The sequence below is a fragment of the Podarcis muralis genome, chromosome 14 (assembly GCF_964188315.1).
Source record: "Podarcis muralis chromosome 14, rPodMur119.hap1.1, whole genome shotgun sequence".
Taxonomy (NCBI): Eukaryota; Metazoa; Chordata; class Lepidosauria; order Squamata; family Lacertidae; genus Podarcis; species Podarcis muralis.
In genome coordinates this window covers 20,232,670-20,304,506 of record NC_135668.1, presented here as the reverse complement: position 1 = coordinate 20,304,506, position 71,837 = coordinate 20,232,670, and the positions used below count along the sequence as shown (strand labels likewise).

General features: G+C 46.6%; 1 protein-coding gene across 2 annotated transcripts; it reads right to left on the bottom strand.

Annotated features, from left to right (window-relative positions):
- Positions 1-19,255: 19,255 nt before the first annotated feature.
- On the bottom strand, positions 19,256-53,573 carry MFGE8 (milk fat globule EGF and factor V/VIII domain containing). 2 transcript variants are annotated; one of them, XM_028705996.2, is made up of 10 exons: positions 53,353-53,573; positions 41,665-41,790; positions 40,667-40,792; positions 33,745-33,858; positions 31,056-31,237; positions 30,391-30,546; positions 27,338-27,482; positions 23,369-23,571; positions 21,411-21,566; positions 19,256-20,959 (listed from the first exon to the last, which is right to left on the bottom strand). In XM_028705996.2, the coding sequence occupies exons 1-10, from the start codon at positions 53,423-53,425 to the stop codon at positions 20,816-20,818; spliced, it is 1,425 nt and encodes a 474-aa protein (XP_028561829.1). In that variant the 5' UTR covers positions 53,426-53,573; the 3' UTR covers positions 19,256-20,815. The 2 variants fall into 2 exon arrangements, with proteins under 2 accessions (XP_028561829.1, XP_028561828.1); XM_028705995.2 differs by having other exon boundaries at positions 23,369-23,553; positions 53,353-53,572.
- Between the last annotated feature and the right edge of the window lie 18,264 nt (positions 53,574-71,837).

Here is a 71,837-nt window from a genome sequence, read left to right as displayed (position 1 = left end):
TGGGAGGGCGTTCCACAGGACGGGCGCCACTACCGAGAAGGCCCTCTGCCTGGTTCCCTGTAAAGAAGTGCTGTGGCTCATATTTCTGTATGAAATATCATATTTCTGTATGAAGGATCCCAGGTTCTTTGTTTGTTTTTGAATATTTTTTATTGAGTTTTACAGATTTTCTCATCATCACAATCAACATTATCTCAAAAACAGAATAACATAAATTCCCAACCCCCTTCCCCCCCCCCCAACTTCCTTTTCTGGTTCTTTGAATGTTTACTTCCCCTGCTTGTTTTATTTTACCTTAATATGCAGTCTTTAACTTAAATGTGTGATATATATATATGTCACATTTTTATACCCTGCCTATTTTCACATTTTGTCTCGCACTTTATTATTTCCCCATTTTTACATCTTCATTTCTGTGTTGCTAATTGTAAATGTTTACTCAAACCCTGCGAGTGAGTCTACTTCTTTACAGTTTTGAAAAGGGTTCCAGGTTCTAATCTTGGCATCTTCAGGTACCTCTATTAAAGAGCCTTTTCCAAACCCTGGAGAACCACTGCCAGTCAGTGTAGGCAATACTCATCTAGATAGACCAATGACCAGACTCTGCATAAGGCAGCTTGCTACATTTCCCCCTTTTGACTTTAGGCTTCATTTTCCACTTTACTACCACTCTGAACTATTGACCCTCCCGTGAACTGTTAACCTTTCTGGTTAGAACAGACCCTTTCAAAAAGAAAACATGCGTTTTGGAACAGAGCACCATCATTCACGTTCCTTCCTTCATAGTTTCACATCCCACCTTTAAATTCCTTCCCCTCCCCACGCACAATTCAAACAATAGTATAGAATAATATAGAATTTAAATGTTGCAGTGAGTTCAATAATAACAGCGGTGATATCTCCAGAGGCATCCCTAGCCTAGAGAGAACGAACGGGCAAAACGCATTCCAAAATATATAGCAGATTCGTTCTGATTTGGTTATGGCGAGGTTATACAACAATAAGCATTCACACTGGGTTCATTCTGTTTTGTTTAACATGAGAAGTGTCTGCTTGATCAGGCCAAGGACCCATTTGGTCCAGCATCCTGTTCCTACAGTGACCAGATGCCTGTGAGAAGCACAACCTGAGTCCAAGACACTCTTCTCTCTTGTAGGTCTCAAGAACTGGTTTTCAGAAACATTACTGCCTTCCACCAAAGAGGCGCAGCATAGCCATCACGGCGAGTAGCTATGGATCGCCTTGTCCTCCATGAATATGCTTCATCCTCTTTTGAAGCCATCCCAGTTGGTGGAAATCGCTGCCTCCTCTGGGAGCGAGTTCCATAACTTAACTGTGCACTGCATGGAGATGTACTTTCTGTTACCTGTTCTGGATTTTCCAACACTTCGCTTCAATGTATGTCCATGAGTTATTGCTTGCGGGGTGTTTCTACATCGGCCCATTAATCAGTCACTTATCCCACATTTTTCAATCCGTTTCTCCATCACTTTCCCAACTGCAGGAGCGTGTGTGTGTGTGTGTGTGTGTGTGTGTGTGTGTGTGTGTGTTTAAGAAGACTTGTTAAACTATGGTGGCAGAGCACTTGAATCCACATTAATTAATTAATAATAATAAATTTTGATTTATACCACACCCTTTCCGGTTCAAAAACCGGGCTCAGGGCAGCTAACAATAAAGTTAAAACACTTAATTGTAAAAGCAACATAAAATACAGTATAAAAAGATGAATAACAATAAAATTCAAAAATCAATTTAGGGGAAATAAGCAATTAGATAATCCCCAGGGCTAGCTGGCTGAATTGGTCCTACTTGGGCCAGCGAGGAGGCCAGGGGAGAATTAGCTGTGGGGTCTCAGAGCGGGTAATCTTCATAAAAGGGGAGGGGGAGGGAAGAGAAGGGAAATAAAAGATCAGGCTGAATTCAAATTAAAGGCCAGGTGGAATAGCTCTGTTTTACAGGCTCGACGGAAGGAGGTTAAATCCTGAAGGGCCCTAGTCCCATGGGACAGAGCATTTCACCAGGTCGGAGCCATCACTGAAAAGGCCCTGGCCCTGGTGGAGGATAGTCTGAATTCCTTAGGGCCCAGGACCTCTAAGCTATGGTTATTCATGGACCTTAAGGTCCTCTGCGGGGCATACCAGGAGAGGCGGTCCCGTAAATACGAGGGCCCTAAGCCACAAAGGGCTTTAAAGGTCAAAACCAGCACCTTGAACCTGACCCTATACTCCACCGGGAGCCATGAACACAAATTTTCCAGTATGCACTGGAATCTCTCCCACAAAACAGTGACTGTCTGGAGGCACCCTTTAGAAGAAAACAATTTTTTTTCCCTATTCAGTGCTGACTGAGAAGCCAACTTAAAGGAATCCATCCAAGTCAACAGCTTATAGTTCAAGAAGTCTTTCCTTAACTGGGAGACTTGTAAACAATGTAAGGCAACAGACCCTATTGAATTGTACTGTCCTTCACGGAAAGGTTCTGTTTCTTTAGTCGTTGGTTCCTGCTCCCGCTGCAGTTTCCGAGACAATCAGGACCTGTGTCCACTTGCCAGCTGGAACTGGGTCAGACTGACCAAGCCTTTAAAGCCAGCCCAAGGTTTCTACATGAAGAGATCTGAGGGTTCACATCTGAGAAAGCATTGGTCTTGCGTGCTGCAAGGTGTAGTAGTAGGTAGGGCTGCTGATAAAGACTCCAGCTGAAACTCTGGAGAGTTGCTGTAGATGCTGCTGGATCAAATGGGCCAAGGGTCTCATATAGGCAGCTTCCTATGTTTGGAAAGACCGGCACCCTTAGATGTGGAAGCCCTTAATTCCTCACATTCAGGGATTCTCTCTAGTTACTCAGTGAGGAGGGCAAGAGATGCACTTTTCAAAATGCTTGCAGGTGCTTAAAATCATCCACTGCCAGCATAGCACCCACAAACTTTATCTGAGGAGAGAGAAAAGTGAGATGGGTGAACTGCAAAAAATGTTGAAAATAACTTTCGTTTTAAAAAAACCAGAAGCTTTTCTATTGGGAATTTTAGGTACCGGCATTCCAAAGGAGCAGAAAAGACTTTTTATGTATGCGACAGTAGTCGCACGGATGCTACTAGCCCAGAGATGGAAAGAAGAAAGAGTCTCTACCAGAGAGGAATGGCAAACTAAGCTGATGGACTACGCTGAAATATCAAAGCTGACTGGAAAGCTCAAGAACCAAGAGGACAAAAACTTTTTTAAAAGAATGGGGGGATTATAATTTACTTAGGAGACCACTGTAAGCAGATGGAAACATTGGCAGGATTTTAATATCACTTGTAACAGGTATTATGGATAATATGGATGAAAACAAAATATAGATTAGGAAATAATATGTAGCTGAAAATGTTCACATTAGGACACATGGAAAGGATGGTCGTGAGATTCAGAGAAATCTCTTTATACATATATGCATTTGGTACTGTTATAAACTCATATTTGTAAAACCAAATAAAAATAAATTCAAAAGAAATAAAGAAATAAAAAAAGGGAGGTGGGTGGATGCTTTCCCCATGTAGGAATAAGCTACACATCCCAGCATTCCTGACAGAAAAATGATGCTGTTTGCTGGGATGTGTCATCCTAGTTCCTTGTGGGAATAAACTATCTGGGTATCTGCTGCGGCCAGCTCCCTCAGGTAAGGTTTGTTAGTCCTGGGGTGGGCAGGCAGTCTAGGATTGGGGCCAGCAAGGTTAAACCAGGGCTCTGCTCACCTTGACTCCACTCATGTGAGGAGTCAAAACAGGGGTGGTCACTTTTGTGAGCACCCCTATTTGATACCTCAACCCCCCATCTCTAGCTGGTGTCCGCATTTACACACCACATTCTTCCAAGGAGATTGCGGAGGATAAATGAATTTGTTTTGTTTATTTAGTTATTTAATCATTGTGACTGTTAGGTAGTGACTGGCCCAAGGTCAGCCAGTGAGTTTCATGGCTGAGTGTGAATTTGAACCCTGGTCTATCAGGTCCTAGTCTAATAACTCTAACAACTACCCCACAGTAGTGCTCAATATTTATTCATTGCATCTGTTAGTGCTACTTTAAAGGTAAAGGTAAAGGGATCCCTGACCATTAGGTCCAGTCGTGGCCGACTCTGGGATTGTGGTGCTCATCTCACTTTATTGGCCAAGGGAGCCGGCGTACAGCTTCTGGGTCATGTGGCCAGCATGATTAAGTCGCTTCTGGCGAACCAGAGCAGTGCACGGAAACGCCATTTACCTTCCTGCCAGAGCGGTACCTATTTTTCTACTTGCCCTTTGACGTGCTTTCGAACTACCAGGTTGGCAGGAGCAGGGACCGAGCAATGGGAGCTCACCCCATCACGGGGATTCAAACTGCCGACCTTCTGATCGGCAAGTCCTAGGCTCTGTGGTTTAACCCACAGCGCCACCCGCGTCCCTCACATACACACAAAGGACCCAAAGTGATTTAAGAACAAAGTCAAAGACAAACAGGTGAGATCGACTGAAAGACAACATACAAATTAAAATCCCTGAAGTGCTTATCCTGAGGTAAAACTGGACAGAGTCTCTCAGCCTATCCTATCAGGGATCCAGCGTTGACTGGTTTCCACCAAGCTGTCCATGCAATTAGTGAAATGGCCGGGAAACCACAGAGTAGCTTTTTCAGAAACACAAGAGCCGATGTAGGTTCAAATCTGTAGTTAGCCACAAAACTTAGTGGCTGTCCTTGGGCCACTTAATATCTCCCACATTTCACACCACACGTGGCTGTTATGAGGACTGAAAGGAGAACATATCTGCTGCCTTGATCTCTACAGATGACTGGTGGAATAAATATTTTCATGACCTTGATTGCTTTGGGGAGATGGTCTTGTAGCGATGCTCTAAAGCAGGCATAGGCAAACTCCGGGCCTCCAGATGTTTGGGACTACAATTCCCATGATCCCTAGCTAACAGGACCAGTGGTCAGGGATGATGGGAATTGTAGTCCCAAACATCTGGAGGCCTGGAGTTTGCCTATGCCTGCTCTAAAGAAAACTGAAGCACTGATCAGCTTCTCCCCCACCCCCCAAAAAACCCACCCTTTGGTGCTATGCTTGCAGCCAGGAATTTCCTGGTCGCAGGAGACGAGGATGCCCATCTTCTGATGTTTCCTGACCAGCTGTCTTCCAGGCACCCAGCAGAACAAGCATGCTGATAGCCAGGAGTTAAAGACAATGTTTGTCTCTGCAGCGTGACCTACAGCGTGAGGGGGGCTCCCATCGATTTCCTGCCTCTACATCCTGGAGCTGTTATCAGCAACTGCTCCCCAGAAAAAAATGTCGGAAGGATGCTTGTGGCAAAAGGCAGAGGTGCCAGGAAAATCTTGCTATAATCCATTCCTTTATAACCATGGGGCCTGGAGAACATCAAAGTGTCAAGGTATTGTGATCGAGTTATGTGCATCTCTGGAGACTTGCAGGATGAAGCCAATGTGTTTGAAATCGCTGGAATGGGGAACATCATTGTACCATTAACTTCTACTGTTGTTTAAACAAACCTCCAGTTAAATGCACAAAGAGAAAAAGGAGATTTACACAGTGCTTTGCCGAATTGCTAAAAATGCTTCACAAGGGCAAAATATCTGTACTCCTGATGACATCCCTGTAAAGTAGGCTATAATCTACCGTAGAGAACACCAGTTTGGCAAAGATTGATCTATTCCATGCTGCAGACGGAGCTTAAGATTACGTGGTAAATCGATGGCTAAGGTTTGAATTTGTAACTTCACTGCTCAGATTCTAAAACACTACTCTATCATGTGGCGTCGTCTGGTTCACATAACTGATTAAGGCTGTGGTTCTGTGCATGCTTACCTGGCAGTAAACTCTACTGGAAGCAAAGGGACTTACTCCTGAGCAGACAGGCATAGGTGGTTGAAGAATGTGTTTTGGTCCAGAATTTCATGTGAAGCAATATGCAAATTGAAACACATAGCCATTATTTTAAATGGGCATGTCTCCAAATTTTGTTATGCAGTTCTCCAACCAAATAATGTGGTATGAAAGTATGCATATTAGGGGAAATTGTGCATGCATTCATGAAAATAGCATATAAAAATGCATAATGAAGGCAAATTTGCTTGCAAAAAATGCCAGCAATTGCAAAAAGAAATTGCTTGCAAAAATGTGCATATCAGGGGAAATCGTTTGTAGACGTGTGAGAAAAAGTTTGCACTAAAATCACTTTTCATTATGACCTTTAAAAAATTGCAACATTTATGGATACTGGATATATTTTGTATAAATATATTTTGTAATGTTAATATTAATATTTAAAATGTGGAAATGTGGCAAACGGAACTCAACACTGGAAAAATGTGAGCCTGAGAGAAAATGGACTGGTTCATCCAGTCCTAACAGTAATAATAATAATAATAATAATAATAAATTTTATTTATATCCCGCCCTCCCCAGCCGAAGCCGGGCTCAGGGCGGCTAACAACACTAAAACAGTACAACATTATAAATACATTCTAAAAATTAATTAAAATACAAATTGATGGCAACCATAGACTAAAGCTTTGTAGAGATTGCCAAAGGAGGGAGTCAGGCTGCGCCCTGACCAAAGGCCTGGTGGAACAGCTCTGTCTTGCAGGCCCTCCGGAAAGATGTCAAGTCCTGCAGGGCCCTTGTCTCTTGCGACAGAGCGTTCCACCAGGTTGGAGCCGCAACCGAAAAAGCTCTGGCTCTAGTTGAGGCCAGCCTAACCTCTCTGTGGCCTGGGACCTTCAAGATGTTTTTATTTGAAGACCGTAAGTTCCTCTGTGGGGCATACCAGGAGAGGCGGTCCCGTAGGTACGAGGGTCCTAGGCCGTATAGGGCTTTAAAGGTTAAAACCAGCACCTTAAACCTGATCCTGTACTCCACCGGGAGCCAGTGCAGCTGGTATAGCACCGGATGAATGTGATCTCACAGCGAAGACCCCGTAAGGAGTCTCGCTGCGGCATTCTGCACCCGCTGGAGTTTCTGGGTCAGTCTCAAGGGCAGCCCCACGTAGAGCGAGTTACAATAATCCAGTCTGGAGGTGACCGTCGCGTGGATCACAGTGGCTAGGTCAGGGCGAGAGAGGTAAGGAGCCAACTGCTTAGCTTGGCGGAGATGAAAAAATGCCGCCTTTGTTATAGCTGCAATCTGCGCCTCCATGGAGAGGGAGGTATCGAAGATTACACCCAAACTCTTAACGGACGGTGCTGGCACTAATTGCACCCCCGCAAGAGAAGGGAGTTGCCCCCTCAATCTCATATCGTCCCGTCCCAGCCAGAGGACCTCTGTCTTCGAAGGATTTAACTTCAACCGGCTCCCACGTAACCATCCAGCCACAGCTTCCAAGCATCTGATCAGTGTGTCTGGGGCCGAGTCAGGATGGCCATCCATCAACAGATAGAGTTGGGTGTCATCAGCATACTGATGGCAGCCCAGCCCAAAACTCCGGACAAGCTGGGCAAGGGGGCGCATAAAGATGTTAAAAAGCATCGGGGAGAGAATCGCACCCTGAGGCACTCCACACACCAAGGAGTGGCGGGATGACAATTCCCCCCCAAGCGCCACCCTCTGTCCCCGACCAGGGAGAAACGAGCGCAGCCATTGAAGGGCTGTGCCCTGGATCCCCACGTCGGCAAGGCGGTGGTCCAGGAGTTCGTGATCGACCATGTTGAAGGCTGCTGACAGGTCTAGAAGAATCAGCAGCCCCGACCCGCAAGTTTTATAACTTGCAATAATCTCACACTTCAATGGATCATTCAGGATCCTCAGGATCCAAGAGTTGCATTAAGTAAGTGTATGAAATTTTTAATCCACGCATTGATCAGTCAAAAGCCAGATAGCTATTCAGCTTTCTTTTTAAAATAAAAAATAAAATTAATGAGCTGACAGTCCTATTTATAATTGTGGAGTGGGATCACAGGGCAAGGTTTTAGCCGATTTGGCAAGGCTGTTGCCCTGTCTTGGCACAGACTTTTATTATATCCGTGCCTGTCTCGGATAGCGGCCAGGGGCTGAGGAATTTACTAGAAGCTGGGAGGCAATTAAGAGCTGATCCATCCTCCCTCTGGGACTGGCACCTAAAAGCCTTTGATTGTTAAACAGCTGCAGTTTGAGCCCTTCCTTTGGGGGCTCACACTTTCCCATGCATAGGGGAGAGAGAAGCAGCTCAGGCCCAGATGAGCTGGGAGCGGTTGCCAAATGAGAGCATCTGTGGGGAATGGCTAAGGCACAAAAGCTTATGAGCCGCTTGGTCACAAAAAGCAGAGAGAGAGAGAGAGAGAGAGGAACCAACTCCCAATATTCTTCAAACGAGCCCCTTTTCTCTCTTTGAAATGGCTCACAAACCCTGAGAACAGGGGGCATTTGTTCAACTGCTCTGGAAATAGGCTCAGATTCTCCCACCCTAGGTGATACAATCTGCCTATAGAGGCATCATCCTGTGGACAGTTTCCCTGCAAAGTGAACAGGCATCTAAATAGCTCTTTCGGCAGCCAAGAGGGATGTTCTTTCTCACAGAATTTCAATCTTGCCCTTCTTGTGGATCGGAACCACCATTTGAAGGGTAATAATTATTATTAATAATAATAATAATAATAATAATAATTTATTTATACCCCACCCATCTGGCTGGGCTTCCCCAGCCACTCTGGGCGGCTACCAACAAAATATTAAAATACAGTAATGCATCAAACATTAAAAGCTTCCCTAAACAGGGCTGCCTTCAGATGTCTTCTAAAAGTTTGGTAGTTGTTGTTCTCTTTGACATCTGGTGGGAGGGTGTTCCACAGGGCGGTGGGTGCCACTACCGAGAAGGCCCTCTGCCTGGTTCCCTGTAACTTGGCTTCTCGCAGCGAGGGAACTGCCAGAAGGCCCTCAGCGCCAGGGCTGGATGATGGGGGTGGAGATGCTCCTTCAGGTATACTGGACCAAGGCCGTTTAGGGCTTTAAAGGTCAGCACCAACACTTTGAATTGTGCTCAGAAACATACTGGGAGCCAATGTAGGGTAAGGGAGGACACCCTGGCAGAGCACTTGATGGAGATGCTCTCCCTCCATGGTTGGAAGAGGCAACAGTGCTTCTGAATGCCGTTGGCGGAAATCGCAGGAGGGGGTGTGTCCTCTAGCACTCAGGTCTGCTTGCGGGTTTCCCACAGGCATCTCGGTGGCAACTGTGAAAGCAGGATGCTGGAGTAGATGGGCTGCTGACCTCATCCAGAAGGCTCTTAAGTTCTGCACGTGTTCTGCACATAGAAGGTCCTAGTTTTGATCTCCAACATCTCCCATTAAAAGGGTCTCAGGCAACAGGAAGTGGGAAAGACTTCTATGTGGGACCCTGGGGAGCCACCACTAGTAAGAGTCGATTATGATGATGGGCTAGATGAACAAATGCAAAGGGGCAGAAGGTCCCAGGTTTAACCCTGGCATCTCCAGGTAGACCAGAGGGAGAGTTGGGAGAGATGCTGCCCATCAGCATAGACAATACTGAACTAGATGGACCAGTTGTCTGGCTCAGTATAATGTAACTTTCTATGTGAAGTGTGGGGAACCTTTGGTTTTCGGGTTGTTGCTGGCCATTAGCAGCAGCATCTGGAGGTCCAACAGTTCCCTACACCTGTTCTTAGCCTAACCAGGTGCTTCCTGCTCCCACATTGCTTGACGCTTGCTCTGGGCCCAGTCTGCACAGCTACCCAGGAGTGCCCAAGGCAAGTGATGGATTCTTCTGTAGCTCTTTGTTCTGGTCACTTGTCTGTATGGGCAAGAAGTGGGCAGGCAGTAAGCACAAGGAGAAGGTGGAGAAGCAGCAACAGCAGCATAGCCAGGAGTCTCCAAGGGCAGAGTTCGCTGCGACCACACTCTCCGTAGTCATGCTACCAAACACAAAGGTGAGATTTCATGGTTGTGTGCAAGAGGTGTGAATAAAACCATTCACACAGCATCTAAACTGAGTACAGTGGTACCTTGGTTCTCAAACTTAATTTGTCCTGTTTGACTCCTGAAATGTAAGCTTTCAGAATATTTAAAATTAGCCAAACTGACAGATATAATAAGACAAAAACCAAAAAGTGAAGTGAAAAAGGGAGTGCCTAAATGAATACCTTAAAAGCCAAGGTTCGAGGACAGAAATCTGGCTGAGTCTGGCATAACCTTGTGAAGTGAAAGGATAAGAAAGAGAGATTTATATCTAGATGCTAGGATAGAGATGATAAGGAAAACAGGATGATACAATGAGAGGTAAAGTATGCTGTGGGAATGGTGGAAGTCAATGTTTGTTTGTTTTTAGTGCTTATATTATTAACTTGTAAGATATGGATTTGGGTATTTTGTATGCTGGTTTTTGTCTTTTGCTATTTTTTGATATTTTCCGTGTTGTTGTTGTGTGGAAAATACTAATAAAATTTATTATTTAAAAAATTTTAAACAAAAAACAAAACCGTTCAAAAACCAAGGTATGGCTTCTGATTGGCTGCAGGAGCTTCCTGCACTGAAGCGGAAGCAGTGTCGGACATTCGGCTTCCAAAAAACCTTCGCAAACCGGAACACTCACTTCTGGGTTTGTGGCATTCGGGAGCCAATTTGCTCAGGAGCCAAGCCATTTGAGTACCAAGATACCACTGTATAATCCCCCAAGAAATAAGCATGATGTCACTTAACAAACAAACAAACAAACAAACAAACAAACCAGGAGGTACCTTATAACACCTTTGTTCTCGTCTGCAAGATCACATTGTGTCCTCTGCCCACTTCCACTATTCTGTTGCATACTGTTGAAAGCTCTTTGAGGCTTCCTCAATAGAGAACACTCTGTATTTAGGAACTTAGGAAGCTGTCCAAGATTTCAGCTAGGAATCTTTTCCCAGCCTTACCTGGAGGTGGTGGGGATTGAACCTGGGGCCCCCTGGAAAGTATGTGCTCTGCCACAAAGCTACAGACCTTCCCAAGCAGGGAAGCCATTCACTCTGCAATAACCTGGCACTCCACTGGCTGATATGCCAAGAGAGTTGTTTGTTCTTACGGTTGGGGAAAAAAACAGAAGATTCCTACAATAAGTTGTCAGCCGTTCCCACCATTCATCATCAGCTGCATTGTGCGAGAAATCACAGACTGAGCTTTGCATTGTACCTTGGAGCTCTTAGCTATTGTGGGGTTGGGAAGGACCCTGGGGGTCATTGTCCAATGCAGGAGTCTGGCAGCCACAGCATCCCTGCTGCCTCTGATTAAATGCCTCCACTAAGAACATAAGAACCTGTTGCATCAGACCAATGGCCCATCAAATCCAGCATCCACTTCTCACAGTGTCCAACTAGATGCTTGTGGGTAAATGCCCAAGTAGAACCCAGGCACAAAAGCATTCTTTTCTCCTGTGGCTTCCAGCAACTGGTATTCGGAAACTTCTTTCTTCTTCGGCAATCACTTGTGGCCAAGTAAGATTGTCTTCCAATTCGTAAGTGATTGCGGAGGCCAATTCTGGAACCGCACATCCTTCCACAGTGGGAACATAGGTTTCTTTATATATATATATATATATATATATATATATATATATATATATATGCTTTCGTAGATTTTCACGGGTACAGGAATGCAGGTTTTGGTGTCCTCGGGTGTCTTCCCGTGTAAAAGATGGGGTGTCTAGGCGACGTTTCGACGAGGTCTCACTCGTCATCTTCAGGCTGGTGCTTTCGGCTTCTTGTCGAAACCTCGTCGAAACGTCGCCTAGACACCCCATCTTTTACACGGGAAGACACCCGAGGACACCAAAACCTGCATTCCTGTACCCGTGAAAATCTACGAAAGCAAATATCTCACCTCTACGGGGAGGAAACCTTCCAGGCTCTGTTCCAGTAACAAGAAGCCGAAAGCACCAGCCTGAAGATGACGAGTGAGACCTCGTCGAAACGTCGCCTAGACACCCCATCTTTTACACGGGAAGACACCCGAGGACACCAAAACCTGCATATATATATATATATATATATATATATATATATATATGCAGGTTTTGGTGTCCTCGGGTGTCTTCCCGTGTAAAAGTTGGGGTGTCTAGGCGACGTTTCGACGAGGTCTCACTCGTCATCTTCAGGCTGGTGCTTTCGGCTTCTTGTTACTGGAACAGAGCAGGATCTCAGTGTTTGAGTTCCTATAAATACTGTTGAGGGGTGTGGTGTGTAGCCTCCAATGTTCTGGGCAGAGAGGAAGTTCCCAGGCTAGTGTGCCTTTTCTTCTTTTGTTCCTTAATTGCTTGAGGGATATCTTGAGTGATTTCTTGAGTGATATCCTGAGTACCACTTAGGTGGGTCATTAGGTGTGGATTAGTTGCTAAAGCCTTTGTGTCTTGACCTCTTGAACTTTGTGAAGAGTTTTTCTGAGAAGATGGCTGTACTACATTTAGTTGTGCTCTGGCTTGGCTTCGTGTATAGGGGCGAGCTGTGGTTTTGTGGCCTGTGCCAGCCAGATCTGTGTAGGGATTGCAGGGGGGTGCAGCATCCGGAGGTGCCACCATGGTTTGGCTACTGGATGGTGTCTGTAATTTATCTGTGGAGAGGGTCTGGGTTTGGGTCTGGTGTGGTTGATTGGTGATGGCGTTCTGTGTGCCTCTGGATCTGGTGTCAGTTTTTGTGGGGAGGGCTAATTTCCAGATGTCTGGCAAGCGGGATGTGTCGTCACGCTTGTTCATGTTGTGAGGGTGTTTCTCTATCTCGATGGCTTCCATGATTCACACATCTCAACAGCCTACACCCCAAAATACAATTCACTATGGAAATAGAAGCCAACAACCAACTTCCCTTCCTTGACGTCCTAATCTACAAAAAACCTGATGGCTCCCTAGGACACACTATCTACCGGAAAAAAACACACACCAACCGCTACTTACATGCACAATCTCACCACCACCCTGCACAAATAAACTCCGTAGCCAAGACCCTCATCTCCAGAACCAAACGCCTGGCTGACAAAGACCACTTGACAACTGAGTTACAGAATCTCTCAAATGTGTTAATTGCCAATGGATACCAGCAAAACAGGGTTACGAAGCTAATCCAAAAAGAAACACCCCCCAAAAACCAAGACACAGAAGAAAACAATGGCATGGCCCTCCTTCCTTATATCAAGGGCACTACAGATAAAATTAGCAAAATCCTCCATAAACACAATATCAAAACAGCCTTTTGCGCCAACCAAAAAATAGCCAATATCCTCAGAAACCCCAAGGATAAAATCCAGTTGGAAAACCAAGGGGTCTATGAAATACCCTGCAAAGTCTGCCCAGCCACGTACATTGGACAAACAAACAGACGAATAAATGCACGTATCGCAGAACACAAGAATGCCGTCAAAAAAGAAGAAAAAACTTCCTCTCTTTTCCAACACATGAAAGAAACAGGACACGAAATTAATTTTGCAGATTCCAAATTGCTCTCTAACATGGAACATCACCACAAGAGAATAATCATGGAAGCCATCGAGATAGAGAAACACCCTCACAACATGAACAAGCGTGACGACACATCCCGCTTGCCAGACATCTGGAAATTAGCCCTCCCCACAAAAACTGACACCAGATCCAGAGGCACACAGAACGCCATCACCAATCAACCACACCAGACCCAAACCCAGACCCTCTCCACAGATAAATTACAGACACCATCCAGTAGCCAAACCATGGTGGCACCTCCGGATGCTGCACCCCCCTGCAATCCCTACACAGATCTGGCTGGCACAGGCCACAAAACCACAGCTCGCCCCTATACACGAAGCCAAGCCAGAGCACAACTAAATGTAGTACAGCCATCTTCTCAGAAAAACTCTTCACAAAGTTCAAGAGGTCAAGACACAAAGGCTTTAGCAACTAATCCACACCTAATGACCCACCTAAGTGGTACTCAGGATATCACTCAAGAAATCACTCAAGATATCCCTCAAGCAATTAAGGAACAAAAGAAGAAAAGGCACACTAGCCTGGGAACTTCCTCTCTGCCCAGAACATTGGAGGCTACACACCACACCCCTCAACAGTATTTATAGGAACTCAAACACTGAGATCCTGCTCTGTTCCAGTAACAAGAAGCCGAAAGCACCAGCCTGAAGATGACGAGTGAGACCTCGTCGAAACGTCGCCTAGACACCCCAACTTTTACACGGGAAGACACCCGAGGACACCAAAACCTGCATTCCTGTACCCGTGAAAATCTACGAAAGCAAATATATATATATATATATATATATAAAATATTTTTATTGGTTTTCAAATACAAAAAACAAATTTATACACTCCATACATCTTAATTAAATCTTACTTCTCTTTTTGACTTCCCTCAATTTGTCTGCAATTCCTTCCCTTTATTACTTTTAACACATTTCTGCCATTTTAACCATTTCCCCTCACAGAGCTTCCTTAAAACTTACAAACGTAATTTGATTATCACTCAGTTTTTGCATATATTGGATAAACTTTTCCCAATCTTCTGTAAATCTTTGGTCTCGTCGATTCCGGATCCTTCCTGTCATTCTATTCAGTTCTGCATAATCCATAATTTTGGTTCTCCATTCTTCTATCGTAGGTAATTCCTCCTGTTTCCATTTCTGGGCCATCAATATTCTTGCTGCTGTCACTGCATATAAAAAGAACTTCTTTTCTTTCTTATTTGTCTCATTACCTGTAATGCCTAGTAAGAAAGCTTATATTTCAACATTTTCTTCAATTCATTATAAATCATCTCCCAAAAGCATTTTACCTTCTTACATTCCCACCACATATGAAAAAAGGTACCTTCTTTTTCTTTACATTTCCAACATTTGTTACTTGTCTTATACATTTTTGTTAACTTCACAGGTGTTACATACCATCAGTACATCATTTTCATAACATTTTCTTTTATAACTGTACATGCAGTGAATCTTAAACCTTCTTTCCAGAGTCTTTCACAATCCTCCATTTGTATATTATACCCTATATCTTTGGCCCAGTCAATCATAACTGATTTTACCTCCTCATCCTTTGTACAGGGAACATAGGTTTCCGGGTGGGAGTTGATCCCAGTAAGGATTTGCCAAACGTGCCTTCCTCTTAGCTCATTTCCCCCTTTCATTTTGAGTTCATGCTTTTTGAAAGTCCATGAAGTCTTTGGTAGAGGCTATTCTCCAATTGGAGCTCTCACAGGCCAGTGTTTTCCAGCTGTCAGTGTTTATACTACTTTTTTTTATATTTCCCTTGAGAGTGTTTTTAAACCCCTTTTGTTGTCCATGGGCATTATGCTTTCCATTCTCAAGTTGGGAATAGAGCAGTTGCTTTGGATGATAATCAGGCATCTGAACAAGACCACTGTTGTTGTGACAACATTACTGCCTCCACCAGTGAAGTAGAGTCTAACACCTCCTAGGATAATGGACTCCATAGCTGATACCATGGTGATCATAAGATAATTATTCTCATATGTAGCTGAAACCTGCTTTTTTGCCATTTCCACACACCAATCCTATCCTACTCTTTAGGGCTGGGTTGGGGAAGCCTGGTGTACCTATGCAAACATACAGGTTGAGAATAGGTGGACTTTCGTGGCAGTAAACATGCCAGCAGATGTCCTTCACTGCTCTCCATTAGCTTCCTAGGTTGGAACACCAGCATCACCTTGATTTTTTGCAGCAGGTATGGGGGACTTCAATCAGGGTCCCAATTTGTCTCATGTTTTCCCCAAACCATGCCCCTTGCCCCACATCCATCATCACATGTGAGGCTTGACAGCAAGGCTTCCAGGATCAGCTGTGTTATGGGAGTGGTTTAGCAATTCATCGTTCTTAATAGGGAACTTTGGAAATCTTAGCTCTCTTGGGAGGATAGGAGTCTCCTAACAACCCTCAGTGTCCTTAACAAACTATAGATCCCAGAATCTTTTGGGAGAAGCCACATGGCTGTTTACTTTAAATGTATGGTGTGAACATGTCATGTAGTTGGTTTAAAATAGCATGACCATCCAAAGGAAACTAGGGCTTCAGACAACCCAAAAGGAAAGGCCACAAGATGCGACAATGGCCAAAGGCATAAAATCGATGGCTTTAATGACCAGGGTGTGGTGTGAAGGCACATGAGACCACCATGTTGCTGAAACTAAACCAGCCTAAGTGTGGTCTGCACCTGGGAATCGTATGCCACCATGGAAGAAAGTTGAGATATAAATGTGAGAAAATAAATCACAAATAAAGGGAGATTAGGCAAATGCATGAGTGAATAGTCTATCCATGGCTACTGGTCATGATAAACAGCGGAGGCTGGTCCATTAAGGTAAACAGGCTCACCGAGGCCACCAGTCCTGGGAGGTGGCTTTGGCTATCTGCTTCTTCCTCCTTAGTCTCGGTTTTGCCATTGTGGAACTCAGCAGTAAAGCAGAATGAGTTTTCTTCCCCTGCCATTGTCTCTGGCGCCACCTACTGTTGGCCTCCCTCCTTTACACCCTTCCAGTCCCAATAGGCACCAGCCACCACTGATGGTGGTTATGCATTGCCTCCGGTATCAGAGGCAGAAAACTGATGAGAGTGAAAATTTGCTGAATACGAGTTGATACAGACAGGGAAATATTTATTGCCTCAGTGCTCTGCTTATTATGGGCTTCCCAAGAGGTGTTTGGTTGGCCACTGTTTGGGACAGGATCCTGCATTAACTCCTCATCTTCTTATGATGATGCAGTCCTCCCCATCGCCAGCTCATGCCTTTTCTCCTTTGCACACAGATAATCAAAGCCTTCTGGGCATCTCTAAAGGCTGAACACATCAGCAGCTTTTCTTTTTTGGAGCTTGCTTAGCCAACCCTCCCCAAAGGAATGTCTCTCTTGAGCTCACGCTTTGACTTAAGAGTCTGGTTCCCAGCAGCACCAGACGTCACCATCCCATCCGCCGTGCGACCTGCAGCTGGAACAAGTTGCAGCTGTAATCTAAGACCTCAAAGTACAGCACTGGAAGGCTGGCATGATGACCCGGGAAGCATTTGTGGATCAGGAAGCAAGTGCAGCCAGTAGGGTAGGGGTGGGGCCTGCATTTATCCAGCAAGCCAGATCTTTACCTCCCCCACCTTCCATGAGTCTGCTCACGGGCTGCTCACCGGTCCATCACCTGACACCACAATGGCTCCAGGTGACCCATTTTCACTTGAAACCCTACTGTGCAAAGGAACAACTGATCATTGGTACCTCTATGCCATTCACAGAGCTGCAATTCCCAGTGATTTAAGCATAAATCCTGTTTTTCCCCCAAGGGAACTCTGGGGACTGTAGCTCTCTGAAGGAAACAGGTGGTCTCCTAACAAACCTCAGCACCCTTTAAAAGAAAATTCTAGCTCCCAGAAAAAGGGGACTGAAGTGGTATCATAATGCTTTAGATGTATGGTGCAAATGTGATTCTCTCTCTCTCTCTCTCTCTCTCTCACACACACACACACACACACACACACACACACACACACACACGTGGGGGGGGGATGGAAGCGCCAAAAGGAGAGGAAAGTAGGAGGGATAATATAAACAGCCTTGCCAGATGCATTGAGCTCTCCCACCCCACTCAATAGGTTATCAGTTTCCTCCTCAGTGGAGGATGTGGGGCACTTTTTGAGTACACAACACCTGTATTGCACAGGCCAGACTAAGGTGGTTACTTGTGCATTGTCAAGCAACAAGAGCACAATAGACCAGAGTTTTGCATAAAATGTGCATTTATATATATATATATCAGTGCAAATTTAGAAAAATTGTAACTTGAAGGCAATATATGACTCCATGGTGTTTTTTTTGGAGGGGGTGACCAGGTGAGCTGGCTGCTGGGAGTCTTCTTCGTCTGCTGTCTGGGTGTAGGCAACTTCAAGGCACCTGATGGTCTCCCTGTCTTTAAAATTCAAAATGGGCAGCCCCTCAAATAGAGGCCATCTTTCCAATTGAAGACTGTCCTTTGATTGACCTTCCAACAGAAGACCATCCTCTGCAGGCAGGGCGCATGGCTAGCCTCAGTCAGACGTGCTCTGAACAGGTTTGCTCCAAGCACAGAGCACTGCAGAGTGAGCAGGCAACAGCACATGGGGCAATGACTGACCCAGAAGATCTATAGCTGGTCTGCCATGGTGCAACACAATGGATGGGACTCCCTCTTATAGGCCAGCACAGGTGTAATGCAATCTGCCTCTTAACCATGTTTAAGACATCAGAGACAAGCCATAGGATTATGCACACCCTAGTCCTGCCTCCCTGCCGCCAGCCTTAACCAGGGTTAACATTTATATTAGGACAAGTCTTCACCAGGGTACCTATTGACCTTGGTTCTGCAACTAGCTTTGGAACCCTGGTTTACAATGTCAATATATTCCTCAACCAATCATCATAAGCAATGGGGATTTGTGCTTGAGCAGAGTCAGCCAGGCAAAGAATGCATACTAATCGGTGGCCTCATTCCCAAACCCTTAACCACGGCGAAGGAATGGCTACCCAGTGCATCTGCTTCATGTGAAGAGTCAGTTCAGCTCATTGGGACCTGCCTTATCTTGCAGCAAGGGCATCTTCAGATTTGGGCTCCTTTCTGATTGGCTGTCACTCTTTCCAAGCTCTGGATGTTGTTAGGCTTGCACTAATATAGCACCAGAAGCATGAAGCTGGAAGACCTCCCTGTCCATTGGCCTTGAGGGCTGCATGTCGCCCTTAGGCTGCGTATTAGATAGTGGCGTAGCGTGGGTTGTCAGCACCCGGGGCAAGGCAAGTAATTTGCGCCCCCTAACCCGTGGATTTGTGCCCCCTAACCCGTGGATTTGCACCCCCTAAGCCTAACCCCCAGATGTTGCGGCCGGTGCGGCCGGCCCCCCCTGCACCCCCCACGCTACGCCACTGGTATTAGAGCACCTGGGCTACTTTCTACACACATTCATACATCCCTCTCCCTCCTCCCACTAGGGAAGAAGCATCATCCAAGTGCAAGGACATTTTCCAGCCAGGCAGGAGTGAGAACAGGGCCAGTGAGACGCTTGATGTGGGGGTGTCTCACGGACCAGACAGAAAGGCTTGGAGGGGCCCATTCAGGCTCCCAGGGCCAAGGTTCTCCACTGCTGACTTAATACCATTGGCCACCTGAAGACAACTTTCATTGTCCATCTCTTTCATCTGTACAGTAGGCCAGGAACTTAACAGTATTATCTCTCACCCCAAACTCCGCCTCCCTCTCCCCCATCCATTGGTTCTGCCTGGGATTCCATGCGTTGAAAGAGACATCAAAAAGCAAGCGTTCTTAAAGTTTGTTTTAATACTGAGAGTCTTTACTTAGGGACTGTGTCTTGCTGAGAAGCCATAGCGGATACCCTCAGAATTTCCTATGGCTTAAAAAAAAACCTGTGCTCTGGGTTAATTGCTTCCAGATCCCAGACGGTGGCCCTACTTGAAGCCCCTCTTATTAGGTTTGTCTTACCGAAAGCCATGTGTTCCCCCAACCGCCACCACACAGACCCCTTCCAAAAAGGGACATTCCACATTTGTTTTCGTTTTAAAACGCTGTCCTTCGTTCCTTGACACAGCTTCTCAGAGCCCCGCTTCTTCATAGGGCCTCTGCCAAATGTGGTCTCCGAAAGAGAGAAGCAATTAGGGGAAGCTGTTGCGTTAGTTGCAAGGAGAGGGGCCTAGTGGGTTTAACAAACAACAGCAACAACAGTGCCATGTCTTTTTCAATATGCAAAAAGTGGAAGGTTGGGGAAAGGTTAGACTACTGCCAAAACAGTCCCAGCAAAGTTTAAGTAATACTTTACAAATCTGTGAGTTCACCCAGTCTCCAATCTTTTAGCATCCTGAGAAAAGTTTATCAAGGGAACAGGTAAACTGGGAGCAAGGCTATGTGGATTTCATGCAGTGACTTCCATTGCTGGAGGAGGAAAAGCAAGATACTAGTCCTCATGGCTTTGAAAACAAACTTGGGAAAGTGTGAGCAACCGCGTGGTTACATGTTGAGGAGCCAAGAGGGGTGGAGGCCTCTGTTTCCAGGAATTAGGGGCATTATGGGCTTCTCTGTGACTTGTGAAAGCAGAATAAATTACGCTAAACTTCAACTTATCTTGCAAAAACTTAGAACTTTGAAACCCTGGGTTTTTTTGGTCCGAAGTTCTGATTGTGTTTTGAAAAATAATGATAATGCAAGGGAGTATATATACAACACTGCCTGTGACCTACATTGTACCTAGGCTATTAAACTTGCATCTTAGGCCAGCCATTGGTTCCTCCAAAGAATTCTGGGAAATGTGGCTCTGGGAAGCTGCTAAGCATTTTCCATTACAGTCGCCCCTCACCTTGAACCACAGTTTCCAGGGCTCCCAGGAGAGAGGGCAAGGACTGTTTGAACCGGTTTGTATGCACGCCGATGTCGCCAGGAAGGAATCGACCATGCATGGGGTAGGGCTTACAAAAGCAAGAGCCCAGACACTCAACAGTGGCTCTTAAAGTGCAGTGCAAGGGACCCGCAAGAAGGGGCCGTGGTGATGCAAACAAAGTAAGCCAATCCCTGAAGGAGCCAGCTTGTCAATCGTTCTTCAAAAGCAAAAGGTGAGGGGGAGATAGAAGACAAGCAGAGGGTCGAGGAGGTAACAAGGCCCCCGGACCCTGATAGCTGCTGGCTCTACAAAAACTGGTGTTCCCAGTGCTTAACACAGGGCATAGGATTTTTTATCAATTGGAACTAGGAGTAGTGGATTTGGGAACAGAAAGCGCCACAGGTCCGGGGGATGCAGGGGGGCAGGAGACAAAGTGGGTGGGGAAGTCAGTCTGGCTCTCTGCTTCACGGCCTCCGTGGCCGGGGGACCGGCTACTCATCACAGCCCAGAAGCTCCACTCGCAAGGTGATGCGGTTGTGCCAGGATTCGGGGAGGATGCGCACAAAGCGGGTGTAGAAGGGAACGTCAAACACATTCTTCTTGTGCGAGTTGTTGTCGTAGTTGCCTTGGAATATCTGTGCCGGTGAAGAGAAAGAAGCACGGTTAGAAAACACAAGAGCGGGAAGGAAGCAGGCCGGCTGACCTTGCAGGGCTGTAAGCAAGGGTTACCCTTTCTTGATCCTTCAGCATTTTAGTGTGAACATCTCTTTTAATACACACATACACTTGGCTAATGTACCCTTTGTTGCAAGCAATTTCTCCTGATATAATGCTGCATTCTACGTTTCTTTTCACTAAAGTATTCATTTTTAAGCCCTGAAAAATGTCGGGGAACTGTGTCGCAAATTTCGGATAAGTGCAGATTTTGAAGGGTGGCTGCTTTTTTGGTTCTCATCTTGTCCTGGAGAGTGCAGATTTGATAAGATTTGGCCTTAAATGCAAACTGAATTGAATTTCTCTCCTATTCCTCAGTGAGGATGGGAGTGGTTTCTAAAACACAGAGGATGCAAAATTCCCCAAGCCTACCTTGGTGGCGTTTGTCCTGCTATCCTTGTAAAGAGTCCAGGACTTCCCATCATCACTATAGGCCACTTTGTAGGCGGCAACATACTGAATGTGCCCAAAGTCACGAGCTCCTTGCGTAATGATCCCTGTCACCTTCTTCTCAGCCCCAAGATCGATCTGCAGGGAAACAAGGACGACGTTTATTTTGTGAAGAGGATGAAGAAGAAGAAAAGAGGGGCCCGGACTCAGGTGAGGCCACCTTCCTTGGAAACCTTTTAACCCCAACGCACAAGTTGTTAACCCATCCAAGGTTGAAAACTCCTCTTAAGACTCAGAAGATTTGCAGGAAAAGCATCCAAACCTGGGGGCAAGTTTGCATACAAATGAGGGCTCATCCAGACTTCCTTTTGTGCCACGTGTGGGATGTGACATCACTGTAGCAGTCAAACAAAACACTTCCTGTTTGCCCAGAGTGGACACACAGGGAGGTGTTACTCCAGCCAGGAGGACTTCCTGTCCCACCTGATCTGGAGCATCCTCCCCCTGTGTGTGACTAGATAGATGGGCATGACCCTGGGAGACCCTGTAAAAAGGCCAGTCACACAGCCATCCTCCTCTTTTGCTGCTCTCGTCTGATACTGATGCTTTTGCTGTCTGCTGGCTCTTAGCCAGCAGCACATGGGCTCATTCCCATATGGGATGAACTCAAAAACTCTCTTCTGTAACTACAAGGTAAAGCCTGCCTTCAGGGAACCTACTGTGAACTGAATGTGAGTAAACTTCTTATCATTACTTTTAAAGAAGACTGTTGTCTTTATTCTTTTTCAGAAGGATAAAAAAGGGAATTTACCAGGAACGAGCCCAATCTGGACAAAGCCAGATTGGATTGCTTAACTCAAGAGATTCAAACGAATCTAGCAACTATGTGCTATGTGCGCAGCACAATTTGGCACTTGTGCACATGCGTGAAGTGCGATTTAGCGCTTCTGCACATGTGCGAGCGGCAAAACCCGGAAGTAACCCTTTCTGGTACTTCCGGGTCGCCATGGGACGCAACCTGAAAAAAACATAACATTAAGCAAACGTAACACGAGGTATAGGGACGCGGGTGGCGCTGTGGGTAAAAGCCTCAGCGCCTAGGGCTTGCCGATCGAAAGGTCGGCGGTTCGAATCCCCGCGGCGGGGTGCGCTCCCGTTGCTCGGTCCCAGCGCCTGCCAACCTAGCAGTTCGAAAGCACCCCCGAGTGCAAGTAGATAAATAGGGGCCGCTTACTGGCGGGAAGGTAAACGGCGTTCCGTGTGCGGCTCTGGCTTGCCAGAGCAGCAATGTCACGCTGGCCACGTGACCCGGAAGTGTCTCCGGACAGCGCTGGCCCCCGGCCTCTTGAGTGAGATGGGCGCACAACCCTAGAGTCTGTCAAGACTGGCCCGTACGGGCAGGGGTACCTTTACCTTTAACACGAGGTATGACTGTATATACCATCGCTGTACTGTGTATTTTGGGTCTATGGACCGCAATAAAGTGCGCTCTCTCTCTCTCTCTCTGTGTGTGTGTGTGTGTGTGTGTGTGTGTGCGCGCGTGTGTGTGCAATTCTTCAGACAGTACTTCTTCATGTGGCATAGTTAAACTGTGCAACTCACTGCTGCAGGAGGCAATGATCGCCATCCAAATGGATGACTTTAAAAGAGGATTGGGCAAATTCACGGAGGACAAGTCTATCAATGGCTAGTAGCCATGATGGTCATCTTCCAGGCACTGAATATAAGGTGCTGGGAATCGCAGGTGAGCAGGATGCTGTTGTGCTCATTCCCAGCTTCCAGGTTTGTTTGAGGAATCTGGTCGGCCACTGTGAGGGCAGAGGGATGGGCTAGATGGGCCACCTGCAGGCTCCTCTTATGTCACACATTCAAGTGCACAGTCTTCACCCTTGCAGTGCCCTTCCACCCCTCCTTCCTGCATAGGAGTGGCAAGGCCTTACCTGAAGCCACTCGTCCTGTTTGGTGCGGAGGGCAGCCCAAGCGTTGGTCTTGCCCGTCCTGTCAAGGCGGGCATAGTGCGGGTACCAAGTGAATGCGTCGATGCCCCATGTCTTGTAAACGCTGGAGGCTGTGATCTGCTGGTCGCTGATGAAGTGGGATTTCATGCCCAGCGGCTCCGAGCAACCTGCCATGTTGAAATACACTGTAACACAACGGTTTACACAGACACAGTGAAAGGGAAGAGACCGGAAGCAACAGATGCTCAAAAGAAAACAAAATTAAGCACCATCAGACAGACAGACAGAAACACACACACACATTTTCCCCAGAGCAGCAGCTTTCAAAACTTTCCATGCTGACCCATTGGCCTAGATCCCCCACGTAGAAACATGCCTGGCACAGAAACTCCCATGTGTTGCAAAGATTCTGTGGAAGGTTCAAAGGCAGAATTCTGCAACCTGCATCCCTGTGCTCTGAACATCAGCAGCGGTGAAGAGATGATTGATGCTTCAAACCAACTTCTCCACCATTAGGGATCTCACTAAAAGCAAGTCTTGCAGCTTCCCAGAAACTGTTTTAAAAACAAGGAACCAAAGCACAGATGGAAACACAATGGCAAGGAGGACAGGGGTAAGCCAACCCAAAAGATGGAATCCCAATGATGTCCACAAACATTTACAAGTCACTTTAAGGGTGCCAGAGCTGGGCATCTAACATGTAATCTTTCAAGTGTTGCTGGATGACACCTCCTGTTGCCCTAATGGTCAGGGGATGATAGGAGCTGCAGCCCAGCAATATTTAGAGCATCAAAGGTTAGCCACCCTGGTTTTTACCCAATAATGGTGTCATTCCATTCCGATTTCACCAGTGGATATTCCTCAATAATTATCCTTCAAGATTTCCCACTTCTCTGAATTCTGTGATACACTTCTCAAGTCACAACCCACACCCAAATGCTGTTCTAGGATAAAATATTTGAGATGCATACTCAGAGCAAATATATTTAATTGGTGTTTTGTGATTAAGTGATAATTTTTTAAGTACATATTTTTTTAAGTCATGGGTTAATGCGGAGGGTGGGAAGAGCTGTGGCTCATTGTTAAGAACATCTGCATTGCATGCAAAAGATTCCATATTTAATCTCTGGCATGTCCAGGAAGGACTTGGAAAGACCCAGGAGAGGTATTGCCGGTCTGTGTGGGCAATACTGAGTTCTGTCATCCTCCACCAACATTTCAGCTGTAAGGTCCTCAGGGCAGGGGCCAGTCTGGGTTTCGTGACACTGCTCAGCAAAGCACCAAGCAAATTTACAATGCTACAACAGAGCTGTGACAGTAAGAAGCAGGAAAAACAGTCAGCTGGCCTATAATTCTGAGCACCACCAGAGGGTGTCACTGTACAGTCGTACCTTGGTTTTCGAACATAATGCCTTCCGGGAGCCCGTTCTCCCGGAACCATTCGAAAACCAAGGCACAGCTTCTGATTGGCTGTCCTGCAGCCAATCGGAAGCCATGCTGGACGTTCGGCTTCCGAAAAGCGTTCGAAAACTAGAACACACACTTCTGGTTTTCGATCGTTCAGGAGCTGAAACGTACGAGTACCAAGGCATTCAGTAACCAAGGTACGATTGTAATTATGGATGCAGAGGAGGAGGAAGAAACAGAAAGAGCCCCAAAGTCTGGATGTGGGCAGTGGTGCAAGTCGAGCCATTTTAGACTCTGGGTTTTCGCCTGCCAATTGAAAATGCTAATATGCGTTACTTCATCTATTCTGGAAATGCGTTAAGCCATATTCCCAAAAGTGAAAATCTGAACAAAGTTGTTGGAGGGCGGGCAAAGTTGATGACCTTTCTCTGGGAACATGTCCCCCCAAAAAAAAGTTTTGGGGGATTTTTAAAGGATTTTTTCTTAAAAATCACTCCAGTTGCCATACATCCGGGTTTTCCTTTTTATATATATATACATTTTTATTGGTTTTTTTACGTATCATTTCCAACGTTCATTTAACATAACTTCTGATCTTATACAATATTTTAGACTTCCGTCAACACCTCTGATGATTTGCCATTCTTTATCACTTATTCTGCATTTCTTAATTTCTCTATTATTCTTAATTATCATTAACTAATAATTCTCCTCATCGTCTTTCTTGCAATATTTCAAATAGTCCTCCTTACAGAACTTCTTGCAGTCCTACTAGCATAATCTCATACATCCGGGTTTTCCAGAACATTTTGCCGACTTGGTAAAAATCCACCCAGATGCCATTTTGACAGTCCAATTCCCGGACGTATGGCAGCCCTAGTTAAGCCAACCCTCCTAGACTGGAGAGCCCATGTGCTCATTCTATTGTGAAGGCCCCAGGCGTTTGCCCATAAGTCCTGCCCTGACAGCACCAGTGCAATAGGGAGGCCTCCTGGTCTAGACAACAGGACCCAACAACCAAGACCCCATCACTGTTAGGGAAGCCAAAGAAAGCCTATTCCTGCCAGGCCAGTCCTCACCAAGGGGCCGCTTCCAAGATCAAACTGGAAATGACTATTTTGAGCAAAGCCCAACGGTGGAGATTCTTGTGGTTGGAAGGGACCACAAGGATCATCTGGTCCAACCCCCTGCAATGCAGGAATATTTTTGCTCAACATGGGACTCAAACCCACAACCCTGAGATTAAGAGTCTCATGCTCTACCAACTGAGCTATCCCAGAGAGCTTGTCCCATAAAGAAGAGGAGGCAGAGAAATGCATCAAACCCCTGCCAGGCAGATGCATATTTAAAGTTCAGAAGTGAGGACTGCGTATCAAGTCTAGTCTTTTCTTAGCTTCCCAGCACCTTGGAGAAAGATTCTCAGTTCCCCTCTCCGTAGCCCAAACAAAGCCAGATTAAAAATACGATGCAAACAGCAAGAAATCATGCAAAAACAGGTAGCAAAATTCGGCTTTTTTTAGTGCAAAATCTGGGCTGCCTCTGCACAGAAATGTTAAACGTTTCTTCACAGAGCAGACAGAGCTGGCAATTATCCACAGTACCCAAGTGGCCAATCTGAGAGTCCCAGTTTTCACAGTTAAGTGCCAACAGATTTTGGAAATTAGAGGTCAGCAAAGGCAACCGCTTCAATCCTGCAGAATTTCCCCAGGGCAATTTGGGTGACCTGCTTAGGGGACGGGGGTGAAATTCAATTCTGTTCACATTTTAATGTGAGCATACCTGGTTTGCCTTTTCCAAAGCAACATGCAAACCAAACATACAGCTATCCTTGGAAAGTTTGCATTTTTCCAAATTTTGAAATGCAGTTCTCCACAGCTAAGTAACATAGCAAAAAATATATATATCAGGGTAAATGCATACCAAAATGCATTGTATTAGAAGAGATGGCTTTGCAAAAATGTACATATTGGGGGGAATTCACAATGAAAAGCCAATGAATTTTCATGAGGACCTTTTCTTTTTTTAAAACAAAGTTCACAAAGTGATGTGCAAATGTGGAGAACTGAACTTAGAACTGGAAAAATGAGAAACTGAGAGAAACCAACATTGACCTATACCCCCATCCCTAGACTTACATTGACATTTTGGCTTACCCAAACCAGATTAAGGAAAAATAATTCCAACATGGAGGCAACGATGGTGAAGTCAAATTCTCCAGGGTGCTGCTGCCCTCTGATTATCCATGCAAGAAAGTCCACCACCACCAAAGACATTTAGGCCACATTCGCACAATGCATTTAAAGTACTTGAAACAGTCACAGCTTCCCTCAAAGAATTTTGGGTGCTGTGGTTTGTTGTGGGTGTTGATTTAATTGGAGACCCCTATTCCCCTCACAGAGCTACAATTCCCATAATTCCCTGGGAAGAGGGACTGGCTGGTAAACCACTCCTGGTTCCCAGAATCCTTTGGGGGAAGCCATGAGTGGCATCACAGTGCTTTAAACGTACGGTGCCAGTGGCCTTAGACCAATGGGAAGCATTTACCATTCATTTCGCAGCCGACCAGCTCGAAGCGCAGAGTGCAGGCTCTACGGCAGATCACAGGGTAGATACGGAGGTACTGGGCCGTAACTGGAGGATTGAAGAGGTTGGTCACCGTGTCTTCAGAGTCCGAGTTGCCGGTATAAACCTGCCAGAGGAGAGAGGGCAACAGTGAAAGGATGAGACCTTAGGAACAGAGTTGATGGTCTAGAGCAGGGATAGTCAACCTTTTTATAGCTACCGCCCACTAATGCATCTTTCTTGATGGTAAAATTTCCTTACCACCCACCAGTGCTCGATGGAAGGAGGATTCGGCTTGTGCCGTAGAACCCGCTACTGCCAACCTAGAATCCTGAAATGCCCACTAGTGGGTGGTAGGGACAAGGTTGACAACCCCTGGTCTAGAATTACATCTGCTCTCTAAAGGGGACTCCTGGACGGTTAAGTCCAGTCAAAGGTGACTATCAGGGAACTGCCATCGGAGCCAGAGGGAGAGGGAGGGCTCCAGAGGGATTCCGAAGAGCGTCCCAGGAGGGAGAGAAGCAGCACATCTTCTGGGGAAGGAAATCAGCGTAACACCAGTGGAGAAGGGGGGCAGATGGGGGAATCGGCGAGGTGGCTCCAAGACTCCTCGCCGGGAACCAGTGGGGAGAGCACGGGTCCTCCGATGCCCACACCCTCCCTGCGCAGAAGGCTTCCACGCAGAGAAGCTAGGCGGAGACTAGGCGTCAAAGAGCTTCTTTGCTGGAAGAAGTTCAAGAAACGCCCACTAACGGATTCTGCCAGCGATTGAGACAGCCACGGGCACGTGGCTGTCCAGACAGAAAGGGTTCATTCAGGTAACCAGCCAAGGGTGGCGTTGATTTACACACAAGCAACCCCTAGAACCATTACAGCGACTATGGGGTTGCAGCGCTCATCTCGCTTTCAGGCCAAGGGAGCCTGCGTTTGTCCACAGACAGCTTTCCGAGTCATGTGGCCAGCAGGACTAAACTGCTTCCAGTGCAATGGAACACCGTGACAGTTTAAGGCAGCTCCCTATGTTCTTTTTTCTTCTACTATAGAGGAGTTTAGAGCTTGCAGGAATAACAAAGGGAGCCAGTATATAGGAAAAGGAAAACTCTGGTCCTAAACCTCTGTTGTCTTGCGGGATACCAACTCAACCAGTTCTGCTGGCTCACGAAACGAACTTGCTGTAAGTATAATCAGAACAGCTTAAACCAGCTATTTAATTGGGGTAAGGTGGGGGCTGTTCGTGTGCTGGGACCCCCCACACACCAACTCCACCCCCCCCCCCTTTCATGCAGAAGCTACCTCAACTTTTTTAAAATTTTTATCAGGCTTCCACTGGGACAAGAGTGGGGTGGGGAAGGGTGGGTCTGAGGAATGGCTACTATGCAATGTGCTTCTGATTATCGCGCTTAGGGGGGCTTTGTCGGTGCTTGCAGAAAAACTCAAAGAACTTCTGGACTTCCAAATATTCAGCATAGCCTCCTCAACACCTGCACGGGGACAAGTAAGGACCCACCAGGCTCAGCACAGTGAATTAAGCATCATTAGTATTTTCTGAGAAGAGCTAAAATGTTTCTTCTTGCATGGTTGGGAGAGGCTGGAATTGCAGCAATCTAAAGGAAACAGGGAGGGGAGGGCAGCAGAGCCCTCAAGGCACACCTGCCAATTTCAGTTTGTCTCAGGTTTCCCCCCCACACACAAATCTTAAATTCAGTTCTCCACCTTAGTTCGCAAAAGGCAACTTTTAAGTCCTCGTGGAAAATCTCCTGCCGCTCATAAGATTCCTTGCAACACCATTTGACAAGCTCAGATATGTTTCAATCGCAGTGGATTCTTCTACGATTGCAACTAAAAATGTATGCTGTGCTCAAAACTGTTCCTTTTTTGTAGCAAAAGGTGATGCGCTTCAATGGAAAAGAGGGCCGGTGGCAGAGAGGAAGCCCATTTTTTTCTAAGCAAGGCATTTGTACAATGCACTGCCCATCTCGCAAGGCCCTCCTACAGTCCAGCTTATGAACCCAGGCCATTTTTTGTGTGCAATTTTGCCTAACATAGATACTAACGCATCCAATGCTAGTCGTGGTGAGAGCACTTTTTTGAAATCAAAAGGGAATTACTAACCTAGGTCCATTCATTTCAATGGGTCTACTCGGAGTATGGCTAGCATGGGAGTCACCCCACTGTTTTTAGTTTCCTAAAAGTAAGTAAAATACACATGCTAAATTTAATCATTCTCTAGGGCAAGAGTTTGGAGGGGGGTTAGATTGAGGGCCAGATCCCCTCATGGACAACCTTCTGGAATCCACATACAGGGGGGGCAAATGCAGATGGGTCGGAGGGGGGGAAATGGGCAAGGAAACTGATGTGTCCTTTGTACATCAGGAGTTCTGTGGAAAATTCAAGCAACTGCCACTCTGCGCCAATCAAAATCCCAGTTTTGGGGGTCGTGGGGCAGGCATCAGCATCCGAAGCAACTACAAAAAGCAGCTGCGGGATGGTGCCAAGCCTAACAACAAAGGCACTGTTTTAGTGGCCTACCTTGGGAGGCTGCTGTTAAGAAAAACAAGGTAATGTCTTTTAAAGCACTTCACCATCGTTCCAAATGCAAGGGGTACAGGTTGCGCTGTGGTCTAAACCATTGAGCCTCTTGGGCTTGCGGATTGGAAGGTCGGCAGTTTGAATCCCTGCAACAGAATGAGCTCCCATTGCTCTGTCCCAGCTTCTGCCAACCTAGCAGTTCGAAAGCACACCAGTGCAAGTAGATAAGTAGGTACCACTGCGACGGGAAGATAAACGTCATTTCCATGCATTCTGGTTTCTGTCACAGTGTCCCGTTGTGCCAGAAGTGGTTTAGTCATGCTGGCCACATGACCCAGAAATCTGGCTCCCTCGGCCTGAAAACGAGATGAGCGCTGCAACCCCATAGTCACCTTTGACTGGACTTAACCATCCAGGGGTCCGTTACAGTTACCATCTTAGCATCCACTTTTTTTTTGTTTCTCCACCCCTCAGGCACAGCTGCAGCATCTGCCCGCTTTGCTCACCTTGTCATGATCTTGCTCCTCATCCTTAATGTACACAAACTCGCGCCCGTCGAGGCTGTAGGCTACTTTGTAGGCCCGGACATATTCCAAGCGGCCTACGCGGCGTGCCCCTTGCGTGGCAAGGCCGGAGATCCTCATCTTCCTCATCAGGTTGACCTGGGGTGAGGAAAAGCAGGCAGAAACTGGATAAACATCTCTGTATGTGTGTGTGTTTATGTGACTCAACACTAATCAGATGTTTTGTGTGTGGCTTATATGCCCAACAGCATGCTGGGAGTCACACCCATCTCTATTTATTTAATTCCCATTTATATCCCTCCCTCCCAAAGGAGCCTTAAAACATCAGCCTTAAAAACAATGAAAGCAACACAATCCAAGCTATGCTTATTAGACTTATTGGTCACTTGTAACCTAAGAAGGTATCAAAGCAACTTGCATTAAAATACATTACACCATAAAAAGGAAGTCGCATTAATGTTTCTATAATTCAAACAAGCTGCCTCAACCGTAACAGCACATTCACCATTATTACATAATCAACTCAGTCTATCAAAGGCCTGTTTCCACCTGGTCCTCCCAGTTTCGGCGAATGCGCCTTGCTTAGTTTTTGGCCTCCCACGTTTCGAGGCCCACATTGGACTCGCTGCTTCCAAGCCCACCATTACCTGAATCCAAGGGCTCCTGTCATAGTTGCTGGAGGTCCAGGCATTCACAATACCCTTGTTGTTGAGGCGGGCGAGCTCTGGACCCCAGCGCTGCAGGCCAAGGAACCCGTAGTGCACTGAAGAGGCAGCGAGCTGTGTGTTCGAAATGGCTCCTGATTCCATGCCGAGCAAATTTGAACATCCTGGAGGGGGGGTCACCAAGACCATAGGGAGGAGGGCAGGGAAAGAGGGAGAGAAGACACTGAAACCATCACTTATTGCTTCCCTGTTAATACCTGCCTCCACTTCCCTCCCCAGCTTCTTCCCCTGTGTCAGCTTTTCGACTGTAAACTCCTTGGGGCAGGGACCTGCCTCTTGCACTCTGCAAAACAACACACACACACAGCGAGAGAGAGTTGGCACCCTGCAGACAACAACATCACAGAGAGAATTGCCACATCAGAAGAGTAGGAGAGCATCAGACTTTTTGGCTGTGAAGTATTTATCAGTCTATATGAAGCAAAGTGGTACTTCAAAGTCTCAAGCAGAGACTGTTCTGTGCTTTTATAGAATTTTATTCAAATCTGCACGCACTCCATTTATTCCATACTGTGTTATTTTATTTTAACATTTGTTAAACAAGAAGAACATCCCCTCCCTTTTTAAGAAGGGATGTTACCTGCTAGGGAAACATGGCATTTTAAGTTTGTTTATGATGTTGCCTTGTGTTACTTTTCATATGGTTCAAACTCTTGTTCTTGGGATGGTTCCACAACTATATACCAGGGGTGGCCAACTCCCAAGAGACTGTGATCTACTCAAGAGTTAAAAACTGGCAGTGATCTACCCACTTTTGGGGGGTTCAGATGAAAGAGTTGTTGAGGTTTTTTTTTAGGGAGGGGGGGTGCAGGGATAAATGTTGAGCTTTTTTTAGGCAGACCAAAGTTGTTGAGCTTCTATGGGTTTGGTTAGAAAACAGCATCACCAAACCTGGAGAAGCTGCATTTTCGTTCCTGCACTGATCTGGAAGGAGCAAATCAGTCAGAAGAATTCCTCTCTCAACCCTAGTTGCCCAGGAACTGGCAAAATCAGGAGCAGGAACCCATTAAGGTCTGTCTGTGGCTTCCCTGGGTAGTGAATCGCCAGGGTGTCAGGATGCAGCCTTTCCCTAGGGAGCAAAGGGTTCCCAGCTACTGGAATGGAGACCAGTCCTTCTGAACAGGTGTGGCAATGCAGTTCTTCTGAAGCCCCACCAGTTCTTCTGAACAGGAAGCCCTACAGCATGGGGAGGCAAACTAAGGCCTGGGGCCCGGATCCGGCCCAATCGCCTTCTAAATCCGGCCTGCGGACAGTCCGGGAATCAGCATGTTTTTACATGAGTAGAATGTGTCCTTTTACAGTGGTGCCTCGCAAGACGAAAAGAATCCGTTGCGCGATTCTCTTCGTCTAGCGGTTTTTTCGTCTTGCAAAGCAACCCTATTAGCGGATTAGCGCTATTAGCGGATTAGCGGCTATTAAAGGCTTATCTGCTAAAAGGCCATTAGCGGCTTAGTGACTTAGAAAAAGGGGGGGAGCAAGACTTGCAAGACATTTTCGTCTTGCGAAGCAAGCCCATAGGGAAATTCGTCTTGCAAAGCAACTCAAAAACGGAAAACCCTTTCGTCTAGCGGGTTTTCCGTCTTGCGAGGCACCACTGTATTTAAAATGAATCAGTGAAGGGAACAAGGGTCTTTTAACAATTCTCAGCACCCTTTTTTAAAATTAAGTTTTTATTAAGGATTTTATTGTTTGTTTTGTAACACAAGGAAAATTACATATCGTTTCTCCATTTTTCGATTCATAGCGTCTTCTTCGCAGTTTGTTTACATGCAGTATGAGGCACTATTGTCATAGCCATCGTGTGGTTGGGGTAAAAGAGGGGGGGGAGTTGGGGTTAGTGTTCTTTCTGCATAGTGTTAGTGTATGGTTTTGTGTCAGCATTGCACAAGTAGGTCCTTTGTTTGTACACATACATACTCACACACATATGCATATATATATAAATAAAATTTATATCTATTTCTTTTTATTTGCACTGCAAGAGATTAGAGCCTGGTTGGAAGCCATGACTGCTTCACAATGCAGAGGGCACCTTAGCTCACTATTGGCTTATGGAATTTTGCAAGATTTCTGCATGTATACAAGTGATAACACTCAACGCAGAAACTGCGTTATCCATGGGCAGAATTTTATGGGGTATATTTTGCGTACCCACAATCTTCAGTATATTTCTGAATATAATAATAAAAAAACCAGACTAGGACCAGGCTCAAATCCCCTCCCAGCCATGAAGCTCTCTGGCCCATTCAGAGTCTCTCAGCCTAACCTACCTTACAGAATAAACTGGAGGGTGGGAAGATAACAGATATCAGTGTAAGCAAATAAACTTCAGTTCATCAACCTGTTTGCAAGCTTCCCCAGGGTCTTCCAGCCGCTAGTTTTCAGAAGCAGACTGAAATCTGTATCACAAATGGGAGATACCCCACCCCACCCCCAAATCTTGATGGATCTCAGCTCTCAACAGCCCAACCTGCATGGCCAATGGTCATGGATGTTGCAAGTTCTAGTCCAACAACATTTGCAGGACAATGATTCACCAGCTGTGCTCTAGATGGATCTTGGTCATTTCACCACTACCACCCTTCATACCCATCACGGAGCAGGAACTTACGGAGTTGGCAGGATTTCCCCAGGTAGGGCGGCATGCACTTGCAGGCATAGTCCCCACTGAGATCCAAGCAGGTTCCTCCATTCTTACAGGGCTGCGAAGAGCATTCGTTCATGTCTACAGCCAAAAGGAAAGAAGAATTGAGTTGCTTGCCCCCAATGCAGCCAAATCAGGGCCCCCGTTTGACTAAATGCCCAGGCATTTGATGGCTTAAGAATATTGTTCCTAGCAACCTCAAGATTGCTGGATGGAAGCATGCTTCAAATTGTAATTGCTACTAGAATGTTTTGGTCTGTTTTAGAATTGGCTTGATGTGTTTTTCTCTTGTTTATCTATTTGCCTCCCTGCCCTCCCTGGGGAGGAAGGGCAGGATATAAACTCTATAAATGAAAATAAAACCATTAAAGAAAGCTTTGTTGCATTTGTCAGCCATGTCTTAAGACTGCAAATCTCTGAAGGTCATTTGTGGCCACACAGAAGATAAGGCAGGGTACCACTGTACTTTTCCTATCTTCAATGCTACTTTTAGTTGCCAGAAGACAGATAAATTGCAATTTTCTTTGCTGAACAGCTGTAACAGTTACCGGCTGAAATTGAATCTGCCGTCAACAACAGACTCGCAGAGAAGAGTACGGAGTATGAACAGCCAGTATGGTGCACTGATTAGAATGTCAGTCTAGGACTTGCAGGACCAGGGTTCAAATCCCCACTCTGCCAGGAAGCTAACTGGGTGAGCTTGAGCCACAATCACAACATCTCACTCTTTGTTGCCTCACAGGGTTGTTGTGAGGGTGAAATGGGGAAAGAGAAGGGGCAGAATTGCCACACACAGGAAGAACAAGGATATAGTTTGAGCGCCTCACTTGTAGATCTATAAATCATTTAATGTGTCAACACGAATAGAAGTTATTAATACTGCAGTTGTTGTATAAGGGATTATTATTTTGACCAGAATGTAATTGAAATTAACTAAGATTTTGGAACGCAGAAATAAAGAAAATCATCAAACCATCAACTCTAGCACACGGTAGGCCACCTAAATTATAGAATCTGGTATTTGAACCATCAGTATTAGTAATTGTATTACAATTTGGTATTGTTATAATGAGGCTATTATTGGATTGGAATTGAAAATAAAATAGTAAAATTTATTATAAAAAAATGGGGAAAGAGAAGGAACCATGCACACTGCCCTTGAGCTCCTTAGAGGGAAAGAGATATAAATGCAAAATCTGGCCTACTATAAACATGGATGTAATTGCAAGAGGTGGCTGTTGCCCTGTGTCAGGGAACTGCCATCGGAAGGACAGGAGGTGCAAAGGCTCCCTCAGGTTGAAAGAGACGGAGCAGCTGAAGAGGGAACCAGTAGGGGGCGAGCAGGAACTTCCAGGGAAAGTGAGTCGGAGGGGTGGCTCAGAGACGTTTCCAGCGAAAACAGTGGAGAGGTCTCAGGACCTCCTATAGGGACACCCACGCCTCGCCGGAAACTGTCACGCAGAGAGTCCAGAAGACGTGTTTCCGTGAAAGAGCTTTTATGTTGGAAACGTTTCCGAAAGCAACCACTTTCGGATTCTACTAGCGATTGACGCAGCCATGCCGGAGGGGCTCCGTCACAGGCAGAGGTTTGAAAACCTGATCAAACTCTGAGGGACTTGCATTTTACGCACAAGCAGCTCATCATCCCACCACAGCAATCCGAAAGTCACTGAAAGCCAGCTTGTGCAAGCAGCGGCATCATGAGCGACCCAGCCGGAACCGGAGGAGCAGGAGCAGCTGGAGGAGGTCCAAGCCTGGAAGAAAGGTACAGGGCGTTGGAGATCCAGCTGGCCATGCAAACGGCGAGGCTTGAGGAGAGGAGGGCTCAGGATGCAGAAAAGGGAAAGGAGAAAACCACCTCGATAGCCAGAAAGGTGCCAGGATTGGTGCAGAAATTCGGGGGAGATCCCAGAAACTATCATGCCTTTAGAACTGAGATGCAATACGCTCTCAACCTGCAGTATGATGACTTCCCCGACGAGGAATCGCGAGTGGCTTTTGTAATTGGCCATCTCGAAGGGGGGGCGAAGGATTGGGTTCGACCCCTGATGGCAGTGAATAATGAGATACTAAAGGACACGAGGAAGTTTTTTCGTGCCATGGACCTGATGTTTTCCAGTGACATTGAGCAGGGGGTGGTACGAAGGCAGTTAATGGCTTGCAAACAGGGGAGCCGATCTGTCCGTGAGTACTGGACTGAGTTTACTATGCTGATTCATAAATTGGGGTGGGACCTATCGGCGGAACCCATCCAAATGCTTTTTGAAGAGGGGCTTTCTTCGGCCGTTAAAGATGAACTTTCCCGGGGGCCAAGGGCGGAGTCTATGGACCAGCTGACCAAATCCGCGCTGGCCATAGGAGCGCGCCAGGAAGCGAGAGCTTTGGAAAGGCGGGAAGGGAAAGGAGAACGTTGGAGGGAACTGCGCATTCCGGACATTCCAGAGCCACCTTTCCCGCCGGCAGAGCCGATGGAAGTTGGAACAGCGCGGGCGCGCGCAGTTTCAAATCCCAGTGAAGGGCGGAAGAAGGAGGGAAAGAGCGCCAAGAAATGTTATCTCTGCCAACAGCCAGGGCACTTTGCCAGAGTCTGCCCACAGAGAAAGGAATGGCAAGGGATGGCAGGAGCTGTGGGGGAAAGGGAGGAGGAAAACAAGGAGCAAGTAAAAGCCAACGCCTGGCTGCCACCGTCGGGGCACAGCAGCCAGGCCAAAGAGCAGTGAAAGTGCCCACGCCAGAACCACCCAGACCTGCTTTAGTGATAGAAGTGTCACTAGAGCTGCCAAATGGACACCCCCTACAGGTCAAGGCGCTTTTGGATTCAGGCAGCTCCTGTAATTTTATGAGTAAGGAGTTTGCAGCTGAGCACCAGATACAGACCATCCCTTTAAGTAATCCCTTGCAGGTGACCACGATTGATGGCAGAGAGCTGTTGGGAGGAGAAGTTAGCCAACAGACTGTCCCGATGATAATGAGGGTGGCAAGGCACACCGAACGGATAGCGTTTAATGTGGCCACCTTGGGAGGAGCTCCCATCATCTTGGGGATGAGCTGGCTGGCGCTACACGATCCGCTAGTGGGCTGGCATCAGAGGGTGGTCTCCTTTGGGTCAGCGCATTGCCTAGAACACTGCAAGCAGGGGAAGGTTCAGGGCGGAGACAGAGTCACCCTAGCCGGGATGGAAGTAATGGGCAGAGGGAAGGTGCCCCCGCAATACGCAGATCTGAGCAACGTATTCAGCGAAAGGGAAGCAGACAAACTGCCGCCGCATAGACCCTTTGACTGTCAAATCAACCTACTCCCTGGGGCCCAACTCCCAGTGGGCAAGCTGTACGCCATGTCCGACAGGGAGATGCAGGAGCTGAGGGAGTTCATTGACAAAAACCTGAAGCGAGGTTTCATCAGAGAGTCCCGAGCGGTGGGGGGCAGCCCAGTGTTTTTTGTGGACAAAAAAAACACAGATAAGCCGAGACTTGTGTGTGACTTCAGGGCCTTGAATGCAGTGTCGGAACCCCTGGCTTTCCCTATGCCCCGAATTGATGACATTTTGACCAGGGTAAGGAAGGGAAAGATTTTTACAAAGCTGGACCTGCGGGGGGCGTACAATCTGATACGCATAAGGAAGGGAGATGAATGGAAGACCACCATGTTCACCCCTTTGGGAGCCTTTGAATACCTCGTTATGCCCTTCGGTCTACAAGGAGGCTCCGCGTGCTTTCAAGCGTTTATTAACCACGTTCTGGGGCCTTTGCTCTACAAGAACTGTGTGGCCTTTTTAGACGACGTGTTGGTGTATTCGGAGGATGAGGAGCAGCATGTGAGGGACGTTCGAGAAGTGTTGGGCAGGCTGCAAGCCAACCAGCTGTGGGTGAAACTGGAGAAGTGCCAGTTTCATACCAAGGAGGTGGAATTCCTGGGGTACCGCTTGTCAGACAAGGGATTGGCCATGGATCCAGGCAAGGTCCAAGCGGTACTGGAATGGAAGACACCGAAGACCAAGAAGGATGTGCAAAGATTCTTGGGGTTTGGGAACTTTTATCGGAAGTTCATCAAGAACTTTGCCCACTTGACGGCGCCCATCACCGACTGCCTCAGCAGCAAGAAGAAATTTGTTTGGACGGCGGAGGCGGAGCGAGCATTTGAAGAACTGAAAAGGGCTTTCGCCTCGGAAGAACAACTTCTGCATGTGGATTTACGAAAACCCATGAGAGTGGAAACCGATGCGTCCGACCGGGCGGTAGGGGCGGTACTTCTTCAACCGGGGAGGAGTATGTCAGAGTGGAGACCGTGTGCCTTCTTCTCGCGGAAGCTGAATAAATCCGAGAGGAACTACACGGTGTATGACAGGGAACTACTTGCCATTCACGAAGCGTTCCGGAGGTGGAGACATTTATTAATTGGGGCACAACACAAGGTGCAAGTGTGCACCGACCACAAGAATTTAGAGTATTGGAGAACAGCTCGAGTGCTCAACCAACGACAAGTGAGATGGGCACAGGAATTCTCTAAATTCAACTTTGAAATTTGTTATGTGCCAGGTCCAGAAAACGTCAGGGCGGACGCTCTCTCACGCAAACCAGAGTATTGGGAGGGGGAGGGGGCGATTGAAGAGAGACATGTCATCCCTGAGGACCGCTGGGTGTGTGGGGCGGCGCTGGTGGGGCAACGAGAACTGGTAGAGGAAACGGAAAATGATGAATATGCCCAGGATAAGCTCAGAGGACTCAGGGGGGAGGGCGAGAGCCCCGAAGGTTTTGAGGAAAGAAATGGGGCATTGTATTACAAAGGGGCACTGTATATACCCGAAGGTGAATTGAGGGGGAGAGTACTCAAGCAGTTGCACGATAGCCCCACGGCGGGACATTTTGGGCAACACAAGACCATGTGGTTGGTTACCAGGGAATTCTGGTGGCCCAAGGTGAGGGAAGATGTAAGGGAGTATGTAAGAGGGTGTGACCAATGTCAGCGAGCCAAAGGGGAAAGACGGGCGCCGGCAGGGTTATTAGAACCATTACCCACACCAGAACGGCCTTGGGAAGCGGTATCAATAGATTTTATGACGGATCTGCCGAAGTCCAAGGGGAAGACAGCCATCATGGTAGTAGTAGACCTGTTAACAAAGATGTGCCACTTTGTAGCATGCTCACATGCAGTCACAGCGGAAGAAACAGCGAAGTTGTTTGTAGAACACATCTTTAGGTTGCACGGGGCTCCCTTGAGGGTGATCTCAGACCGCGGCAAACAATTTACTTCCAGGTTCTGGAGGAAGCTCATGAGCTTGCTGCACGTGGAAGTCAATTTTTCAACGGCCCGGCACCCTGAAACCAACGGGCAGGCGGAAAGAGCAAATGGCATTCTTCAACAATATCTGAGGTGTTATGTCAATGACAGAGAGAACGATTGGGTCGAAAAGTTGGCGCTGGCAGAATTTGCCTACAATAATGCGGAGAATGTGTCCACAGGGATGAGCCCCTTTTTGGCTAATTACGGGTGTCACCCCAGGGCATTTCCAGGGGAGGGAGGGGAGAGATGGAGCGTTCCAGCGGCTGAACATTTTGTAGAAGAGATGGAAGCGATCCATCATCAGCTCCAGCTCAACTTAGAAAGGGCCAAGGCACAATATAAGAAGCAGGCAGACAAGAACAGAAGGGAAGGTGAAACCATAAGGGTGGGGGATCAAGTGTGGCTGTCAACCCAAGGGTTGCCGTTCAAAGGGGGTTGTAAGAAATTGAGGCCCAGAAGATTGGGACCCTTTGAGGTCATTCAGCAGGTCAACCCGGTGGCTTTCAAACTCCGGTTACCCAACCACATGAAATTGCACCCAGTGTTCCACAGGTCGTTACTGTCACCATACAGGGGGGGACGTGAAGGGGAGCACGTCAGGGGACCAGCCTTGGAAGAGAGGGAACGCAGCAACCATGTAGCGGAAATCCTCGATTCCAGGTGGAAGGGAAATCAGGTAGAGTATTTGGTGGCGTGGGAAGGGGAACCGGAGTCAGAAAACACCTGGGTGACTGCAGGGGAGGTCAATGACGAGGTTTTAACAGAAACGTTCCACCAAAGATTCCCTAGGAAACCACAGCCGGTAGAAAGGTTTAGGAGGGAGTACTTCGGCACCACCGACGAGGAACAGGAAATGGAAGGATTCACGGAGTCGGAGTTGGAAGAGGGAATAGACTCCGAAGACGAGGAGTATCGAGAGACGAGGGACAGTAGCAGGTGGAGGGAAGTGTTCGAAACTTCGGACGATGAGGAAGGTTCTTTCAGGGGTTTTACTTCCTCCCAGCCCGGAGGGGAGGAGACGGGAGGGGGTGAAGGGGGCCCTGGAGGGGAGGTGGATGTCAGGGAACTGCCATCGGAAGGACAGGAGGTGCAAAGGCTCCCTCAGGTTGAAAGAGACGGAGCAGCTGAAGAGGGAACCAGTAGGGGGCGAGCAGGAACTTCCAGGGAAAGTGAGTCGGAGGGGTGGCTCAGAGACGTTTCCAGCGAAAACAGTGGAGAGGTCTCAGGACCTCCTATAGGGACACCCACGCCTCGCCGGAAACTGTCACGCAGAGAGTCCAGAAGACGTGTTTCCGTGAAAGAGCTTTTATGTTGGAAACGTTTCCGAAAGCAACCACTTTCGGATTCTACTAGCGATTGACGCAGCCATGCCGGAGGGGCTCCGTCACAGGCAGAGGTTTGAAAACCTGATCAAACTCTGAGGGACTTGCATTTTACGCACAAGCAGCTCATCATCCCACCACACCCTGCTTGGGGGAGTTCCTAGAGGCACATAGCTACCCACTGCTGGAAACAGGGTACCAGACTGATGGGCTATTTGCTCCAAGCCAGCGCGAGCTGCTCTTCCATTTGCAGCTGCAGCTTTCCCAAAGACACATCTCACACTCACTGTTTTCGCAGTGTTTGCCTTCATAGCCCGAAGGGCACTTGCAAAGGTATTCGGTGAAGACATCGCCCCTGTTGGGAACCACCTGGCACTCGCCCCCATTCTGGCAGGGGTTTGGGTGGCAGGCACCTGAAAACAAGAGGTGCAGAAGGAAAAATCAGATGCAAACAAGAACATCTCACAGCCCCTGCTAGATTTAACTATGCAAGAGAAGGTCGACAAACCACCACCTGCAGAGTTATCAGCGATTACACATGCGATTTCATTAGAAATCTGGTTGGCCACTGTTAGAACAGGGTGTTGGACTAGATGAGCCATTAGCTTGATCCAGCAAGACTCTCCTTATGTTCTAAAGAAATCATGTATTTCAAAGCAGCTGATGAATTTGCAAATGGCAATTGGGATGTGAATATCCTTTCCCAACAAATGAGGTGTGCATGTCATTAGCATTGCAAAATATATTCTGAAGTGCAATGGAATAACAATGGCATAATTAGCAGGACTGATGTCCTTGCACTTATTTTAACTCTGCCATTGTTGCAGTAAGCATTTGGGGTCCCAAGGTGGAGAGATTGAGACCACTGCAGAACTTGTGCCAGGAGTTACCCAATGCCCTACCTATTCTGCGGTTTAGTCATACTGGCCACATGACCTGGAAAGCTGTCTGCAGACAAACGCCGGCTCCCTCGGCCTGAAAGCAAGATGAGCGCCACAACCCCATAGTCGCCTTTGACTGGACTTCGCCATCCAGAGGTGCTTTTAACCTTTTTTACCTATCCTGCATTTTCCTCTCTGGGCTCCTCCAAGCGAATTCATTATTAAGCATTCATCCCAAGTTGGTTTTACTGTTTTTAGAGCTTGTGTTGTATTCCATTTTCATTATGCACATCATTTTGACGGCTTAATGGTAGCCTATAAATTTATATTAATAATCATCATAAACCATCCTCTGCTTGCTTAAGTTCTAACGATAAACCCCGTGCTCCAAACACCACATTTACCTTTCTCGGTTTCATTGCAATCAATCCCAGTAAAGCCTTCTGCACAGATACAGAAGAAAGGAGATTCAGTGATGCCAGTCAGGCAGGTTCCTCCATTCTGACACTTGTTCTCTTCACAGAAGTCACCTGGAAAACCAAGGGAGTGAATCAGTGCAAGGCAGCAGCTTTGTAGTGAAGGTCCCTCTTCCCCACCACTTCTGAATCATAAATAATGCTGATTTGTCTGAGGTTCCCATTTCCAATTGTGTCCAGGAGTGGGGGAGGGGTCACAGAAAACATACAGTGGTACCTCGGGTTACAGACGCTTCAGGTTACATACGCTTCAGGTTACAGACTCCGCTAACGCAGAAATAGTGCTTCAGGTTAAGAACTTTGCTTCAGGATGAGAACAGAAATTGGGCGGCGGCGCAGCGGTGGTGGGAGGCCCCATTAGCTAAAGTGGTGCTTCAGGTTAAGAACAGTTTCAGGTTAAGAACGGACCTCCAGAACGAGGTACCACTGTATTTGGAGAGGGGCCACAGCTCAATAGTACAGCATGTGCTATGAAATAGAACAAAAATAATCCCCAGAAATTGTTTTTATCCTGCCTGTTTTTCTAGGGATTATTTAGTGGGGGGGAGCATCCTCACAGGCGTCGGGAACCTTTGGGCATCCCGATGTAGCTGAACTACAACTCCCATCAGGCATACCAGCACCTAGGGGCTGAAGCAGTTCTGTGAGGACCATCTTTTTGAGGGGGGCGGGGAGTTTGGCTCATCGCATCACATTGGGCCCCTCAATCGTCTTGAGAAGATGACGCCTCTGACTCAAACCATCTTTGGCAACTGGCAATGCTTGCTGGGGCTGATAGGAGTTCAGCAACAAGTAGAACCCTGGTCCAACTGCACTGCCTACCAATTAGTTTCCGGGCCCAATTCAAAGTGCTGGTTTTGACCTATAAAGCCTTAAAAGTCCTGGACCGCAATACCTCAGGAACCAACTCTTCCCATATGAACCTACCCGGTCCCTGAGATCATCTTCTGAGGTCCTCCTTCGTGTGCCCCCTCCTCAGGAGGTTCGGAAGGTGGCAACACGAAAACGGGCCTTCTCTGCAGAGGCTCCCCATCTGTGGAATGCTCTCCCCAAGGAAGTTTGCCTGGCGCCTTCATTATACACCTTTAGGCGCCAGGCAAAAATGTTCCTTTTTAACCAGGCCTTTGATTCCTCTGATTGACATCCTATGCCCTTTTAAAAAGTGGCTCTTGGGGGGGGGGGGGCGTTATTGGGTGGTTCTTTTTATTCTGATTGTGTAAGTTGTGGTTTTTATGTTTTATCTTTTCTCTGAACCACCCTGAGACTTCCGGGTATGGGGCAGTATATAAATTAAATAAAATAACAGCAACAATAACAATAACTAGGTCAAAGGTTTCCCACACCTTCTGTAGCAGCAAATTCCATAGTTAACTATGCGCTCTGTGGAGAAGTACTTGTGTATACTTAAGTACATTAGAATAGCCTGCTGAATTAGGTCCATCTATTCCAGCATCCTGTTTTCACAGAGGCCAAACAGATGCCTAAGGAAGGTATGTCGAGGCACTGGCTGGCTTCACAGTTTTTCACGCATGGTGATTTTTGCACAGCACACAAACGCACACGATGATTCGCAACATAGTGCCAGGTCAAAAATTATGAAACTGGTATCACAATATGGACTGCAAACCGGTTTGGGGCGATGTATTGATATATTGCCTAGCTCTAGTCATCATTGTGATAGGAATTTTATGGTCTTAGATATATGGTAATGTTCATAAGCGTACCAACCAAGCACGTACGTAGATCAGCACAGGAAGACCGACTTAGAACCATTTTGATTCCTAAACTGAGCAAATGTTTTCTCTGCAAGGTCAAAGTGGGAAACCTCCCATTGTCTCTTTCCTCACAAATCCTGTCTTAAGGGCACATTTAAGATATGAATACAGTGTGAGCCTGTGACATGGCCCAGGAACTAAGTATTTATCATTACAAAAGACTGGCCAGGCAATCCAATCAAGTAACCTGCCAGAAAGGAGATAAACAACGGCAGGAGAAAAACAACATTCAAATTTCTGTTTAGACCGCCTTTTCTGTGATGTAGGTATGATGTATCTGAGGGGTGGTCTTAGGTTACACCCCTTCTGTGATGTATGTATGATGTTTCTGGGGGTGGTCTTGATCTACAGGGTGGCAATTTCAAAAGTCTTTATAAGGCCTTGCGCGCCATTTTTCTGGGTTCCTCCTCTCTCCTGCGGGTGAGGGGAGCACCCTGCTGCAACAGATCAAGAAAGATCAAGCTTACTAGCTGCTTTGCTTCTCAATATTCTCTGGTTGGCCTCTGTTATCTTCTCCTACCAATAGGGAACCTATGTAAGGACTCTATATGAGCTCTTGGATACCCCATAAGGGAAAAGGGCAATTTTTGTTTACAACATCATCTTGCAGAAGTGAATCCCACAGTTTAACTATGCACGGAGAGAAGTACTTTCTCTTTGAAGAATTCCTTTCGTTTTGCCTCTTCTGAATCTCCCGCTGTAGAGGACCCAAGAGAGATCCTCCAAAAATAGCCTCCAGGCTCCTTGTTTGCTGGGGTAGGGCTTTAACGTCCATGGCAGACAGATTTCATTAGCTTAAGCTACTCCTCCCAGCATTATTGCTCGTAAGTCTTTTTATAGCAGAAGTCCCTGGGGTTAATCTCACTTCCTAACACTCTGCTCCTCCAATGTGCCAAGAAGAAACCAGGCTCCAAACTGTGTTCAGAGGTGCATGGGCAGCTCTCACAGCCCAGCCTGGGAAGGGAAAATAAAGCAACAGAGCTCAGGCACTGCCTGTGCTGTTGCCCTGGCTGGTGCCAGATGACCTCATCTTCCATCAATGCGCTGCCACGAGCCACAGCCAGGGAGGAAGGGATGGCCATAGGAATCTGAGATGTCGCTTCCGATCTGACTTGCTCCCAAACAGACAGGAGTACTTAGCTGCCCTCTGTGTCTCTCTGCCCTGCCTTTTGGACAATTAATGCATCTGAGAGCCGGGTTCCCGTGGAGTGGAGAAGTTACTATGGAAAAAAACAACAACACTGAGCGTCTTCAGTGAAAGGAGGTGGCTGAACAGAAATGCATTGGCAATCAGCAGGGATGTGTGAATGCCAGAGTTTTGCAAAAGGGTAAGAAAAAAAAATTCAGAATCCAGGTTCCAGAGAACCCTTTTTTTCCTGCTCAGTGAACCTCTGAGTTGTACTGAATTAACTTTTACTCAGAGTTCCAGGGGTCAGCAAACTTTTTCAGCAGGGGGCCAGTCCACTATCCCTCAAACCATGTGGTGGGCTGGACTATATTTTGAGGGGGGGGGGAATGAATGAATTCCTATGCCCTACAATTAACCCAGAGATGCATTTTAAACAAAAGCACACATTCTGCTCATGTAAAAACATGCTGATTCCCGGACTGTCCGCAGGCCGGATTTAGAAGGCGATTGGGTCTGATCTGGCCCCCAGGCCTTAGTTTGTCTACCCATGGAATTGACTCATCATACTTAATGGGCATTCATTTCAATTGGTCTAAAAAAGTTAGTTGAATACAACCCCAAGTTTTCATTTAAAAACAACCCACCACCACCACCAAGTTTCTAACCCTTAAAAGGCTGGGAAAATAATATTTGGCTGTACAGTGGTACCTCAGGTTACATACGCTTCAGGTTACAGACTCCGCTAACCCAGAAATAGTGCTTCAGGTTAAGAACTTTGCTTCAGGATGAGAACAGAAATCGTGCTCCGGCGGCATGGCGGCAGCAGGAGGCCCCATTAGCTAAAGTGGTGCTTCAGGTTAAGAACAGTTTCAGGTTAAGAACAGACCTCAGGAACGAATTAAGTACTTAACCTGAGGTACCACTGTATTGAGGATGGGCAGCGTCCCAGAAGTTTCAGAAGCCAAGTAGAGGTGATTTCAGAACATGGCATTCTGGGACAGATTCCAAGGCCACAGCAGGAGAGCTGTTAACGCCTGCTCTGGGGCTGCCTTTAAGGGAGGGTAAATTCATGCCGAGGGACCCCGAGGGACGCGGGTGGCGCTGTGGGTAAAAGCCTCAGCGCCTAGGGCTTGCCGATCGAAAGGTCGGCGGTTCGAATCCCCGCGGCGGGATGCGCTCCCGTTGCTCAGTCCCAGCGCCTGCCAACCTAGCAGTTCGAAAGCACCTCCGGGTGCAAGTAGATAAATAGGGACCGCTTTCTAGCGGGAAGGTAAATGGCATTTCCGTGTGCGGCTCTGGCTCGCCAGAGCAGCGATGTCACGCTGGCCATGTGACCCGGAAGTGTCTCCGGACAGCGCTGGCCCCTGGCCTCTTGAGTGAGATGGGCGCACAACCCCAGAGTCTGTCAAGACTGGCCCGTATGGGCAGGGGTACCTTTACCTTTAAATTTAAATTCATGCCCCAATGCTTCAAGCAGTCCTGCAGCTGAGGTTGGTGGGAGCTAGAGTTCAACAACAACTAGATCTACCTTCCCTGATCTGCTTTGGACTCCAATGCCCATCAGCCCTAGCCAGCATTGTCATGGTCAGGGATGATGGGAGCTTTCATCCAAAACACCTGGAGGACCAGTGTTAGAAACCCAGATTGGTATATAAGCTAATCACTGTTGGGTCACCCCAATGGAATGTCTAGACGCCATTCCATTGGGATGAAGTTTTTCATTGTTATTGTTATTCATTTCATTTCTATAGCACTTTACATTTTAAAGGAAAAAACCTCAAAGCAGTTCACAACACATTAAAATATCAAATAAAACAATCCAAAATAAAACAAACTCAAGTGTCCAGGAAAACAATGTGGGGAGCAACTTTTAAGACTATCCACGAGCTGTTCAGCAAAATTGGAGCATGTGTGATTACACAGCTTCCAAACTTGTCCATCATGATACTTTGTGAATTGCCTGTCTCAAACCGCCATCCATAGTCAGACACATTTAATTTCCCTGTCCAGACACTTTAACTACCCCTGTCTCCTTCTCCCTCCCAGATCTGTTCTTCTTGCTCTTGCCCAAATTCTCTGATAAGCAAAAGACCCCCAATTGACAGTTCCCATCTTCTACTGATGAGCAACTTCCTCCAACCCAGTTACAGAGCACTTGACACATTCTCAGCCCACTGAGGGGTTTCTCAGATTCCTGGCTACATCTTCAGAGATGGCTGCTCGGGTAAAATACAGTCCGAACACTGCTGTTCTGTCCACCTTTTGGTTTAATAATGTATAATTTGACATGAGCTTCATTCACAAAGCATGGTTTCCCATTCATAAAACATATTATCTCTCAGGAAAAGGTTATGAATTGAGCTTCTCTGGACGGGGTGGGGGGGCGTGCAGCATTCACCCTCAATTTACAGCAGAACCAATTAATTTCCCTGGTGTGTTCCTAATAGGACAGGCATTAAGTAGGTCTCTGCACAGCTCTGCAAGCCGCTTACTATTTCAAGGAAGAGGCTAGAGCAGAGGAGAAAGTCGACAGCGTGCAAAGGAAAAAGTAGTTTTAAAGGGCGACTCTCCTGTCTGTGAACTCCTGCTACAATTTCTGTGACAATGGAACTCCAAGTCAAAAGGTGGGATATAAATACCCTAATAATAAAATAACATCTTCATTCCCGGAAGCTGTCTTTTTACAGTTGCTTTTATACTTGTCATTTTGATGTCTGCCTTTATTTGTTTGTGGACTGCCTAAGCAGTTCTTCTGGAAATGAAAGTGGTATATAAACCCTTTTAATCATTAACATCTGAAGCTAGACAGGTCAGTGACCTGTCTTGGTGTAAGCTGGTTTTTGATGTCTCTACAAGTCTCAGGTTCAATCCCAAACAATTCCAATTAGAAAAGGCAGGTAGCAGGCAATTGTCATAGGAGAGTGAGTCGCATCAGAAATCTTTCAGAGCTGCTGCCAATCTGAGTATGCGTTATTATTTCTTTTATTTATTATTGGCATGTCTAAGCAGCCCCAGAGCAAGAGGTCTCTGGGCAGTGGTGTAGATAAAAATGGCTTAAAATCTCATGTGCCCCCTCCATGGGAAATCTGGACGAAAACAGGGCCTTTTTAGTGGTGGTTCCCCACTCACAGAATGCTCTCCCCAAGGCTGCTCGCCTGGCACCATCATTACATATTTTACGTGCCAGGCCTTTTCTGCTAGGCCTTGGGCAAGTGGGATGTTTTAATCCTGCCTTCTAAAAATACAATTGACTTAACTTTTGTTTTGTTTTATGCTTTTCGTAATAATAATTTAAAAAGGGACTAGTAAATTTAAATAGCAACAACCATAATATAAAACAGAGTAGATTGTACTAGCCTAGATGAACAAGAAGCCTGATCTGGTACAAGGCAGTGTCATATCCTACATGCCGTCTGTTTCTTTTGAATTATGGTGCTGGAGGAGACTCTTGAGAGTCCCATGGACTGCAAGAAGATCAAACCTATCCATTCTGAAGGAAATCAGCCCTGAATGCTCACTGGAAGGAAAGATCCTGAAGCTGAGGCTCCAATACTTTGGCCACCTCATGAGAAGAGAAGACTCCCTGGAAAAGACCCTGATGTTGGGAAAGATTGAGGGCACAAGGAGAAGGGGACGACAGAGATGGTTGGACAGTGTTCTCAAAGCTATGAACACGAGTTTGACCAAACTGTGGGAGACAGTGGAAGACAGGAGTGCCTGGCGTGCTCTGGTCCATGGGGTCATGAAGAGTCAGACACAACTAAATGACTAAACAAGAACAAGGGTCCTCTTTAGGGTGTTCCTGCAGAATAAAAAGTTTGCTCCCACACCCATTGGTGCTCCTTTATATTCTTTTCCTTTCCCCCATTCTGACTGCAGGCTAAGAATGTTTTGTGTCCTTTGATTAGCTACTGCTTAAAAACCAGCTCATTCCATTTGGCCCTGATAAACAAACCAGCAAACAATGGAAAGGGGGAAACGTATCTTCTGGTTGGGATAAGAAACTATTGTCTGCTTGCAGAGGGAAGGATTGCCTAATGATTAAAAGAATACTATGTGTCTGCATCGGGACTGTTGGGTCAGAACCAATTCCCAATTATCACTTCACTCACTGTCACGAGGCAAGGAAATCGGATGAGCAACACAATCATGCCCCCATGTGTGAGAACAATGTGTCTGTTTCCCAGAGTCAGAAGTGCCTGGAAAAAAACAGGATTCATTTAGGAGGGGGTACCAAGCCGCTAGTCCTCATGAATGCACAGAAAATTCATTCCATGTGCTCAAAAAACATAGTATTTGAATGTAGTATCTTGCCTGGAACTGGAGTAGCCCCAATTCCTGTCGCCCACCTCTCCCTTATGTTTCATGACCCCCAAATAAAAGCCCAAATCATTCCTAGAGAGTTTTGATTCATTGTGAAGAGTAGCATTTTCTCTACTCTTGACTCTAAACCACTTGGCAGAAGGAATGAGAATTATTTTCGCAGGAGCATCACTGATTGAAGGTGGCTTAGGTCACATTCACACCATACATTTAAAGAACATTTTACGCCCACATCTTCCTTCAAAGAACCCTGGGAACTGCAGTTTATCTCTTGCAGAACTACAATTCCCAACAGCCTTGACAGGCTACAGTTCCAAGGATTCTTTTGGGGAAGCAATATACTTTAAATACCCTGTGGGCCTGATAGTAAAGTAAAGGGTAAAGGGACACCTGACCATTAGGTCTAGTCGTGACCGACTCTGGGGTTGCGGCGCTCATCTTGCTTTATTGGCTGAGGGAGCCGGCGTACAGCTTCCGGGTCATGTGGCCAGCAGGACTAAGCTGCTTCTGGCAAACCAGAGCAGCGCACGGAAATGCCGTTTACCTTCCCGCCAGAGCAGTACCTATTTATCTACTTGCACTTTGATGTGCTTTTCAATTGCTAGTTTGGCAGGACCAAGCAATGGGAGCTCACCCCGTCGCGGGGATTCGAACCGCCAACCTTCTGATCGGCAAGTCCTAGGCTCTGTGGTTTAACCCACAGCGCCACCCGCGTCCCATCTGCCAAATATAAGAGGCTGCTGCCCTATTCACCCCTATATTTTGGGGTGGCAAGTGTGGCGAGTGAGTGGGGGACCTTTATCACCAACGAAGGGGGCTGGATGGCCCAGAGGTTGCAAGATGTGGAACTTAAGTTAGAATTTTAAAAAGGAAAGAAGACAAGAGGACAGATTGCACCAACAGCAGAATCCACTGGGATTTTCATTCATGCAGAATCCAGTCTAATCCCTTTTCAGCTACATACATCTCTGCACCTCCAACGTCCTGAGTTCCGGGTTGTTGTTTTTTTCCTCCTCCAACAAAGACTTAGAAGTGCTGACTCTGCCCTAAAGTGCTAACAAGAGAGGAGGCAGATAATGCTTAGCTCACTGTTGGGTTCAGGCCTGTACCCATCACAGCCCTGCAGTAAGCATTTAAACAGTCTCCTCCCCACTGCCACCATCAATCAGAAATATAAATATGCTGTGCTCTATCCTCCAGCAGTTGCCTTAGGAACCAGGTAAAACCGTCGGAAGAAAAAATCCCCGATTCTGACCACACAAAGGAGCATTGCCAAGTGTGGGAAGAGATGTTACAAGGAACATATGCCCTCAACTTCCTCATTCTATTGCTAGCTTGTTTTTTTATCCTGCTCTCCTTTCAAGATCGGCACACTGTATATGATTCCTTCCCATGCACACACATTTTGTCCTCACAGCAACCCTGTTAGGTAGGCTAGGCTAAGAGGGAGCTGTTGGCCAACAGTCGGATAATGAGGTTCAGGGCCGAGTGGGATTCAACCCCAGGTCTCCCTGACCCAAGTCCAACAGCCTATCCACTAGAAAAGGAGTGAGCAAAATTCAGGCTTGGAGAATATGCTTTGTTGTCGTCGTTTTTACTATGTACCCAAGGTCCACCCATGGGAAACTGGAGCAAAAGAAATGCATATAAAATTAAATGATTCTCGACCCAAGTGTTTGCTCCAAGTACCAAAACCGAATGGAGCTCACAGTCCTTGCAAACACAAAATCCCAAGTTTCCTTTCAGCAGTGTTAATCGGGAGTCATTTGGTTGCTACTAGTACTAAAAGCAATTAGGAATCTGACTCCTTGTGGATGAGGTGATCACCAGCCACTAGCATATCCACAGCCTTGTCTGCACCACACAATAAAGCTGTATCATACCACTTTAATTGGTCATGGCTTCCCCCAAAGAACCCTGGGAAGTGTAGTTTGTTGAGGGTGCAGAGTCATTAGAAGATCCCCTACTCAGTTAAGAGAACTACCATTTCCAGAGTGCTTTAACAACCAATCCCTCTTCTCAGGGAACTCTGGGACTTGTAGCTTTGAGAATGGAACTAACAAACTACAGTTCCCAGGATTCTTTGGGGGAAATCACGACCGTTAAAGTGATAAGATAATGCTTTAAATGCATAGTGCAGATGGGGCCCAGATCTGCCCTCGCCCCATCGCTGCACTATATAATATTGGCTGTCCAAGGCCTATTTGCCATGGCTAGGGCGTAAGAAAAATACGATGATTACATCCCAATCCTGAAAGCAATTGTTTGGAATTACTTTTCAATGAGCTTACTAGGGAAGAGCCACAGTTCAGTGGTAGTGCATCTGCTTTGCATGCAGAAGGTTGCTGGTTCAATCCCCAGCAACTCTATGTATGGCTGAAACCCTGGAGAAGCTGCCAGCCAGAGTAGACAATACTGAGATAGATGGGACAATGATCTGACTTTACCTGAGACAGCTTCCTGTGTCCCTATGTACTTATTCGTTTATATTCCACTGTTTCTTCAGGGAGTTCAATACACTGCATCTTCACAACAGCCCTGAGAGGTAGGTTAGGCTATGAGAAAGCAACTGGCCTAATGTCATCCAGGGCACACTTCGGAAAGAGGAGGTTTTTCATACTCAAGGCAACTGAGAGTACCTCCATAGTGAGCAGAAAAGGAGTTGAATTATTTTGCAAGAAGTAGTTGTTTTTAATTTCAGACCATTCCTTTGGCCCAACTTACACATAAAACTAAACCAAGCCATGGCTTAGTGCAAGCAAGCAGGTTCCCTGACTGAAGGGAACTTTTGTTTTTATTGTGTATTTCGTGTTTTCATATTGCGATTTTATGTTGCAACCTGAGACCTGCGGGTATAGTGCAGTATACAAATTTAATGAATAACCAATAAATAAATAAAAGATCACTGCGACAATACTCCTCCCCAATGCCGCTGCCCTACAAGGGACAAAGCCATGGTTTGGCATATTGTTAAAACCCAGACTTATGGTTTGTCTACCCTAGATAAAGCGGTAAGCCAGGAACACACCTTGGTTAAAGTGCATGGTTTGTCTGGAGCAAGACAAACCATGGGGCCAAGGTCTGTATGCAACATTAAGCCAAACCATGGTGCCTTTAAAGCTATAGGAGCCTCAGTATGGAGGTGCACATCTAGGTAAAACTTCCAGACAGCAGCTTCCAAGTAAGATTAACCCTTGTGAGGGGCCACTGCTCAGAGGTAGGGCTGGGAGAGACTTCTGCCTCAAAGTCCAGAGAACCATTGCCAGCCAGTGTTGACAAAACTGAGCTAGACAGAGCAATGATCTGACCAGTTATGGAAGCAGCTTCCTATGTCCCTAAGCTCCTTTTGGAAATGAGTCACTGCACTGATACAGTGTCTTCCGCATCCCCACAAAAGCCTACCGACATCTTGCCCACAAGCACCCAAAAGGACCCTTGGGAGATTTATGAGGAAGTCCCTTAAACCAAACATGCACACGTACCTAAGTCCTGGAAATAGGTCGGTATAGAAGGAGAACAAAAAATACCTCTCTAGCACCAAGTTTAAGAAAAGAGGTTACTTATCCCCAAAACAACCCTGAAAGCCTAGAGCAGGCCCCCTTAGGCTCTCCTTTCACTTTGATTTCCACAGACCAATTCCCGTGGGAAAATATGGTGCCTATTTTCCCACATTGCAAAATGTTAGTCTGATGATCCCCACATCAAGTCAAGGTTCAGCGGGTGGGGAAAGAGAGCACAGCCTTACTCTTTGCGTTGACCCCACTAGCTATTGTTTGTAAAATGTTACTGAGGAACGATACAGATAGGCTAAAACTGAGCGAGTCAGAGGCTTGTGGACTTCACTAGCTCCCTTTCCCTTCCCCCACCGTTTCCCTCCACAATTTGAACACAGGGCCTGCTTCTCTAAACTTCATAACCAGGTCTTTCTCTTGGAGCTTGCCAAAGCTAAATGCCCCAAAACACAGGCAGGGAGGAGGAGAACCATAAAAATCAAGCCAGGACTTAGCGCCGCCCGCCGCCCCTGGCGAATCCATCATTGCGCACAGAGCCTCTCGAGCATGTACAGAGCGCTTTTCCCTAACCCTATCCAAACCGCATTCCAACCCAACGCGTAAACATAACCCTGCTTGTGCGTTCGGCTGATCTTTTCAAATGGGCATTTCGAGATTTCACGGCGCTTTAATGCGAGTTTCGTGGAAGGATTTGGTCGGCAGCGAAGGAACAAATCGAGAGGGGCTGGGCTGCAAACGGATTTAAAGCCAGGGCAGCTTCGCCTTCCAGGCGCCCCGCGCGCAATTTAAGAAGGGCTCCCCACCCACCACATCCAGTAGCCAAAAACCAGGCAGCGGAGCGAGAGAAGGGAAGGGGAAATCGGCGTTGCCTACTCACCGCTGACAGCAACCAGCAGACAGAAGGCGAGGAGAGGCCCCAGCAGGAGCTGCGAGGAGCTGGGTCCCTTCATGGTGCGTCGTTCCCCTGTGGGGCTGGGCTGGGCTGAGCGCGCCTCTCGTCCCGTCTCGTCCTGCTCCGCTCAAGCTCAGCAAGTTCTGCCGCCTGTTTGTGTTCCTGCTCCGCACAGGCGAATGACTCAGTGCAGCCCAAGGCATAGAGCGAGCCCGCCCCCTCTTTCCCTTAAGGCTCAGCCTGCCAATTACGCCCCGCCGCCACGTGCTCCGGCTGTCGAGCCAATGGCAAGCGGCGTCGGAAGGAGCAGGAGCAACAGCAGCGCAAAGGAAAGCCATTTGGCCCATTTGGAGGGATGGGTGAGCGGACCGGGATGGGCTGCTGGGCGCCTAGACGCCAACATTTGGCTAAACGCAGTCGTGCTTGAAATAGGGTTACCACCTTTGTACAGGACAGGGTAGGATGGGGGCCCCCCAATTTATTTATTTTCCATCTGGTGCGAAGTGACTTCACAGCAAACCATTATGATCTATTGCTTTTTATTGAAATAGTTTTCATTTGATTTTACAAATTTGTTCACATTCCAAATCACAAATAATAAAAACTACACAAGATTCTTCCGAATCTTGAGACTTCCCTCCTCCCCTACATGGGTGCTTTTTAGTTAACCTTTAGTTAACCTTTTCAGCTACATATTATAAGTCATCTAATTTTTCGGTTCTCCATTGTGTCCAAAGTCTGTGTAACATTACTTGAGTTATTTAAGACCTGCTAAAGAGTTCAAATGCTTACAGTGGTCTCTCAAGTATAGTGCAGTGGTACCTCTGGTTACATACGATTCAGGTTACAGACTCTTCAGGTTACAGACTCCGCTAACCCAGAAATAGTACCTCAGGTTAAGAACTTTGCTTCAGGATGAGAACAAAAATCGTGCTCCGGCAGCGGGAGGCCCCATTAGCTAAAGTGGTGCTTCAGGTTAAGAACAGCTTCAGGTTAAGAACGGACCTCCAGAACGAATTAAGTACTTAACCCGAGGTACCACTGTATAAATTTCCCCCGTTCTTTGTTGAAGTTTTGAACCTTTGTTGAAGTTTCTGATTTTCCCGGTCATTTTTGCCATCTTTGCATAGTCCAACAACTTGGTCTGCCATTCTGCTCTGGTAGGGACCTTATTGTCTTTCCAACTGCAATAGAAAGGCATTATGATCTATTGCAGCCTAACAGGACGGCCCCTCCGGAATTTGTCACACACGTACAGGCACACACATGAATTTGTAGATCTGTCTATGCTTGGTTACCCAGAACTTAAATACACTCTTTCAAACACATGCATTTGGAGAGGATCCCTAACTTGGCAGAGAGAGAGAGAGAGAGAGAGAGAGAGAGAGAGAGAGAGAGAGAGAGAGACTTGAAATACAGGACAAAGGTGCATCAATACAGGTTGCAGCATTTTACATCAAAATATGGGACAATACTGTATTTATACAGAACAGGTGACAACCCTACTTAGGTTTGCCATGGCACCTTATAATACTAGCATTAATTATAATACGTTATAATAGTACTGGGATGCGGGTGGCGCTGCAGAAGTTTGGTGGTTCGAATCCCCACGACGGGGTGAGCTCCTGTTGCTTGGTCCCTGCTCCTGCCAACCTAGCAGTTCAAAAGCACGTCAAAGTGCAAGTAGATAAATAGGTACCACTCCAGCGGGAAGGTAAACAGCGTTTCCGTGCTCTGCTCTGGTTTGCCAGAAATGGCTTAGTCATGCTGGCCACATGACCCAGTAGCTGTACGCCGGTTCCCTCGGCCAATAAAGCGAGATGAGTGCCGCAACCAGAGTCATCCACGACTGGACCTAACGGTCAGGGGTCCCTTTACCCTTTACCTATAATACCACTATGCTGTAGTGTTTAGAGTGTCAGACTAGGACCTAGGAGACCAGGGTTCAAATCTCCACTTGGCCACAAAGTTCACTGGGTGACCTAAGGCCAGTTGCTCACCTAACTGACAAGGTTGTTGTTGAGATTAAATGAGGAGGGGGAAGAGGAACACCCAAGCCAGCTTTTTGGAGTGTTGCAGGAATTTATGTAAAGAGGGGGGGGGGTTGCCCCTCCAGCAGATATCATACACACACACCCTGACTACCAAAATCAACACAATCACTTCAGCAAATATCCCCACAAAACACTTTGTCACAGTTTTTCCTTTCTCTATTCAAAGCACCTCTGCTGCACATTAGCAAATGTAACAATTCGGAATAACAGATACAATCTTGCTTAAAATGTATATAGGAAGTGCAGTGTAAGCGATGGAAGTTAACCAATGAAATTTTATTAATATTTTCATATTGAGATATTTGCAGAATAAATTTGGAAGAAATTCTTCCAACTTTTCTTCTTTTCTCTCTCTATTTTTTCCTCCTTTTTCTTTTTTCTCTTCCTCTTTTTTCCTCTTTTGTTCTTTATATATATGTGTGTGTGCTTATCTGAAATATATATGTATGTATGTTTTTGCAATATTTTGCTTATATTTTGTAATAATTATGTTAAATAAATAATTTTTTTAAAAAACAACAAATGTAACAATTCACTGATAAATGTATCTACGTACTGGCTCACTGGGAAAACTTTAGAAAGTCATATAAAATCGCTCCAGTATGGATTTGCACCATTCCAACTTTGTTCTGGTTAGGAAAGGAATGGCTTGCAAAGGGGGGAGGCTGGGATGTGGGCAGCCATAATCCCTGAAACCTGGGATCACGTGCACAGCAGCCTCTTGCACAAGAGATAATCACTGGCATCCTGGCAAATGGGTGTCAGACAGGCAGTCATCCCACGGACAATGGCAAACCATCCAGGAATGGATTAGGTTCTTGGTTAGGACAAAGAGATGTGATTAACTTGGCCTCGGAAACCAGGAACTTCTTTTGTCTTACTTGATGGGTGTGAGGTGGAGGTCAAGGGAAGGATGGGGACAAACCTGGTGCTCAGGTTTCTGTCACCAGACCCTCCCAAGCTGTGGTGTATTTGTGATGTATGCATGATATAATTTTAGGGGTGGTGTGGGTATCTTTGTAAAACTGATAAAAGTGGGAGCCATCCTTTGTTCTGGGCTTCTTCCTGCTTCTCCCATGTGGAAGGCCTGTCGCAATGGTCTTTTGAATAAAGACCAGGCCTACTGGCTGTTTTCCTCCTCTATTTCTAGCTGGTGTCTTTGTTTGGTAATCCAAGTGAACCCCAAAATTTTCCTATAACAGGAGGAAATGGGAAGTTAGAAATTCAATAGCAAATAAAAAAAAATGGAAAATGTATAAAGAAAGTGCAGTGTAAGCGATGGAGGTCAATCAATGAAATTTTATTACTATTTTCATATTGAGATATTTGTAGAATAAACTTGGAAGGAATTCTTCCAACTTTTCTTCTTTTTTCCTCTTTATTTCTTCTTTTCTTCTTCTCTTTTGTTTCTTTTTCATATATATGAGCTTATTTGAAATATATACATATGTATGTATTTGTAACATTTTGTTTATATTTTGTAACAATTATGTTAAATAAACAATAAAATTGTTTTTAATAAATAAATAAATAAATAAATAAATAAGGTGGGGCGTCCAGGGTCATTGGATCAAGCTGAATGGTGGAAGATTCAGGAGAGACAAAAGGAAATAATTCTGTTTAATTTGCTCCCACAATATGCAGTGATGGGCGCTGACTTGGATGGCTTTAAAAGGGGATTAGACACATACAGTGGTACCTCAGATTAAGTACTTAATTCGTTCCGGAGGTCCGTACTTAACCTGAAACTGTTCTTAACCTGAAGCACCACTTTAGCTAATGGGGCCTCCTGCTGCTGCTGCTGCCGCGCCGCCGGAGCACAATTTCTGTTCTTATTCTGAAGCAAAGTTCTTAACCTGAAGCACTATTTCTGGGTTAGCGGAGTCTGTAACCTGAAGCGTATGTAACCCGAAGCGTATGTAACCCGAGGTACCACCGTAGTTGGAAGATCAGGCTGGAATCATTATCAGCCATGATAGTGTACTGCTTCCACATTCAAAGGAAGCCTGCCCCTGAATACAAGGGAGGAGTGTGATTTTGTGTTCACGTCCGTCTTTGGGTTTTCCACTGGCATCTGGCTGGCTGGCCACTGTGAGAACAGGATACCAGGATACTGGATTAGAAGTGGCTTTGGTCTAGTGAAGCATTTTAGGTTCATTTTACGTTCTTATTTTCATCCCAAGGACCTGATCTCCCAACACTCACGAGGCCGGTTAAAGAGACTCGAGCTGAAAAGCGTACCTTGGGAGTTTCCCTTCCATGCATGCGACTTTCGAATTCCATTTTTCGATTATGCACATAGCCTGTTTCAAAATGTTGGTGTGCAAACTGTATTTTAGCCTTGTCATAGGGTGATAAAAAAAATTGCACACTAGTTTTTGATCACAATCACTCACTGTTTGTTGGACAGGGCAGTTGAGGGTAACAACTAGGCACAACGTCGCATACCTCCCTGCAAATAATTGGGAATGAATGTTCGATAAACAGCTGAGGATGTATATAACCTCCCTACAAGCTTTGTGCAAACAAATTGGAATGAATGCTCAATGAACCAGTGGTCTGGAAGTGACCAGAGAGAGAAAGGAGTGGCAAGGTGAGAGAAAAGGGGGTGGCCTGGCCACACACAACGGTCTTTGGTTCTGTCCCCATCCACATTGAGTTCTACCCTGTCCTCCTTTCGCCTTTGGTGTCCTGCCCCAAAAATATTGCCCCCAAGGAAATGCGACCCTCATCAGGAGAAAAAATACCGTATTTTTTGCTCTATAAGACACACTTTTTCCCTCCTAAAAAGTAAGGGGAAACGTGTGTGCGTCTTATGGAGCGAATACAGGCTGTGCAGCTATCTCAGAAGCCAGAACAGCAAGAGGGATCGTTGTTTTCGCTGCGCAGTGATCCCCCTTGTCATTCTGGCTTCTGGAATAGCTTCACGAAGCCTCCTCAGGGCAATGTGGTGTAGTGGTTAAGAGTGATAGACTCGTAATCTGGGGAACCAGGTTCGCATCTCCGCTCCTCCACATGCAGCTGCTGGGTGACCTTGGGCTAGTCACACTTCTTTGAAGTCTCTCAGCCTCACTCACTTCACTGAGTGTTTGTTGTGAGGGAGGAAGGGAAAGGAGAATGTTAGCCACTTTGAGACTCCTTAGGGTAGTGATAAAGCGGGATAGCAAATCCAAACTCTTCTTCCCCCTGCCCTGAAGAGGCTTTGCGCTGCGCAATGATCCCTCTTGCTGTTCTGGCTTCTGGAATTCAGAATATTTTTTCCCTTGTTTTCCTGCTCCAAAAAATAGGTGCGTCCTATGGTCTGGTGTGTCTTATAGAGCGAAAAATACAATAAGTTGTCCATCCCTGGACTGGTGACTTGGCTGCTTTTTTCAGCTTTGTCAGGAGACAAACGCATCACAATCATATACTTGAGGAAATTAAATTAGAAGAGCTTGCCAACATCTGGAAAAAGTCCCTGGCTACTGGTGGTTTACAGCGCACACAGTTCTTGGCATGCCTTTTTTTTGCCCTTTGATCATGTATGGCTCAATGACTTTCACTCTGCTTTTATATTTCCCCAAGGGTATTTCCAAACCCATGACCCACATCTCTTAAAGCAGTGTTTCGGGCAACCTTAAAAAAATAAAATTAAAATTGGCACATTTTACTCTCACAGCCTGAAACATGTTTGTGTGTTTTAGCTTATTCTGTCAGGTTGATAATAATAATAATATTAATTTATTATTTATACCCCACCCATCTGGCTGAGTTTCCCCAGCCACTCTGGGCGGCTCCCAATCAAATGTTAAAAACAGTACAGCGTTAAATATTAAAAACTTCCCTAAACAGAGCTGCCTTCAGATATCTCTTAAAGATAGGATAGTGCTTATTTCCTTGACATCTGAAGGGAGGGTGTTCCACAGGGTGGGCGCCACTACCAAGAAGACCCTCTGTCTGGTTCCCTGTAACCTCACAATGAGGGACCCACTCTCAGAGGTGAAAAACTAAAAAAATCTAATACAGTGGTACCTCGGGTTACATACGCTTCAGGTTACATATGCTTCAGGTTACAGTAGTATCATACCACTTTCAACAGTCATGCCTTTCCCAAAAGCAGTGTTCCCCCAACCTTGGGTCTCCAGCTGTTTTTTGGACTACAGCTTCCTTCATAACTAGCTAGCCAGAGACCAGTGGCCAGGGATGATGGGAATTGTAGTCCGGTGCGGCAGCAGCAGGAGGCCCCATTAGCTAAAGTGGTGCTTCAGGTTAAGAACAGTTTCAGGTTAAGAAAGGACCTCCGGAATGAATTAAGTAAACCTGAGGCACCATTGTACATGAAACAGTTCCGTAGCTACAGGGGGCTAGCTGGGGTTTTTGCCCCAGATGAAACCTCCAGAGGCTCCTAGACTGTGTATGCATGTACACAAATGTGTGTGTGGTGGAGAGTGCCAAACTGGGTCTTTGGCCCAGGTGAAATAAAGCCTAGTTTTGCCCCTGCCTAAGATCTTTACACAATTCATTAGCCTGCTGCATAACCATACCAAAAACAAACCCGTCTGTTTCATTTCCGGTTACCTTCTCATGTTATCCAGGATTTATCTGGATATCTACCGCACTGTCAGCCAGCTTTTCCGAGCAAGAGACGGAAGGCCCAAAGAATGACTAGTGTTTGCCATGATAAATAGAGATAAAGACAATGGTTCCTTTCCCAATATCCCTTTTGGCTTATGACTTCCACGATGGCATCAGCTGCTAATGCAACACTTATTCTTGAGCGCCTCACTATCAAAGCCCACCCAGCCACCAAAATGGAGGCTATAGATAAAACCAAGGACTAACCAGAATTCACAACAGCACACATGACATTGCACACTGGGTTAAGTGATACAGTCCTTGATCAGTTGATAACTATTAGATCTTGGTGGATTCATTGTGTAAGTAGGCCACTATCAGTTCATGTGTTTTTTCGTTTCCTTGATATTGCTATCTGACATTGTTTCGATGATTGGTCTGTTGTATTTATCATGCTTTTGTTGCATCTTTATTTATATGGATAAGGTGTTCATTGCTTGCGAAACCTTTGAGCGGTACAGTGGTACCTCAGGTTACATACGCTTCAGGTTACATACGCTTCAGGTTACATACTCCACTAACCCAGAAATAGTGCTTCAGGTTAAGAACTTTGCTTCAGGTTGAGAACAGAAATTGTGCTCCTGTGGTGCGGCAGCAGCAGGAGGCCCCATTAGCTAAAGTGGTGCTTCAGGTTAAGAACAGTTTCAGGTTAAGTACGGACCTCCGGGATGAATTAAGTACTTAACCCGAGGTACCACTGTATATAAATATAACATGGCATGGCATTTCTGCACTTATTGCTTCTAAATATAATATATCAGGCCCCATCTGCACTATACCCTCAAAGCAGTATCATACCACTTTCAAGAGTCATGCCTTTCCCGAAAGCAGTGTTCCCCCAACCTTGGGTCTCCAGCTGTTTTTTGGACTACAGCTTCCATCATAACTAGCTAGCCAGAGACCAGTGGCCAGGGATGATGGGAATTGTAGTCCAAATGCAGCTGACGATCCAAGTTTGGGAAGCAGTGCCCTAAATCATCCCTGATAGTTTGCTAAAGGTGCTGAGAGTTGTTAGGAGATCCATATTCCCCTCACAGGCCTTTCCTTGGACTAGCAATGAACCCAGCATGCATAACTTACCAACCCTCACTTCCCATAGAATTAAGTGCAAAATAATTCAGAGTATACTGTAACAGAAGAGGAGCTTGCGGGCTCAGTATTCTGTTACTAGAGCGGCCAAAAAGATGCCCATGGGAAACCCCGAAACAGGACCTGAGTACAACTGCACTGTCCCTACTTAGGATTCCCAGCAATTGGTATTCAGAGGCATGCTGCCTCCAAAAGCAGAGTTAGAACATAGCCTTTATGGCTAATAACTATTGACATACCCTCCAACATTTCTCTAATGAAAATAAGGATGTCCCATTCCATAATAATAAATTTACTATTGATACCCCACATATCTTACTGGGTTGCCCCAGTCACCCTGGGCAGCTTCCAACATACAGTGGTACCTTGGTTCTCAAACGTAATCCGTTCCGGAAGTCCGTTCCAAAACCAAAGCGTTCCAAAACCAAGGCACACTTTCCCATAGAAAGTAATGCAAAAGGGATTAATCCGTTCCAGACTTTTAAAAACAACGCCTGAAACAGCAATTTAACATGGATTTTACTATCTAACATGAATTTAACTCTCAAAAACCTCTCAGAAACGAGAGTCTACCGCCTTCCGAGTCCTTCCCATTGTCAAGCAGCTCTTGCTGCCAGAAAGTTCTTCCTGAAATTTAGTCAGAATCTCCTTTTTGTAGCTTGAAGCCATGGCTTCAGGTCCTGAGGGCCTCTGGAGCAGGAGAAAACCAGCTTCCTCTTTATTCCCTGTGAATGAGCCCTTCTGATATTGACAGGGCTGCATGGTGTGGCTCTCCTATCAATGTCTCCTATCAAAATGTTTCTCTCTCCCCTTTCCCCACCCTACACAGAATTGCAAGGGGTCAGTGCATCTGGTTGGTAAGAAGATGGTTGGAGTTTGGAGCCCAGCCAGGGCTGGCTGTGGGCAGGATCCTTGCATTGGCGGGGGTTGGACTAGATGACCCTTGGAATCCCTTCCAACTCTACCATGCTATGATTCCATCAAGCAGCTAAAGGAGCAAGATGCAGAAGAAGGGGAGGTACAACCACACACCCCAACAGCAACCTCTGGCCTGACCCACGGTGGCCTCATCCCAGCACACTTTCACCCCCCTGGTTTTATTTTTCTTAATTCAGCTGCCTGACAACCCAGCAGCCTGGCCCCTGCTTCCCTGCTTATGTCACAAAGTGCTGCTTTGCAAGCAAGCCCTATATTGCCCTGCAAGAGGGATGCCTGTCAGATGATGGTGAGAGACTTACCGAGACAAGTCATGATGAGAAAGAACTGTGAAGGTAAGAGGAGCTCCGATGCCCAGAGGAGAGGAGTGGCATAGAATTATTATTATTATTATTATTATTAGCCTCATCCATCTTGGCTTGACTTGACTTATCCACAGCTGTTGACAGCTTGGCAGGTCCTCAGCTGTGGTCCCCAGATGATATTTTCTGTTGTGAATAACTGGTTGCTTACAAGGTTGAACCATATGGCCTTTTGATGCCTCTTAACCAGCCATAGGCAAACTTGGGCCTCCAGATGTTTTGGGACTACAACTCCCATCATCCCTGACCACTGGTCCTGTTAGCTAGGGATGATGGGAGTTGTAGTCCCAAAACATCTGGAGGGCCGAGTTTGCCTATGCCTGCTCTTAACTCTAAGGCACATGCCACACCTGTAAGTCATGGGGTCATTCCCTTAAAATGTCAACCTATTTTTGAATTATTTGTTTGCACCACCACTGCGTGTGACCCTCGATAAAGAGGTTCCTGCCCCGAGGGGCTAACAATCTATAATTTGACACAGGGAAGGAACAGGGAAGGGTTGAGGTCCAGGGTGGAACCTGAGTCCTCCTGGGAGACACAATAAACCAGGGTCTCTGAGTTTAGACTTTGGGATCCCCAGACATTTCCCATCTGTAACCTCTTCCTCTGTTTTTGCAATATGGCAGTTAAGGTGATGCTGTTAGAATTCCTAAGAGAATGTCAAGCAGGGAGGGAGGGGGAAGAGAGAGACTGGAATTCTGGTGGAGACGGAAGGTTGGAGGAGGCTTGGAAAGGGCGTGTGAATGTGGGGGGGGGGAGGCAAGTGAGAGTCAGTTAAGAGCGGTGGGTTCTAAAAGGGGGGCACTTGGTGGGGGACCTGAAGCTGGGCTGGCCTTAGGATCAGTAGTTCAGCTGACATTGCTAGGGGCACGTGGCTAAGAGAGGCTCTGCCAGCTGCCCGGGAACAGAGGTAAAGGTAAAGGTAAAGGGACCCCTGACCATTAGGTCCAGTCGTGACCGACTCTGGGGTTGCGGCGCTCATCTCACTTTACTGGCCAAGGGAGCTGACGTACAGCTTCCGGGTCATATGGCCAGCATGACTCAGCCAGCCACTTCTGGCAAACCAGAGCAGTGCACGGAAACGCCGTTTACCTTCCCGCCGGAGCGGTACCTATTTATCTATTTGCACTTTGATGTGCTTTCGAACTGCTAGGTTGGCAGGAGCAGGGACCGGGCAACGGGAGCTCACCCCGTCATGGGGATTTGAGCTGTCGACCTTCTGATCGGCAAGTCCTAAGCTCTGTGGTTTAACCCACAGTGCCACCCGCTGTCCCGGGAACAGAATTCCCTCCATTTAGGTGAGCCACAGAGCCAGGGCTTGGCTTGTACTGCGGATGCCCAGATGCCTCGCACCACCCCCTCCAAGCACCCGAGAAGCAGCTTTACAAACTGTTTTCCCAGACATTTCCCATTTCTAACCTCTTCCTCTGTTTTTCTTTTCTTTTCTGCCTCCCAGAAAATAGACAAACTAAGGCCTGGGGGCCGGATGCGGCCCATTTGCCTTCTAAATCCGGCCCGTAGATGGTCTGGGAATCTGTGTGTTTTTACATGAATAGAATGTGTCCTTTTATTTAATATGCATCTCTGGGTTATTTGTGGGGCATAGGAATTCGTTCATTTTTTTCTCTCCAAAATATAGTCCGGCCCCCCACAAGGTCTGAGGGACAGTGGACTGGCCCCCTGTTGAAAAAGTTTGCTGACCCCTGTCCTAGGACAAGCAGGCCACATAGGCAGCTGTGGATAGCAAAAGAAGGCGAGGCCGCAATCAAAGTTGTGGTATGTTAATTCCATGGGGAATCTGTTATGTATTCAGACTGGCTGCAGTTCTCACTCTGGGCCACCAGTATGCAAATGAAGGACTTAAGAGTTGCTTTCATCAATTGGGTAGTTTGTTGGAACTAGTTACTGTTACAAGTTATTGAGCATTATGTAAGGCAGCCAGCTTCACTGTTGTTCAGAAAGACTCAGAGTAGTGCTAACAGCTGTAATAATGTCCTTCTTCTTTCCCACGGCTATGGTTTGGGAGAGCAGCTTAAGTCTCCAGCCAAGCAGCAGCAGCCCAGCGGTACCAGGTGGAAACCCAGCATTTGCAGGTATGCTGTGGTCTTCTGTGACTCTCCTATTGCTGCGGATGGGGATTGCCATTTCTTCATGCCAGCAATCGGACAGCCACTTCTCTCCCCCCCTGGATATTGCCTTGGGGAACAGCCCCCCCCCCCCAGGAGCTGTCTCCATGGCTATGGCTTCAGACCTGCAGGAATCAATACCAGCCTACTAGTCCAAACCTAAATATTTTGGGAAATATAGTTTTCCATGTTTGGGATTTAATTTAAGCATATAGCTGTCCAGGACCTCCTAGATCTCAAACAAGGCCACGTTGTGCTTATTCTTGCCATCTTCTTCTTCTTTAGAAATGCTGCCCCCAAAACATTAACACCAGAGCCAGGTTGAGAAATCTTACGAAATCCCAAAAGTTGACAGAAATATAATGCCTTTCAGGTTCTTTCTTTGCCTTCTTCGTCCATATTTCTTCTAATTTCTGCATCCCATGAAAACGTCCTTCCTGAGATTCTAGCCAACACCAACCGGGGGTCTCAGTTACCGTAATGAACCTTAGAATAAAATAGATACTGTACATATATTTATCTGGAAGTCCTCCAACCAATCAGACTAACTGAGCTTGTTTCTTCCTTAGGAGAGAGGCACGCCGGAACAAAGGAAGAAAGGCTCACAGTTCAGGTAGGTGGGAATGCCAATTGAGTGCCCAATATTATAGGAATGCTTCCTTCCCTTGTCCCCCACCCACATGCGACAGACTGGTGCTAGCACGGCTGGGATGTCTCTGTTTTCTTTGTCGCAAGGAAGCCTTTCCCCAACATCTACTTTGTTCTGGCGAAATCCCTGGAGAGACATGACGACCCTCAGGTATGGGGGCAGAGGGAAGGAAGGGGTCCTTGTGAAACACCTTTTGGGGGGGTCATAGGAACACCCTCTTCACCTGTGGCTTCCAGGAAGTGTTTTTCAGAAGCATTTCTCCCTCCAACTGGGGCGGATGAGCATAACCTTCATGGCTAGTTGCCTTGCATAACCCTCTGCACCATGCAATTGTCTCACCCTCCTTGAAAGCCACCTCATCCAAGATGCTCTTGTGGGGCATCTGATTCTCCTTGGCTTCCTTATTCCTGCAAGGAGGTGGCTTTTGCGAGATCGGCAGTGCGAGCTTGTTTACTCTCCTTACAATGCTCCACCTGGTTCGCAATTGCACATGTACATTATTCCTTGACAATGACAGAAAGCCTGGAACTTTGGCACATCTAATTTGTGTGCATTTGGCTTTGTGTTCTTGGCCCAAAAATCTAAAGAATCAAAATGGGGGCAGAAAGCCAGGTGTCTGAAACTCTGGCAATCCCACCCAGCCCTGAATTCCGTGTGTTTTGACCCTATGAGATTCTGGTTGGAGGCGCGATCTCCGGAACATAACCCCTATGAAAGTGGCAGGCTTCCTCTTGAGAGCATCCACCACACTGGACATTCAAAGGCCTCTTCTACCACTTTCATGGTCTTGGCTTCCACCAAGGAATTCTGGGAATTGTCGTTTGTCAAGGACCTACTATTCCCGACAGCTACCATTCCCAGCACCCTGAACACACTACAGGACTGCCAGGATTCTCCATGACTGTGAAAGTGGAGACAGAAGCCTTTAAACAGCAGCGAGGTAACCACTGTATATAAAAAACATAATAAAACATTAAACATTTTTTTAAAAAAACTTCCCTATACAGGATTGCCTTCAAATGGCTATGGGGTTGGAAAACTCCATACCCTCCAACATTACTCCAATGAAAATAGGGACATCCTAAAGTGGGACATTCTGGGATCAAATCAGAAACCGGGACGGCTTCTCTAAATCAGGGACATCCCTGGAAAATAGGGACACTTGGAGGATCTGTACTGATAGGCTTATCATCTTCCAAAAATTGATCCAGTCCTCTTTTAAAGCCCCCAAAGTTGGTGGCCATCACTACTTCTTGTAAGCGCGAATGCTGACAGTTTGTCAGCAGCCCTGGAGAGCAAACTTGGGCCAGTGTTCACACTGTACATTTAAAGCACTATGATACTACAATTCTCAGAGTGGTTCATCAATCGATCCGTGTTTCCAAGGAACGCTGGAAATTGGAGCTCTGGGAGGGGAATAGAGGCCTCCGAACAACTCCCAGCACCCTTAACAAGGCACAGTTCCCAGAATTCTGTGGGGGAAGCCATGACAGTTAAAAGTGGCACCATAGTATGGTGTGAATGTGGCCTCTGACTCTGTTTGTGTGTACAGATAAGATAGTACAACCCACCCTGGATATCCCTGCTTTTATTCATTGACGGAGTCCGATTCCCTTGCGCATTATCCTCACACTCTTCACTCCCAGTGCTACTGAAGCTGAGTCATGCGTGAGGAATGCCAGGACTTCAGTGGGAGGAGTTGGGTCTCCCTGACCCAACAATCTAAGAGATTAAAGAAGCCTCTCCTGCCAATTGCAAGGGGAAGTAAGAAGTCGGAGACGATGCTGTGCCAGTTGGATAGGCCTATGTCTATCAATGCCAACTTCAGCAGGTGATGGAGGAGAGAGACCTTTGTACAGCACAAAGTCCTTTTCTTATTTCTCTCCCCTGCAAAGAACACAAAGGAAAAGGAGAACATTACAGCTTGGGAAGAAAGGGGAAGTACAGTGATTCTTTCCCCCACCCTAGCATACCCTCCAACATGACACTGCCCCAAACCGGGACACCATTTTCCTGTTGTTAAAACTGTTAACGGAGAAATCTGAGGGCTCCCTTGGACAAAAAAACAAGGACACCAGCCAGGAATACCAGAGCAAAACAGCAGCCAGTAGGCTTGGTCTTTATTGAAGACTGTCGTGACAGGACTCCCACCTGCCACCAGGTGAAACAAGATGGAAGCCCAGAACAAAAGAAGACCCCAGCTTTTATTACCTACTAATCCCCCATATAGCGGGAAGGTAAACGGCGTTTCCGTGTGTGGCGCTGGTGCTGGCTCGCCAGATGCCGCTTAGTCACACTGGGCACGTGACCTGGAAGTGTCTCCGGACAGCGCTGGCCCCCGGCCTCTTGAGTGAGATGGGTGCACAACCCTAGAGTCTGGCAAGACTGGCCCGTACGGGCAGGGGTACCTTTACCTTTTAATCCCCCAAACTACACCCCTAAAACTACATCACAACTACATCATGGATACATCACAAAAAGGAGGGGTTGAGGGAGGAGTTGTGGAGGTAACCTGAGTATTCTGCCACCCGGCTGGTTCCGCCTTTCCCCCTCCCCATGAGTACTTTCCAGAGGACAAAGGGGAGTTTGCAGTTTCCTGCCCCCAGAGGGAAGGGGTGATCATTGTCCTTTGTTCCAGTCCGTGCTGAATCCACTCCCATACGCAGGTCCTTTGTGAGTGTGATGGTCTTCTGTCTAGGACCATCAAGGTTGGCATGCCAACTGGGCAGGTTTGGTACGCTTGAGAGATTATGCCCGCCCTGTATCAAACCTTCACCATTTTGTAGTCCTTCCTTCATGGAATAAAATAAAAGTGGAACAGTGCAGATCCGATGTATGGTTGATTTTCTATGAATTTATAACAGAGGTGTTGCGTATGTCGTGTGTGTGAGAGTGTGTGTGTGTGTTGGGTTTGTACAAATTGAATGATGGGGGGGGGGGTCCTGGGACACTGTGCAGGTCATGTGACCAAGATCATGACCCTGAAAAAAGCACTTTGGTGGGGCATGGTGTCCAAAAAATGCACGTTTTGGGACACCACGCAAAATCACTGCCCCCCAAAATGGGGGAGGGGCAAGATTGTGGCGCAAAATCGCAGCACCTAAAATGGCTGCCGTTTTCTCATGAGAAAAACCAGGATGTACTGAGACAGTGGGGAGGGGAGGGGGTATGCCTTACTGCAGCAAGCTGTGGGGCAGAAAGCAACTGGCTACCTGGTTGGGGAATTAGCATCCAGCTTGTGGGTGCTGGCAGAGAAAAGAACCCGCAGAAATCTATGCCCTATTCAGAGTTGTGGGCAGAGGTATTCTTGGCACTGAATGTAAAAGTTGTCTGACAGGAAACGGGGCATGATGTGGGAGGATCTATACAGGGCTGGCGTCAGCAGCCAGAATTACCCTCGGACAAGTGCCTAAGCCCTAGCACCTCACCTGGACCCCACTGATGCTGAGTCTCATGACTCCTTTGATTCAGCTGCCCCTAGACCATGGACTTATCTGGTAACAGTGGCAGGGCCTGGGAAGCTGTCTGCTACAGTATTTGAAATTCTCCACAGTGCTTTGGACTGCCAAGCACAGAGGAATTATAAGAAATCATCATTTGGCCTTGAAGAGCCCTCTCGTTATGTCGGGGTGTTATTGTTTGTTTGTTTGTTTATTTATTTATTTATTTATTTATTATTATTATTATTATTATTATTATTATTATTATTATTGATTTTCTTGATTTACAAAAGTGTGTGCAATGTCTCTCTCTCTCTCGTATTTTCCCCCCGTGTAACATTTTTACAAATCATTTTCATTTGTTGAGACATTAGGAAGAAAAGGGGGAAAGAAGTGGAGGGGGGGAAGATGGGTGGGGTCGGGGTCGGGTGGTGATGTTTCTAGTTTACTTACTATATGTAGGGTTTGGTGTCAGCGTTGCTTGTGCAGGTTCTTTGCTGTTCAGAAAAATTAACCGATAAACTGAAACTGACACAGGGACAAATAGAAGAAGACACCTTCATCACATACACAGCCCAAGAAGACAATGACAAAAATCCACCAACAGCATACAAATCAATATGGTCGGGGCGGTGTTGTTGAGGGAAAACAGCTTTGTGGGTCAAACTGGGCTGATTCCACCTGGGAGTTGGTTTTTAGGACACACGCCAGCCGTCTTTGGTCAGGGGTTTGTGTACAGTTTCCTTTGTTGCGTTGGAGAACAGACTAGAACAGGCATCCCCAACCTGCGGCCCTCCAGATGTTTTGGCCTACAACTCCCATGATCCCTAGCTAACAGGACCAGTGATCAGGGATGATGGGAATTGTAGTCTAAAACATCTGGAGGGCCGAAGGTTGGGGGTGCCTGGACTAGAAGGAGCTGCAGTTGTTGACAGTTCAGCATTATTGTCGAGCAGGGAAGGGACCAGAAATACAGATTGTTGCAATAACCACTGGCAAGGAGACAAAGCCATTTTGTGCCATTTTTATAAAACTGCAAACCGTGAAACGTTTTCCCTAGGCCAAACACGTGGTGTAAAATTCAACCTTCTCCTTCCTGAATGTTACCAGGCCAGTGTTGCCATAAGCACAGCACAAAGGTCCAGGGCTCCATTCATACCCTCCAACATTTTAATCTTAGAATCTGGGACATGGCCCAGCCCCCCCCCCATAACTCACATGACCCGTGCAAGATCATGGAGCCTCAAAACACGAGTTCTGGAGCTCTATGATTGGGTGTTTTTGGATACTCACAGAGTCCAAAACTGGGATGTCCCAATTTTATCGGGGCAGTTGACAGGTATGCCCATTTAGTATGTGTAAGGCAAAAATATATATATATATATATATTTTAAAAAAAATAAAAATGGGAAGGAGTGGTGTTAAAGGTGAAATGCCAAACAGGGCCTAATAATAATCTGCTGCCTAAAAATCTAGAGCTAGATCTATCCATTGCAAATTAAAAGAAAGGGTTTTACAAAAGGATCCATCTCCACTCTATCTTTAAAGTAGTATCGTAGCACTTTAAGCAGTTGTGGCTTCCCCCAAAGAATTATGGGACCTGTAGTTTGTTAAGGGTGCTAAGAGTTCTGTAGGACCCCTATTCCCCTCACAGAGCTACCTGGAAAGCAGACAAGTCCTGTTGTCATAGTCTGCAGTCTGTCTCCTCTCTTCTCTTGCTTCTGGGTAGACAATGGAAAAGGCTAAGGAGTATTGCAGTAGGGTATGGATTTGATCCTGAGGCCTTCAGCTGCCAATTCCCTAGCCCAGCGCATAGCATAAAGCAGCGATTGTGCAGAAAAGGAAGTCAGAGAATGTGGGTGAATGTTTGTCAGCTGCCCTGCAGAGTGGTGTTTACACTCCAACAGTTATTGCAGGGTGAGCTCTAATAAAACAGACCATCTATTATTGGAAAAGTGTCCTTTCCCTCTCTTCTCTCTCTTGGGGGCACAGATGCTAGACTGAGATAAACAAATCACTTTTAAGCATGGAGCAAATGGAGTTTTGTTTTGTATTTAATGACAGGCAGATGCCAAATAAGGACATTGTTCAACAATTTCCAAGAAAATGGGACTGTAGTGGAGCAAACAGAGGAATCCCGCTGTTCCCAGGGATAATAAGGGAGGCGAGATCTGTTCAAGTGACCAGGAGGAGAAAAAAGGAAATTATTTTTGTGTGTGGTGGGAATTGGACTGGGAGAGAAATATGGCTTGTTGGCAAGTATAGATAGATATAGAACCAGTGGAAATTTTTGCTTCTACTTGACTCCTAACTATTTTTTCACAGGCCAGCCAAAACATCTACATAGGAGAAATCTATTTTTGTCCTGGTGGATTAAGCAATGAACAATAACTCTATGTTCCCTTTTTGTAGTACTTTCAGACAGTTTTGATCTAGGGCTATTAAGAGACTTTGGAGCCCAGGTGCTCTAACCAAAGTGTTCGATTTGCTCCCTTTTGTTGCATTTGCTTGCAACATCTGGCACTTCTGTGGGTGCTTAAGGAAACCCAGATAATTTGCAGTTGGTTTGTTAGGCTGCAGCATCAGGTGCCCAGCCAGTTCCCATGCCATTTGACTGGCGTGTCCTGTTTTTGTTTTGATTCCAGGTTCCAATCTGAGCAGCGGTTAAGGCTGCAAAAATAAGGCTTGCCTTATAGCAACGCGGGAACAGAGGTCCTGTGCAGCCCTGGAGCTGCAGTTGTGGTAGAGGATCTGAGGCCCAAATACTCCTCAAGCATCTCTACTGGAGCTCTTCCCCCATGGCACTTGACCTTCCCAGCCCCGTACACTCTCCCAAGCTATGCACCTCATCAGCCCTGCTTCACATACCATATTTTTCGCTCTATAAGACGCACCAGACCACAAGACGCACCTAGTTTTTGGAGGAGGAAAGCAAGAAAAAATATATTCTGAATCTCAGAAGCCAGAACAGCAAGAGGGATCGCTGCACAGTGAAAGCAGCGATCCCTCTTGCTGTTCTGGCTTCTGGGATAGCTGCACAGCCTGCATTTGCTCCATAAGACGCACACATGTTTCCTCTTACTTTTTAGGAGGAACAAAGTGAGTCTTATAGAGCAAAAAAGACGGTACCTTTTTGTCCTGAACAGGCGCTGGCAAAGGGGGACTCGCCTCCCCTCCGCTTCGTTCAGGCTCAGTGTTGA

Bases quoted from the DNA above. Each gene is read 5' to 3' on its own strand.
- MFGE8 (XM_028705996.2), bottom strand. From the start codon at position 53,425: ATGAAGGGACCCAGCTCCTCGCAGCTCCTGCTGGGGCCTCTCCTCGCC. The intron at 40,793-41,664 runs GTAAATGTGGTG...TCTTGTTTTCAG, and splicing joins TTGCAATGAAACCGAGAAAG to GTGCCTGCCACCCAAACCCC. The intron at 31,238-33,744 runs GTAAGTTCCTGC...CCCCCCCTCCAG, and splicing joins GGGGAAATCCTGCCAACTCC to GATGTTCAAATTTGCTCGGC.